This window comes from Triturus cristatus, chromosome 8 (genome assembly GCF_964204655.1).
Source record: "Triturus cristatus chromosome 8, aTriCri1.1, whole genome shotgun sequence".
NCBI classification, from domain to species: domain Eukaryota; kingdom Metazoa; phylum Chordata; class Amphibia; order Caudata; family Salamandridae; genus Triturus; species Triturus cristatus.
In genome coordinates this window covers 708641983-708714071 of record NC_140591.1, presented here as the reverse complement: position 1 = coordinate 708714071, position 72089 = coordinate 708641983, and positions in this window count along the sequence as shown.

Here is a 72089-nt window from a genome sequence, read left to right as displayed (position 1 = left end):
TTAGAGTCAATAATATGCGTCTCAACTAAAAAACAGGAGCCCAGTAAGACACACCCATATCTGTCGTGTGACCCTCCGATGTGTCTAATGGTCGGATCGTCAGCCACCATTCCGTATATGAAGTCTGGTAAACGAGTCCAAAAAGTGAAAAGGGACTGGCTGACTAGTGTGTTACTTCACTTCCTAAGGTGGCAACCCTTTGTAAGAGACAGGAATGTTACCAGTGAAGTCCTTAGTGCAAAAAGGTATTGTGCTTCCATTGATTCCTAGAATCAAAGTAGAGCACAAATGAAAAAGAACAGTAATAAGCAGGTAATCTTTATGGCTACTTGGCAGAGCACTATAATACATGAACATGTAGGCTATAAACCGCTAATTCAAGGCATTAACATGAACATTCTATCTCATAGTACAGATTAAGACATAAAATACTCATAATGATTATCTCATATTTTGGAAAAGTCTACCGCCTTTCCTCATGGTGATTGAACGTGAAAAGAACATAGTGGCCAACCACAGTGGTCAACCATACACATTAAAGGAGAGAAGGCAAAACACATCAAATGCTGTGAAGGGACAAATTATATTCGTAGTGCATAGAGGGGGAAATGGTAATACACATGACGATTCCTGATACATATACATGTTTGATGTCTCATGCACAGATTTACAAATGGTCACAAAATGTGTACATTGGGTCAAGTGATCAAATGTTGGGATAAAATATAAAGTGCTAAATGTTAGTCAGTTATTCTGATAGGAATACATGCAATTCTATGTCAATGTTCAGACCCCCTTCAACTGCACGTGGTTTCAGAATCCATTTTGTTTCCATCCTTCTCAAGGCTAGAACTCAATTCCCTCCTCTTGGGTTAATGGTTGTTTGTGCTATACCATGGAACCTGATATTAGTTGTTTCATAGGAGGGGTGTGTTGTATTGTAGAGTGTGGCAAATGGATAGTTGGAATTATTGTTTTTTATAGCCCTGATATGTTCTTGGATTTGTTATTTAAGAGGTCTGAGTGTGCTTCCTACATATATAAGGCCACACTGGCAACAGTATACAACAAATCTCATATTGCAGCTCGTGAATGGTTGTATGTGATGTCTGGTAGGAGTATTGTATTGAAACCAAGTCAATTTGTTCAAAGCGAATAGACAAACATTGCACTGTGTACATTTGCCAAATCCTTTTGGTTTCTCCAGCTGCCAGGACATACCACCCTGATGTCTATTAGGTGGTAAGTTGCTGGGACATGGCGTGTTCCATAAAGTATTCCCTCTACTGTTGGCAATCCTAGGATTTTTTGAGATGTGTTTGGTAACAGTTGAGTCATATTTAAGTAGATACCAATGTTTATTCAGGATTCTGTAAAGATCATGACTCTGTGCACTATACTTGGTTATAAATGCAAGTCCCTTGTCCTTAGGTTTGTTGCCCTTATTCTTTTTGTATACTTTAAGTAATGACTGACATGGTGTTGAGGTTCTGGACTTTTAAGAGTCCAGAGGTGTCAGGGAAACAACACCCGAAGACCCCTGAGTTCCTCCTGTCCCGGTGCACGAATAAACAGAGACACGGGCTTCTCGATGGTGGCGTCAAAGACCAAGGTTTATTTACTGTAGGGACACAGAAATCATAGGAACCACACAGAGGCAGAATCTACGAGACTGTTCAAATTGCATTAAGTGGGTTACTCTTTAAATACACGCAAAATGTCTTTAGGCAACATTACACGAATATTTCTCATGCCCAACCCGGTATCCCAAACAAACAGTAAATTTGACATCAAACAATAATTAGTCGTAGGTTTTCGGTATTCGATCAGGTCCTCTCGACAGTTTTCCATTCTTTGCCCGATCCTCCCCATCATAAAAATCGTAACCTCCCTATTGTAAAAGCCCAGAAGGAGAGGAGCAGAGCCAGGTGCAAAGGATTGAAAAGTAGGATAAGAGGTGTTTATGGATCATAAACGGGCATGGCTACCGTCTTCGGCCTTTCAGTCAGGACAACGGACACGAGAACCAGTATAGCAGGACTGGCCTCAGGCAAGGGAGGCAGCTTGATTCTGCCCAGTCATGCAGCGTCAGCCTTTCTCGGGCTCGAGCTCACGTGTCTTTAACAAGGTGACTCTGCCGGGGTCATCGTCCGTTCATTGACCATGTGAGGGCAAGAAACAAGATGGATGCCGTAACTAAAATGGATGCCATGACTTTACAACAGAATGCCCTATTTCCCAGTGAATTCATGCTAGTTGCGCAGCGAAAACACTGTCATGCCTATAATGGATCATTTGCGGTTCATTGGTACCGAAATCGTGTCAGTACTACGATACCGAATTCACGGGTTCGGATCGCTACAGAACCTCAGTGTGGTAAGTATCTCCTTCTTAGCTTGGTTGAGAATCTTTGGTCAGTAGCCCCTGGTAATAAAACAACCCTTTAGTAGATTGAGATCTTTTTAAAAAAAGATGAAATCCTCACTAAGTTGTCCAAGTTGTGTAATTTCCCCTAAAGGAACTGAGTTGATCTGGGCATGTGGATGAGCACTGGTCAGGTGTAAAAAGGAGTTGCAGGCTGTCGGTTTTCTGAAAAGTCTTGAGGCTATCCTTTTGTCTTTAACATAGACTACTATATCAAGAAAGTCTATTTCCCTCTCATTTGTCTGATGCGTAAACTGTAGGCTAAAGGAATTGTTGTTCAGAGGCTGTAGTAATGTGGATAACTGTGTGTCATTGCCGGCCCAGATGACAAAAATTTCATCTATGTAGCATCCCCAATAAATTATTTGTTCAGTGTCTTTTGGTGGGCCAGCCACCCGCAAGTGTTGTTCAAATGCGCCCATATACAGGCACGCACATGAAGGGGAAAATGTTAACCCATAGCAACGCCCCTAGCTTGCCTGATCCAGTTGCCATTATATAAGAAAAAGTTGTTCTCCAAAATCAGACGGGTTAAATTTAGTATTATCTCTGTATATTCGAAAATTGTGGCATCTCTTTGGGATAGGGTAGATTCCAGGGATTGTATCCCTTTATCCTAGGGTATGCTAGTGTATAGAGAACAGATATCTACTGTAGCAAATTTAAAGTCCTCTACCCATTCTATATCCTCAAGATTGTTAAGAAGATCATTGGTATCCCTCAAATATGAGGGAAGGTTGCGAACCAAAGACTATAAAAAACATCGATTTATTCTAAAATGTGCTCCGTAGGGGAGCCTATGCCCACGATTATGGGCCTCCCCGGTGGGAATGTACCCTGTTTGCGTATTTTAGGTAATGCATATATACAAGGTGCCCTAGGTGAAGCGATGAACTATATTTGAATTCCACATCAGTAATGAGAAACAACCTGGTGATGTTGTTAAGTGGATTGTTCGTAATACTTATGTATGCTTGAACATCCAAAAGCCGCCTGTCTATTTTCTGAGTGTAGTCCCTGTCTTCCATAGATACAATTTTGCCTCCCATGTTAGCTTCTTTGATAATAATATTAGGTATTTTGGCATGTGACTAAAGGCACAGCTTTCTTCCTTATTTAAACTGTGTCCAAAATGTTTGTGCTTACCAGAAGATTTGTCATCCAGTAAATGTAAATCATTTGTCACAGCCATGCAAAAAGTCAGAAAATGGACTTAGGTTTCAAACCACTATCAATGTTCAAATACGGTGTTATGTCCAAGTGGGATAGTACATCTAAAATCGTAGGTGTAATACATGCTGTCGTGCCTGCTGCGGCCGCTCCTGAATCCTCGTCACGGTCCTCCAGCAGGATCTCAGTGTTCCTTCTCAGATTTCATTGCAGCCCCTGCCCACAGCTTTCTGAATCCTCGTCATGGTCTCGAAGTTCTTCAGTCCTGCAAACAAAGGAAAAGAACAACAACCAGTTACTCAGCATTTACAGTACAGCGCGTAATGCACTGCCAAAAGCCTTTGTAGTATTATATTCACATATACTTATCTGAACATAGGGCCCTCGTCCTTGGAAATCCGTTTTTTCCTTTTGTTGTTGATTTTGCTAAACAAGGGGTGTTCCTGTAAAACAAAAGTTATACAATAGTATTTCTTCCTGAAGTTAAGGAGGTTTTAAGTACAGCTTCTTTACAGTGCATTTTATTTACTACGTTGTACTAGCAAGTTCCTAGGGGATCATTCTATCCACTTCAGGTCTCCTGATGACATGGGCTACTTCTAGTATTACATAGGCGGGCGTTACTGAGCTTTTCTTTTTTTTTCTTTTCTACACCACATTGTTGCATTACCTCATTGATGCTCTTACTTTTATTCTCTGTAGATATGAACCACAGATCCCACTTGGACAATTTTTCGATACATAGTGGAAGAAGGGAATTGCTCAGGTCGTTTAGAGAGATACACCTTCCCTCAATACCATTATTTCAATGCCGCACTTTTTCACATACAGATATATTCTGTCCCTCTTATTAGGAAATCCTCCTGGCTGCCTGGTCCTATCCTTGAGTGGGAAACTTCATGGGACACTTTCTTCTTTCCCCCTCGCTTTCCCTTCTTTCCTTAGTTTACTATTGTTAATTTGACTCGGTTGGGTACGGTGAGTAAATAGGGGAAGCTGAGACCTCTTGGCTTGCATGTCATTCCTGCGGAAACATAGGTAAGAGCCTGACACCTGCACTGTCATCTAAGGACAGCAGTAGGTGCAGATCTTGTATTTCTTTGATCATTTTGTTGCATGCCGGTGTTGCTGAGAGGAAGGATGGAGAGTACAAAGGTTTCTCATTAAAAAACAAACTCTCCCTCAATGGTACTCAGAAGGCACAAAGACACAGACTCTCTGAAAACACTAGGGGAGGAAGTACGGAGCATGGTGGACATAAGATGGGAGGAGGCAGGGGAAGGAAACGTTCTCGGAGATTCAGCTGGCTGAAGTTCTGTTTGGAGGGTCAACTGGAATGTGTCTGTCTCACCCTCATCATGAACGATGTCCTCTACATAATGCACCCCACCTACTATATGGGATGCCTCTTAAGGTTAACACTAATGTGGTGCCAGGTAAAATCATACCCCTCAAACTCTGACTATTGCTCTAAAACCAAACCTGCAAAGACTCGTCCATATCTGTCTTTCATTCATACCTACATTGTTAAACAGACATCACAGATATACCCCTCATAAACAACCTGTAACACAAGCCCTAAAAAGTCAGACATGCTGCAGTAATGTTGATTTTGCCACTCTTGCCATTCAAGTCGATTGCTAGCATCAGCTGGGGCAGAAATAATTGTATCTGCGGAAGGGAAACACATGTGGCTGGTCTTGCAATGCAGGCAGATCTTTTCTTATCATAATAAGCTCACAAACACACTATAGACGACTGTATACACTTTTAAAAAATCCTAAACATAAGTCAAAGTGTGTTTTACTATGTATTTTAATTGTAGTCAAATCTAACATTTTTATGTGTACATTAAAACCTTTATATAATACTACTTTCATTTTCTCCTTTCAATGCATTGTGTTGTTTTCCATCCACCACCTGCCACAACATAGAATTCTACTCCCACAATGTAGCATCACCTGGACTGGCACCACATAGCAGACGGATGGTTCACACTGATAAGTTACAGCTCCTCAAACGTCTTTTATTCATTACTGACAGAGTACCTGTATGTCATTTGTCACACATCCCCGCTGATACCATGCTCAAGATGTCATCCTATTCTTTATATTACCATTGTCATAATACATGGGCCTAAAAATCGACAACGTAAGAGTAGCACTATAAATATGTTTGACCATATTTGAACACGATAACCGTCTTTGTGCCTCTTAAAATGCATAGGGAAATGACATAATTCGCACCTATATATGTCTCTCTCCCGACAAGGTCAGTCATTCAACAACGTTTTGTGTCAACCTTGAAAACATCCACAACTAGAACATCAGGGGATATCCTGGCAGCAGCAATTAGGCACTCTATCATTCAGCTAATCAGATAGGTATATGACCCTAAATTCTTAAATTCTATATCTCATCATTAATCCTTTTACTAACAATTTGTTCTCTATTTTGTAAGGATATGAAATGTTATAAAATGCATTTCATGATTGTGTATATTCCCTTGTATGTCTGAGTAATGAATCTGCATTTGTAGTCATGATTTTTAATACAGATTGAACATATCAACAGAATATACCAATTATCTTTATAGCTGCTGGATCCGGACATACTTTGGCAACACCAACTACAAGGACCCAAGTTCAGCACATGACCTCACAAGGGAGCTCCAAAAAAGTCATCTCCATGGATGAAGCTGGTAATTTTACATTGTTGAGATATAATATTTTCATCCATTAAGCAAAAGTAAAAAAAGTGTTGGACTTTGCAGCGGTCACATTTACTATTCAAAATTCAACATAGGCAAAGCAGGAAAAGTGTTGGACTTTGAATGGATTAAATTTAGTATCACCACTCTAACATAAGGAAAATCAGGGAAATTGGTGGACTTTGGAGGGGTCAGACTTACTATTCCCATTTCAATCTAAGCAACAGTAGGGAAAGTATTGGACTTTGGTGGGGTTACATTTAATATTCCCACCCCAGTCTAAGCAACAGTAGGGACAGGAATTAGATTTACTATATTTACTTAAATCTAAGCAACAATAAAAAAAAAGTGTTGAACTCTGAAGGGTTTACATTTACTATTCCCACTCTAGCAGAAGCAAAATCAGGGAAACTGTCATACTTTGGAGGTGTGAGATTTTCTATTCCCATTCAAATCTAAGCTACAATAGAGAAAGTGTTAGACTTTGGAGGGGTCAGACTTATTATCCTCACTCCAATTTAAGGAACAGTAGGGAAAGTGTTGGGCTTTAGAGGAGGGTTAAGTGTACTATGACCACCCCAATCTAAGCAAAAGTAGTGAAGGTGTTGGACTTTCGAGGGATCAGTTTACTATTCCCACTCCAATCATAGCAGCAATAATTAAAGTGTTGGCCTTTGGAGGTGTTAGATTTACTTTGCTTATTCCATCATAAGTAACATCTGGGAAAGTGTGGTACTTTGAGAGGGTCAGATTTACTATTCCCACTCCAATCTAAGCAATGGCAGAGAAAGTGTTGAACTTTGGAGGGGTTAGATTTACTATTCCACACAAATCAAAGCAACAGTTGAGAAAGTATTTTTTAAACAAACATGTAGGTACCTAACACTGAAGTTCTCATTGGACACAGACATCAAATGGCTGGGCGTGGCAGGACTAGAAACCCCATGGTAAGTAGGACACATAGGGGTTGAAGGTTAAACAAGAATCACATAGGAGCTAGGAGAAGGGATAACAGAACGTGTGGGTGGGAGTCAAAAGAGACATTAGACCTACTGTCAAGTTGGTCAACCAGCCACATAACGTTTGGAACTATTCAGTGACTCTTTATCTGTGTCTCCAGAACTCACCCAGCAACTAAGTCCAGGATATTCAGCAGGATTGCTCTCTGAATCTCTTCAATTGGCCTAAGGGTCTCCAATGATGCATAATTAGGGGAAAGGAAGTGGGCTACACAAGAAGGACATGGAGTATTGAGGACAGAAGTGTCCCTTAACGCTAGATGTTCTGGATGGGTACTGGGATGAAGAGATGATGCCTGGGCAGTTGGTACAGCTGGAGGCCCAGATGGAATGGGGGCCTTGGGAGTTACCAAGGGACTGGGTGCAGGTCTAGATGGTGTGAGGACCTGTTCTTGGGACACCACAGGTTGGTCTTGCTCAAGGCCAGGAGTAAACTCAATATCTTCCTCCTCCTGGCTAGTGGTATCCACATACCCTGCCTCCCAGCTGGCTCTTCAGCCTCCAAAAATGTCATTTAGCAGTGGATCTTGTTACTTTCGGATTGGCCACGCATCCTTTCTAGTTACTGCTTTCTCCTCCCCACTCGTGGTAGAAAATCTTCATGCCTGCCTCCAATTGGAGGCTCTTGTATCCTGCCCTGGGTTCTGGTGAGATGTTCTTTAGCCAGCTCGCTCCACTGAAAAGTAAATGTGAAATAAGAAGGCCACTTTGAATTCAAATGCACAATAATGTACATGTACCTAACGTTTGATGAATGGGATTTTATTTTCCCCGTATACAAATGCTAACATTGTAGAATCCTCTGCATTGTAAATTCAAATTTTTGTAATTACAAATAGTTAAATAAGAAAAATTGCATAATATCTGTAGAAGCATCCAATTTAAAATGTTTGAAAATCTACTCTTCAGCATGTTCCATACACTATTAATCCGAGAGAAGAGAGTTTTAAAATATGCCAATGATGTTGAGCTGGTCTATATGTTTTTAAAACAAATATTTCACACATTAATACACATTAATAATTTATTGTGAGAAGCTGGAAGGACAAAGGTAACAAGTATATGTTAGTTAGGAAGTAAAGTAAAGATATACAATATTAGCAACACATAAATACAATTTGGAAAATTGAAATGGAACTGAATTGTAAATCATTGTTTTTAAAATGCATTCTCATTATGACAAGACCAGTTGGTTGGTCATTACAAATGAACCAAAAATAAACATTCATGTTAGAAAGTTTATCTTTCAAACTTTTCGAACCACAAAACATAACTTGTTAAAAATAACATGGAAGTTTACACAAAAACTCACAGTGAACACGTGACTTGACACCACTCTCAAAATACTCATGTCCACTTCAGTGATTATTCTTAATATGCACTTACTATCTTTCTGCTGCTATAAGTCTTTTAGCTGAGTGTGGAGGGTCATACAATCAAAACTAAAGACCGGGCGGTACTGCAAATGTGGCTGAGAGGACAAGCCCATAATGTCCTGGACCTTCATTCAGGCCAGCAACAAAGGTCCTCCCAGTGATTACAGCAGACCTTCCCCTGCTGGGTGTGGACACCCACTTCACTGCAGAGCAAGGTGATGCCATTCAAGATTAGGTCCACAATGCATTGCTCAGCTGGTTCTCATGACCCCCATAAACCGGAGGGTACTTGACAACCATTCCGACTGAGGAACTGTAATTCAGTCTCAGAGAAGAGGAGGCCTTCTCATCAAGTCCCTAAAACATGTTGTGAGCAATAATAAGGCAGGGAACAGCAAGATGGAAGAGGATGCTTTTTTGACAAAGAAAGAATGTCACAGAATGATTTCAAAATGACTGTCTTTCTTTTCCTGTATGTCATTTTCTGTTTGTTGCTGTACAGGGCGGAGGCTCCACACTTAGGGTAGAGATCTTTGCAAGCAGGAGGGCACCATCCTCAGTCACAGAAGAGACTATAGGCAGGAGGGAACCCTCTGCATGAAGAAGAAATACCACCACATTCAGAAGGGAGAGCAGTACATTTAGCAAGATGACAGAGACCTCTGCATACGGGTAAGCTTCCTCCACATTCGGAGTATGCAGGTGAGAGGGAACTCTATGCTTAGGGAGGAAATACCACCACATTCAGAATGGACAGCCCTGCATTCGGCAAAGTCACTAAGAAAAAATGGGTATCTAATGTGTGTGTGAGACACAATGACAGGTTGGTCCTGCCAAAGATGCTGATCCTTTGCCTGTAAACCCTTTCTCTCTCCTGATCCTTCTGCTCCCCCTCCTCATACTCACCCACTGGGGTCGGGATCTACATTTTTTTTTTTTAATATCTTTATTTGTATTTTGTCAAACAGACAGGTTACAATTGAATGAGAAAGTGGAGGGAAGGGGAAGGAAGTGGAAGGAAAAGGTGAGGCGGGTAGGGGGAAAGAGCTTGGGTGAGATGTAGAACAATTAGTCATTACAAGTGCAATAAAGGGTTCGACAAGTACTGTCGGAATATTTGCAAAGTGTGATAAACATTAATTCTGTACAGCAGGTAACTGACCACAGATTATATTCTTGTTGTATTACATGCGTATTAGTTATCAAAAGGATCGCACTTTAATGGATATAAGGAGAGTAATGGAGTCGGGATCTCCATATGGTAATGTATACATAATTGTACCCCATACCTTACCCTACAGAGTTATCTACTCTGACTGCAGAGTCTCCCTTTGGAAAGGAAAAGAGGAAAGAAACAAAGTGTATTTAAAGTGATGGAGCATAGATGTTATCATGCATCCACAGTGCATGATGGGAACGGATTTGGGGTGTCACCCTGAATGGGACTGGAATGCTCAGACGTGGGTCCTGTGCTCTCCATGCCACTGGAGTCAAGCTATCCTAGCTGATGAGGGGTGGAACCCCAAAATTGGTCGTAGGATGCTTGTTTCCAGTCCACGGAGGACCTGTCTTGGCAGTTCGGGCAGGACTGTTCCCAATCGGCGCAGGGTCAAGACTGATTTGCATATGGCTGTGTTCAAACTGGAATGGCATGGGGAGCAAAAAACGATGGCTTTAGGCCCAGACCTCTGTACTGGGGTGAATGTATGACATTGTTCTGCATTCTGTCCATTAATTGTTCTTTTTGCATGTTTAAAAATGTGGCATTTTATTGTCCTAACCATTTTTTGCTTGCTGCCTGTGTCCTAGGTCATATGACTGCGAATAACTGGGTAGCTGCCTTTTAGTGCATTTCTCCCAGACGGTGAACAAAGGGGGACTAGGTGTTGGCAGGATAAGTGGGATAGAGCTGTTCCCTGCCCACTTACATTACAAATGGCTGCTTCCAGCAAACACATAAAGGAACCTGACACCAGTCATTTGTCACCCCAAACTACTGGGAGCCTTTGCAAGGGAAGGGAAGAACTGTTCAGAATCAGATGTGGGGGTAGCCAGAATGTCAGCCTTCACTTCAAAGGCTGGCACGGGGTAAACATATTAGAACCAACTCTTCAGTACACTCCTGGACCTGTGGCAGACTTTAAACGGACTGCCTTGTACCTTAGAGAGCTGCCCTGCTTCTTGAGGCCTTCCTTTGTTTTCAGAGGACTGCCATGCTGCTACCAGAAAACTGTCCTCCTCCTTGAGGACTGCCTTGTTCTTCAGAGGACTATCCATCTGCTTGAGGCCTGCCTTGCTGATTAAAGGAAATAGAACCATCTCCTTGAACCCAAGGCTAGAAGAGTGACTCTAAGGGCTAGTTGGCTAGCCTCCTTTATGAGCTACAGGGACAATATAAGCTTTAAAGACCTTGAACCCTGCACCTGGCCTCTGATAGACTGAGTCCGAACCCCCCCAAGTGGTGCCTCCAAGGGTTCTGGACCCTTGGAAATGGTGTTAGAGGTGCTGCTCTTGCCTGACCCTAAAAGTTGGGATATAAAAACAAATTTCACCAAGAAGCGCCAGAAGAACTGCTACAAGACCGGGACCTACCTTCCAGCCATTCTGCCCAAGGTGCATTGCCAATCAGCCTGACTCCATGGTAGCTTCTGCTACGTTCTTCTCAGCAGCAGTAAATCCTGTTCAGCAGAATCTCTGACAATGGTATCCAGCCTCTTGGAGACCTATTTGGCTGAGGCTTGCAGATTCATTCAGCTGGAGGTTTTTTACTTCCAAAAAGTTGTCTAAGTCTAAAGGTACAAATTTTCACTGAACTCAACAGTTACAGGCTCCCATCGACAATGACAACCTCCTTGGCCTGGAAATCCATCTCCATTCACAATGAGCTTTTCCCTGCCTTCGTTGACGGCTTCACCAAGACCTCTTCTAGCTCTTTCCAGTGACAACAACTCCTCCTCAGACACAGCCTGCTGCCTTACCCCGCTGAACTCTACCCTCTCCTGGAACTTTTCTCAGAATTTCTTCTACATCCTAAGGTAAGCTGAGACCCAACCCAATCTACCGTGTGTATCAAAATCGCATTCTGTCGCTTTCAGGCTTACCTTTTGACGTTTCCCTTCTCGCGTCATCAGATACCTACTGTCGGAGCTTCGATCTTTTAGCTGCTAGATTTCACTAACAACTTTGAAAATTCATAACGCCGTATCTCCTGATTGGATATAATTTGGGTAATTTTTCATTTTATTTTTCAGGATTGGTGTGGGATTTTTCTTGTGTTTTGCTTTCTCTTTATTACTGTTTGAGTGCTGCATAAATACTCAACCCAGTGCCTCTGAGTTAAGCCTGACTGCTTTTGTGCCAATGTACCAGAGGGTTAAGAACAGGTTAAGGTAGTGACTTTTGTGGTTCACCCTGACAGGGGTTGTGCTTGTTGCTTGAGTAGGATATACACTCCCCCGAACCAATAACCCAATTTCATACAGCTATTCTGAAAATGATTATCACAAAGTGCTTAATGTTTAGGGTCTGGCTGGGTTTCCTTAGGGTGGGAGGAAGGCTCGCTGTGGCCTGTGGAATGCGTGTAGGTGCTTTATGCTGCTTTTGCAGCCTTCTGGTGCAACACCTTACTGTACATGCCTCATTGTGGGTGTATGCCACCTAGACAGCAGACTATGGACAATTTTTTTCCCGCAGCAATTGTGCAACATATCTGCAATTAAAAAGGCCTAAAATCAATCCACCAAGAAAATGGCGGTACTGAAAAATCACACAAGTGCTACATAATACCACAAATATGATCTGCTTTTATTTCCTCATTTGAAGCTAGAAACGAATATGGCACAACACAGTTAAACGACCGGACAGTGGAGGTAGTGCACAATATGCTATAAGACCACTTGCATAACTTGTCGAACATGGATACCGATTGCGAAGCTTCCGTTAACATAAATGCACTCGGAATAGCACCAACATTTAAGGCTTGCCATCAGTCTGAATTTGCCCTTTGCTGCTTGCCACCACAAGAAACTGTCTCCTGCCCTCCAAGGTTTCATTTCACTGGTGTTCGCGTTCTGAAATGCGCCTTTACTGTTCCATGCTTGTTTTAAACGTGAGTTTTTTACTATGACCCCCTGGAGGAGCTTACTGGGGCTTTTTAATCTGAAAGCCACTACAACAAGACAAAAGCTGCAATAAAAATCCTGTTATTTCTCAGGGAGAACTAATTATACCCTAATGAAATACTAAATGCAAATATTTAATTGAGTAACTAATTAGAGAGGCGAAGCTCATTTGCTTACGCATCAGGTAATAATTACGAAAATAAATAAAACCTTAATCAAAATTTCATGCGTTGCATTATACACGCTCCTGGTTGTCAAATTACAACTCCAAAGAAAATTGAACTGCTGTTAGATGTGCCAATTTGTTTAATAAACTCCATTTCAGAATCACTATTACCAATTCATTTATTCAGCACATATCTAAGAGAAGAGCGGAGTGCTTTGAAGTGAGTGTTGTGCCTTCTTTTACCGTATAATGTAACACGACTCCTTGCGAACTGATGTCACTTTTTTTCTACTTTTGCACCTGCACACTTCAAATTGTCACTCTGATCTGTGACCAGTGGTGTCGGCTCTGGTATTAACATAATAATTACCTGGCTTCCAGGCACATGTAAGGGGAGCTAGTCTGCATCAAGTGGTGATGGGGGAGAGGGGGGACTCTACTGTGCAATCTTCGCCCTCTCGCCAGTTCTCTATTGCTGCCCTGAAGCGACACTCTCCCCATATAATCAAAAACAAATAGTGGACAGATCTCGTGAGAAGGGAGGAATTATGTGCTTTCTTATAGATATATCCTCAAGCATGTAATGATAACGCAAGGACAAATCCTTCAGAGGCATTTGCTTTTGATACATAATCTCTAATGTCAATATTGAAAAAAAGAAGCCGGATAAAAGAGAATTCCTGGCAAAAAAACATTGAGGCATATTTAGAAGGAAATGACAAAGCGCTGAGATGCGACAAATTTTGCACTGCTACGCTCCCCATTGCCAAAATGCAGGGATGTGCCGTATTTACAACAACACGGTGCACCCCCGTGCCAACACAGTCACCCTTGTGCCATAGTGCAAGGGTGCCTGCATTGCAGGGAATGATTGGGGATATTTACAATAAAATGTCAGTGCGCAGTGTTACAACAAAATTGGTGACGCCGCGCTCTGACATTTTTAAAATGCTGGGATGCGCTGTATTTACAAAAATACAGCGCACCCTGTGTTTCCCCTAGTGCTGGCGGTAGTAAAGCTGCCTAGCGCCAACGCAGGCACCCTGGTACAAGGGTGCCTGCACTGCTGGGGTGATTGTTTGTGTGCAGTAAGGGACACCTTTCTGCCCCTAAGCAATCTTGAAAGGCGATTTGCTCTTTCCATGTATGCTGCAGAATGCAGCACACATGGAAAGACCAAAAAGAGAGGAGAAATTAATAATTTCTCCTTGTATCGCCAGACTAAGACCAGGTGTACCCTGGTCTTTCTGTTTAGCGCTGCCACCGCCTTGTAAAGGGGTAGCGTCAAAAAGCAATAGGTGTTGCAACGGAACACCCACTGCAACACCCATTGCACTCCCCTTTCATGTTAAGTGAAGCATGAAAAGAGGCCTTATTTCCAAGGTGGCATTTTGCTGTTTCTATGTGTGCTGCTGAACCCAGCACACATAGAAAAAGCAAAAACGAGGAGAAATAAAAGTATTTCTACTCATTGCACCATTCTAAGACCTGCTATAGCATGGTGTTCCTTTTTGGCGCTGCCTCAGATTTACACCTCCTTGTAAATCTGGGGAAGCGTCAAAAAGCAATAGGTGTTGTGGTGGAACGCCCACAGCAACACCCATTGCAGGCCCCTTTCCTGCACATTCCTGTATGAAAGGTTACCATATTTACAAAGCACCATTAAGCCACAAAAAGTGGCTTAACGCCACTTTGAAATTATGGTGCAGGGCATTGTCCCACTGGAACGCCAAAAAGTGACGTTCCAATGGTGCAATCCACTTGTAAATATGCCTCTATTGCGTTTATATTTCTGCCTAGTTCTACTCAGAAACTTAGGGAATTTTCTGTAGTTAAACCTAATACTAGCTAATTAATTTTATTAATTACTGTCTAATAAAATATGAAACCGTAGCCAGTATCTCTTTCTGGATAAAGAGTAATTATGGCATGTATCTTTAGAGGTGGACTACAAAATATCTCCTTTTCTCATGAAGAATGCATGCGTTAAGAAGAAGAAATAAAAATGTGAAAAATGGCTTAGTTGAGTTTTTGGGAAGTATAGGTAAATTGCTAGGTAAATGACAGGAATGCAAATGTGCTTTGCGTCATCTTCCGCTAACCATGCCCATAGTTAATTTATCTGTCATGCTATGTGTTTTGTTGTCAGTATTGTTGATGGCTTTCAGTCAGTGTATCCATCTGATCACATGCAGTAGTAGTATTGATGCTGTATCAATGGGATTAGCAGAGGACTCCTTGTCATGAAGGACGACATATTTGAGCTCAGGTTTTATTGATACAAACCATTGTAATCCAGAACGGCATTTAAATGGACAAAATTGAGCCAGAATTCATTCCATTTCCACAAGGTGCTGGGAAAGGGTAGCTTGTGGATATGGAGTTGATTGGTGAATAAAATGGTGATGTTGGTAACCATTGGGGTTCATACAAGGTTGAGTGCCTAGGCTTGGATAGTAAATTCCTAACACGAGTAAAGCAGAAAAAAGCCCATCATAGTACTTTCGTGACAGATAGTGGGGTGTGAAAAGTGAGTAATTTGCTTTCTGTCATTCTGTGAAATGATGGGAATAATTACCTGAAATGCAAATATTTATCCCAAAATGCATGCATTTTTGATGCAAGGACCAATTTAGTGAAAAGAATTGTGCGAAAAACACAATTACTGCAAAAACCAGCCAATCCCAATCTTGGTGTTCCCATTGTTCCTGCGTTCCTGTACTATAATTTGCTGTGAACAGTGGTGTAAATACAGGATGTGAAATACTTTCAGAATTTTGAGTGACAAGCATAACATGAAATCACCAAAATTATGCACATTTCACCAGTGTAATTTGAATTTCACTCGGGTCAAATTATGATACATGTGGTGTCACCTAATGGTGGTTGTTGCTGTGCCTTGATATTCCAATCAGGGTATTCACTGAGGCAGATTTCTTAATTTAATACTGGTAAAAGTGGAGTATGTTGGATACTCCCTAAAGGAACAGGTTACCACAGAGGTGTCAGTTTGCCCCTGAAGAAGAGTGAGGCTTCCTAACTCCCAGTTGAAATCCTCTGGAAGGAAACATAAAGTTTTTAGCAAACATTCTAACATTATCTTTGGATGAACAATCACAGCCTCTCATTAAGGCTTCTTTCTTTCATAGAAGATCTGAATTGGCAACTGCGCTGGTACAAACTGAAACATTTGAGCCTGAATGGCTTTGCCCTGCTCCTGCATATGAAGCAAGCATGATTTTTTCTTCCTTCTTATTGATTTCACATCAGACCAGCATTAGTGAGAGACTGACATTGCTTGTCCAGGTTTCTTGAGCAAGTAATCTTCCCATTGACCCTTGATGCTTCTTGGCTTCCTGCTAAAATTCTTGTAAGTCCACCAGATAGTAGTGCAGTATGAGAGAGCATGTGGGCAACACACACAGTGTGTTGTTAAATTATCACTTTACTTGATGACACGAGCTCTGTTGGTCAGCTGCCCAGCAGACCTCCTAGACCTTCCAAAATATGCTTCCTTATTAAAAAGATGTAATGGTCCTTTAGCGCTTTCATGTCCACACTAACTGATGAAGGCATAATCTGATGTTCTACCCTTGTAATGACATTCATAGTCCAGAAAGTTTCCTACAAGTTTAACCTTGTTGAGCACTTATACTGACCGATCGAAAGAGGAGGGAGTTACCCCAATTCTAAGCAGAGGGACGGAGTATACACAGGGAGAAAAAAAGACACAGAAGTCCCTACACTCCAATATAAAGAGGGCCAACACCTCACTTAGGACTAAGTGTCTGTGTGAGCATACAGCTGATCTAGCATAAGAAATATACAGCAAAAACTGTCATATTAAATAGGGCAGACGCCTCACTAAGAACCAAGGGGCATATCAACAACAACCGGCGATAATTATCTCTAAGCGCACTTAGCGCTAGGATAATTATCGCCGGCTAGCGTGAATTTTTATCGCTGAGATAGCGTGCTATTAGCAACGCTAATCTCAATAGCGATAAAAATGCTCACGCTAACAGGCTAACGTGAGATTATCGCTGGAAACCCAGCGATAATCTCACGTTACCTTGTTGATAGGGACAGGCAAACTTAGCCATGATATCTTCCTTCCATAGGATATCATGGCTAAGTCAGAAAAATACCAGACGTAAAAAAGCAGCATTAACCGCGGTTAGCGCTGCTTTTTTTGTCTCTAACAGGGTTAGCGTCATTCTTGATAATAGGAGAAATGACGCTTAGCGACATTTCTCCTATTATTTTACTCTGGAAGGCCCCCTTTGCATCTCATTAGAGATGCAAGGTGAAGCCTAGAGTAAAAGGGTGCTAACATGCGAATTTGCATGTTAGCACCCTGTTGTTGATAGGGCGCTAGTTTTATCTCTCCTTTTTTGGCTTTTAAAGCCAAAAAAGCAGAGATAAAGCCCTTGTTGATATGCCCCCAAGTGTCTCTGGGGCATATCAACAAGGGCTTTATCTCTGCTTTTTTGGCTTTAAAAGCCAAAAAAGCAGAGATAAAACTAGCGCCCTATCAACAACAGGGTGCTAACACGCAAATTTGCATGTTAGCACCCTTTTACTCTACGCTTCCCCTTGCATCTCTAATGAGATGCAAAGGGGGCGTTCCAGAGTAAAATAATAGGAGAAATGTCGCTAAGCGACATTTCTCCTATTATCAAGAATGTCGCTAACCCTGTTAGAGACAAAAAAAGCAGCGCTAACCGCGGTTAACGCTGCTTTTTTACGTCTGCTAATTTTCAGACTTAGCCATGATATCCTATGGAAGGAGGATATCATGGCTAAGTTTGCCTGTCCCTATCAACAAGGTAACGTGTGATTATCGCTGGGTTTCCAGCGATAATCTCACGTTAGCCTGTTAGCGTGTAGATTTTTATCGCTATTGAGATAAGCGTTGCTAATAGCACGCTATCTCAGCGATAAAAATTCACGCTAGCCGGCGATAATTATCCTCACGCTAAGAGCGCTGAGCGATAATTATCGCCGGTTGTTGTTGATATGCCCCTCTGTAAGCATACATCTGATCTAGCATGAGAAATATAGAGCAAAATATTTTGCCAAACTTGAATAACACAATATATATGAATAAAAAAATAATTTATTTAAATAAAAAGTATATTTGTAAGCATACACATTTTATCACATATTCATCCAATGGGTATGAGAACACTCCTCCCAACGGAGGTTACAATCTAAATACTTCACAGGAATACGTAAAAACTTTAAAAACAGTCGACGCAGCGTTTCGGTGACACCTTGATTTTTTCACCTTCCTCAGGACTCAAAAAGTTTTCATCAAATCTAAATGGCAAAAATACTTTGTTTAGACACATGTAAATTTTGAATGCTAGTCATGCTACAAATTACACAGTTCTATATTGATACTAAAATTCTATATTGTCTAGATATATCACTAAATGGACTAGACATTTTATCTATGTACATATTATACTATGCTGTCTAGATGTTTCAACACATACACTTGACACTTGGTCCCCCCACAATTTATAAATCCTTTACATTGTTATTATCACAACCTTTCTTCAGAGTTTCTTTAATCCATTATTATACTTTTTAAATTACTTCTCCACTCATACTGTCTCCTTTATCAGGCACTCTCTAAATTACTGTATGCCTGGTTGTCGTGTTGGGATTATGCTAGACAAGTACTGCAACAAATAAAACAGTAACTCTAACGTGACCACGGAATATCCAAGGTCAGAATCATTTGAATTGGTTACCTGGTCTTGATGTTCATACAGTGGCTGATAGTTTAAAATCTACGAGCACAAAAAATAACAAAAAGCAAAATTTTAGGACTTTCTGAAACTTTAAAAAGTTGAAATCTAAAAAAGGATCGAGATTATGCCTTCTCATCGTAAGTTGTCATTAATTGTAGCGAAAAATTCGCTGCACAGAACATTCTTTCTTTTGCACTGTGTTTTATCTTAATATCTAAAAAGTCACAACTCTCCTTGTTAATGGTGGATATGAATTTTAGGTTGATATCTCCTAGGTTTAGAAACTCTATGAACTCCATGGGGGACTCTTTCGGACCCTTCCACAGAAACAAAACATCATCAATGTAGCGGGACCAGCACAAGATATTTTATAAAAGGGCGCTGCTACATTAAAAATGTGCCTGTCTTCAAAAGCAGCTGCATACAGGCAGGAGAATTGTGACATTTTAGATATTAAGATAAAATACAGTGCAGGGACATTACAAATAGAACTTTTCACCAAACCCACAGACCAGAATACTATGCTTCATTATCAGAGAAACCATCCGGTTTGCCAAAAGAATAATATTTCTTTTGGACAATATCTCAGGATTAGACGCAATTGCACTAATATCAAAGATTATGACCGTCATGCCAAAAAACTGCTGTTAACCGAAGCGACTAACCAGACAGGCATAACAAGAGCCAAATATTATGATAGAGACTCGCTGTTTACCACCAAAGACCAAAATGTAACTACACAGAATCTCCCTTTAATTTTTGTTGCCAACTTCAGCAGTGCCAGCAATAAGGTCAAAAACATCGTAAACAGAAACTGGCATCTGCTGAATGAAAAGAACAATGTAAGACTCCCTAAGCCTATGTTCTCTTTCAGGCGCAATCTTACCATCCAAAATCGACTTGTGCATACGTATAGGAATGAAACAGAATGCAAGCAACGCAGGATTATTAATGCACCTTTCCCTGTAGGTAACTTTCCCTGTAACTCCTGCAAGAATTGTAGTAGGATGTATGTCGTTACAACGCACACTTTTACAACGCATGCACTTACAACGCATTTTTTACAACGCACAATCCATTACAACGCATGACATTACAACGCATGACACTACAACGCATTTTTAAAAACTACCTTTACAACGCATACCATTACAACGCATAATATTAAATTGCATTTAAGGTAAGTATTAGATAGTATAGGGGTAAAAATTACTTTTCTAACTCCAGGGGGTGCAACAGCAGGGTAAGTGTTGGATAGTATAGGGGTAAAAATTACTATTCTAACTCCAGGGGGTGCAACAGTAGGGAAAGTGTTGGATAGTATAGGGGTTAAAATTACTATTCTAACTCCAGGGGGTGCAACAGTAGGGTAAGTGTTGGATAGTATAGGGGTAAAAATTACTATTCTAACTCCAGGGGGTGCAACAGTAGGGTAAGTGTTGGATAGTATAGGGGTAAAAATTACTATTCAAACTCCAGGGGGTGCAACAGTAGGGTAAGTGTTGGATAGTATAGGGGCAAAAATTACTATTCTAACTCCAGGGGGTGCAACAGTAGGGTAAGTGTTGGATAGTATAGGGGTAAAAATTACTATTCTTACTCCAGGGGGTGCAACAGTAGGGTAAGTGTTGGATAGTATAGGGGTAAAAATTACTATTCTAACTCCAGGGGGTGCAACAGTAGGGTAAGTGTTGGATAGTATAGGGGTAAAAATTACTATTCTAACTCCAGGGGGTGCAACAGTAGGGTAAGTGTTGGATAGTATAGGGGTAAAAATTACTATTCTAACTCCAGGGGGTGCAACAGTAGGGTAAGTGTTGGATAGTATAGGGGTAAAAATTACTATTCTAACTCCAGGGGGTGCAACAGTAGGGAAAGTGTTGGATAGTATAGGGGTAAAAATTACTATTCTAACTCCAGGGGGTGCAACAGTAGGGTAAGTGTTGGATAGTATAGGGGTAAAAATTACTATTCTAACTCCAGGGGGTGCAACAGTAGGGTAAGTGTTGGATAGCATAGTGTAATATTATGCGTTGTAATAGTATGCGTTGTAATGGTAGTATGCGTTGTAATGGAATGCGTTGTAAAGGTAGTTTTTAAAAATGCGTTGTAGTGTCATGCGTTGTAATGTCATGCGTTGTAATGGATTGTGCGTTGTAAAAAATGCGTTGTAAGTGTAGTGCGTTGTAAAAGTTGCGTTGTAAAGGTTGTTCCCCATTGTAGTAACATTATCAAAGGTAGTGTGATTAACCACAATGGAATCACACATAATGTCAAGAATTTCATCAATTGTAGGACTAATAACATGATCTACCTAATTGTATGCCCTTGCAATAAGGGATACATTGGGGAAACATCTCGGGAAATAAGGATCAGGATCACTGAACATAAATCAGCAATTAGGACAAACAAGAAGATAGCGCCCTTAGTGGAGCATTGGATTGAACACAATCACAAAGTTGATGACCTGAAATGGTGTGGCATTGAAGTTATTCAGCTCAATGCATGTGGGGGAGACCATAACAGTAAGAGAAAAAAACATGAACAATTCTACATGTCACGTTTTAATACGTATAAAAATGTTCACAAACAATAAAGAGGAGTGGGAAAAATTAATATAATACGCCTAATCTTTAAGCATAGCGATACCAAAGGGGATGATGGACGGAGCGCTTGAGCAAATCAAACACTCACCCCCAGTCAACTGATCTGGGATTAATCCATCATCATTCTTTAGCTCACTCCACCACCCCAGTTCAGACATGGTCATATGCAAATCAGTCTGACTCTTTGCCTCATGGGAACAGTCCAGCCTGAACTGACAAGACATGTCTTCCCTGGACCAGAAGCAAGCATCCTGGGAGCGGTTTTGGGTTCATAACCCTCATAAGCCAGGCTATCTTGAATCCAGTGGAAAAGTGAGCAAGGGACCCACGTCTGGGTATGCCCTGCCAATTTAGGGCGAACAAACGATACCAAAGGGGATGATGGACAGAGCGCTTGAGCAAAAAACGATGGATTTAGGCCCAGATCTCTGTACTGGGGTGAATGTATGACATTGTTCTGCATTCTGTCCATCAATAGTTCTTTTTGCATTTGTCACCCCGAGTAGGACGGGTATGCTCAGACGTGAGTCCCGTGCTCTCCATGCCACTGGAATCAAGCTATCCTGCCTGAAGAGGGGTGAAACCCCCAAACCGGTCCTAGGATGCTTGTTTCCAGTCCAGGGAGGACATGGCCTAGCAGTTCGGGCTGGACTGTTCCCATAGGGCACAGGGTCAAGACTGATTTGCATATGGCTGGGTCCAAACTGGAATGGTACGGTGAGCAAAAAAATGATGGATTTAGGCCCAGATCTCTGTACTGGGGTGAACGTATGACATTGTTCTGCATTCTGTCTATCAATAGTTCTTTTTGCTTAATGTCTGGAGTGGTTCTTGTATAATCTTTTTTTAAATCAGGTGAGTGATAAGACTATAATTACTGGCAATATCAGAAGGTTAATATGGGACTATTGAGGTAATTTAATTCATGAATAAGAAAAATCGAGAATAACGTAAAAGTTAAACCAAAGATCACCCAAGTTCCCTTAAGTTAATTTACCAACTAAAGATGGCCGCCATTCGCGGACACTCGTAGAATGTGTTTTACTTTTAAAATCCTTTTTGGATTTAGCACTGTATTTGTTTTTGTACCGTTCAAGTTTTGAATGATTGAGGAATTTATAAAATTCAAACATCGATTAATATACAAATCAGCAGAATATTGCTGATACGAGTACGTTAATGCCCAAGACGAAAATCCGCCCATGTGGGAGGACGCGAGTAACATAAATAGACTGGGGCCCCGGAAGCATTACACATCTTGAACCCGAAAGTCCACTAGAGCAGGGAGGCCATCAGTCCCCGACCTGGTTAGTAGTAAAGAGGCGAGTACGCTTAGCTCTAAGTCTAATTATATGTTATGTTGATTTTAAACAACACACCGCTATTAATTGCTGTGCGGTTGTAATTTTGAAACTAACCGATAATTTTGCTGCTATATAAAGAAGCACGAACTGGCAATTTGAACGCGCGCGTTTAGGACGACCATTCAAAGTGTTTTTTTAAACTCAACCTAGATCGAACAGAAAATAAAAATAGCACATATATTTCATGTTTCATACCGTGCTCAGTATTATGAGGGCACACAAGTAACAAATAGATATCAAATAAGAGTGCCATAAGATTATCATATTGGCCCCGTCAGCGGTTATTTTACATTTTAACCGGCATAACATTGAATTTCCAACTTGGATGGACGCCGGGTATGTTGTATTTTGAAGCAAAAGAATGTTTTGTGCAGCAAAATTTCCACTACAATTAATGACAACTTACGATGAGAAGGCATAATCTCGATCCCTTTTTAGATTTCAACTTTTTAAAGTTTCAGAAAATCCTAAAATTGTGCTTTTTGTTATTTTTTGTGCTCACAGATTTTAAACTATCAGTCAGTGTATGAACATCAAGACCAGGTAACCAATTCAAATGATTCTGACCTTAAAAACAAGCATGCCCTGCTAGAGTAAGGGCAATACTAGTTTATAAAGTTTGGATTCTGTTTTATTATAGATCACTGTATCGCCAATGTAAGCACGTTGATGCCAGTTCTTAATATTTCCGTCATTTGCATAATACGGTACATCTGTTGGCTTGAATGGGTAAGCAGTTATATCCCTGAATAGATAGTTTTATTCGAGTAACATCAGAGTGTTATCATACCCATTGGATGAATATGTGATAACATTTGTATACTTACAAATACACTTTTTATTTAAATAAATTCTTTTTTTATTCATATATATCGTGTTATTCAAGTTTGGCAAAACATTTTGCTGTATATTTCTCATGCTAGGTCAGTTGTATGCTTACATAGACACTTGGTTCTTAGTGAGGCATCTGCCCTCTTTAATATGAAAGTTTTTGCTGTATATTTCTCATGCTAGATCAGCTGTATGCTCACACAGGCACTTATACTGACACCACAGTTGAGCCATCCCTTCATTCTACTATCTTTGTGAGATGTAATCCCTTTCTGTCTCATAACGGAAAAATAAAGACCGAAAAGCAAAAGATCATCATGCTATGTGTTTCGTATCCTTTACTAATCTAGCAGCATTCTCTCACACAGAGGAATAAGATTCCAATTTCAATATGTGGATATTTGTACAATCTATAAGGAAGTGTAACAGTCACGATCCATAGAATTATACTCCTTTTCTCTTCCTCAATGCATAGATCAAAGCAGATCAAACCACTTTCACTTCTTGAAGATGTCTATTTCATCAGATAATCTTTGAGCAGAGTTTCTGAGCTTGGTTTTGGGTGCTTCCTCTTCCACATGTCTCCAATGGCATTGTCAGCACCTGTGTGATAGGCAATAATCAATGACAGAAAAAGTATTCGTTCAAGCGGTGGTTGCAGGCCTCCTTAAGTCTTCAGCGGCACTGTTAACACTAAAGTAATAGACAATAATACAAAGGAAGCCTCTAGGCCAATGGTTGCAGGCCCACGCAGCATTGCGGAATCCCCTAACACTTGGTAACACAGATTTGGAAATTTGAGGAAGATTCTTTTAACAATATGATATGAAACAATGCAATATGGGGAGAGAAAGTATGCCCATGTATGGCCAGATCATCTCTTGTCATCCTGACCCAGGATCAAGGTAATGAGAGATGTGTAGAGTCTTTCAAACACATAAGAGATTGATTCAACTTTAATTCCATGCTGTGAGTTATCCTGCAGGACTAATTAAATGTCCTATGTAGAGGGGACTCATTTTATTCAGAGTATGGAGTTTCATTTGTACCACTAAGATGCATATATTCTGGACATTGAAGGTTCAGACCCAAGAAAAGCCACTTTGAACATGACCATTTAAACAAGCACGTGGGAATGACAATGCACGGCCAAATGTGAGAATCCAACTGCAGTATATTACTGTTCGCCCTCACTCTGGTATGGACAAATCAATCGTCCATCAGTCTGTTAGAGATGAGAGGACCAAATACAGACATTTTTACTGGGATCCTTCACTGGACTGCATCAATGATTTATTTTCACCATTTTCTGAAGAGCTTGGACAGTCCTTTATGATGGCCCATTACGTTAATCACTCTGCCCTCCCTTCCAAAGTCCCAGAGCACAAGAAATCAAAAGATACTGTGGGAGATAGAAAGACAATTAGAAAAATTAATTGGGGGGACTACCATTCTTGCTGTACGTTGAAACCATCCACTTTGTCCTCACATGCTTGGTTAATTGTAAAGGCATTATGAAGAGACACCTAGGTCTCCCAAAGCTCTTACCATTTGCCTTAGTCCCATGGCTTGATCTACTAAGGTCCTACAAGAGGTCAAAGTCCCTATCAAAGATCAGTTCTTTATTCTCAACAGTTTGAAGGATCTGGTCTTCTCAGACTCTGAAGCTTGAAATAAAATGTTGGAAACCAAGTAACATTCTATCTTTCTTCACAAACTCACCCTTCTGTAACTCAAAGTCTCCACTCATTAATCGGGCCTACTGAAATAAATCATTACCTTAAATCATTGTATCAGAACTATAATGCAATTTCCTATGGCAATCAGCACCAACTGCCAGAAAAAGTTTGTTTATTAGACATGATCATAAGCAACCTACTCTAAACTCAATTTACAATTCATCTGACTAGTTAGGAAATTCAGAACAACTTTGAGTCAACTGTCATAGAGAGAAAGCAAATAAAAGCATCATTTAATGCTATCGACCTCAGTAGACTTAAAAATATTTGAGCTTCAAGGATATAAAAATATGGTTGTGGAAAATCGAGGAAAACATACCCAATGGTGCATATTATAATGTTTATCTAGACCAAATGTATAATAAACAACAAGTAATCAGAGCAATTTGATAACAAATAAAAATCACATTATTAAAATACCAGCAGTTATGTATGATTCTGTAAAATGTCATTAATAATTCAATTGTTAAAGATTGTTTTAAAGTGAAAAGACATTCACACAATCCAATAACTACTTTATTACTGTGTAGGATTTAAAAGTTCCAGTGATTTTTCTACCTAATGCTGCATACTTTAGAAAGACAGGCTTAGGAATCTATTGCCCAAGTTAAAGAACAATGGGCAAACTAAGACTACATACTTGATATTGTACTTCAACATCATATAATACAATTGGTAATCAATCTTCGGATGCACTTCTTACTTGAGGCCAGTGTAGGAGAGTAGGATCTGCACTTATGTTGCCTCCACTTTTTTTCTGATGTATACACTGGTTTCTGGCTATAGTCTGGCTGGGTCCCTGCTAATCAGGGCCCCAGTCTCTCTGTTCTCTCTAAACGACTTGGTGTGCATATTGGATGCACCAGTGATTGGATACTGTGGTACCTTATGAGCCCCTTGTATATGGTACCTTAGGTACCTAGGGCATAGGTACTTCACAGGCCTACCAGGGGCTGAAGCATGTATTATGCCACCCCTGGGAAGCAGACTCAATCTGACACCACAGGCCTGCTACTGCAGCCTGTGAGAGGTAGTGGTAGCACTCCTCACTGATCTATAGGTTTCTATATCTCACCATACACACACATATAAACCTATCAGCCACCCCTATGGCAGGCCCTATCAATCCTGAGGGCAGGGTGCTTGGTTTACAATGTGAGGGGGTGCCTCTGCCTGAGCAGGGCCCCTCTGCAGCTGCCAGAGTCTATTCTCTTTGGCTGTTTGTGGATGTGGTTAAACCATATACTCTTAAGTGCATTAAAATGTTATCTTTAGAATGACTGCATCAAAACATGTCGTGTTTGGTGTCAAACAACTTGGAATCATACCCCCACATCAGTCCCTTCTAGAGGGGACGAAATGTAAAACTATAGAAATCCTATAGAGCCCTGGCATCACAAAATGGATGCCACCAGCACAGACACTGGGCTGCCCTCCTGCTGCTGATTGAAACTCGCGTGGAGGAAGTCCAACAAAAGGCATCCTGTCACAGGGAGGTATCACCACCTTCCAGACAGGATTTAGTGTATTGGGGCTGGGTGGGTGCACTCCCAGAGTGCTTTGAAGTCCTGCACTGGGGGAGCAGCAGGCTCCTCTGTGCATATGCCAGCTCAGACCGGTTCAGGGGCTACCTGTCCCTGCTCTGGCATGAAACTGGACAAAGGGAAGTGGGTGTAACCACCCCCTCCCCTGACCCTAGAGGAGTGGTCATAGAGCTAGTCCCTCCCCTATCTTCACTATAAGATAGCAAACTTTGCCATTGCAAATCAGATAACCCTGGACGACGCTCTACAAAGAAGAATCCTGGCCCTTCGATGTTCCACTGCCTTTGGAATACAGAAGAATCTCCCTTGGAGTCAAGTAGTGACTCACCTGCTTGGCAGGCACCAAAAACCTTAATCAACGGTTGCAAATGTTCCCGCTCCCGCCGGAGTTCAAAGTCCCTGCTGCCCCAGAAGTAGATTTCCTGACTTCTCGACAGCCATTGTGAGTCCCCAGCAAAGCTGTGGCGAGTGGACCCCACGAGTGATGAGGAACAGCAATACCCGGGGACCTTGCACTATTGTCAAGTGCAAACCCTTCACGACATTCTACGGCCTTGTGCTTTAGAGCACTTGTGGCCCAAGTCTCCAGCAGGTTTTGCAGTGAAAATCAGAGGCTTACCCTATCCTGAGTGACCGTGGGCTCCTGTGAAGCATTTCCTGAAGAGGCGCTTTGTGATCCCTTGCCCGTTAGCTTGTGGGTCCCCCAAAGACTTTCTTATCAACCAAAAGAGCTCCCTTGGTTGCTCCAGGCCTGCCCTCACTTACCCTTGCTGGGTGAGTCCCTCAGACCTTGTTGGTGTGTACCATCGACTTTCTTCAGCCTACACAAGACTTGCAGTTGCCAAGGCTTGTTGGATCCAATCCGGGTGCCGACATGGCCATCAGCTGCAGACCTTGTGGGTCACTTTAAATCCAGCCACTGATCATCCTCGATCTCTCCTGGACTGCGTGAGTGAAGAGTCAAAACACCATCGATGACCTGAAATCACCCGACATCCGTGGTCATCAGTCTTCCTGGCCACCGGTCACTGGCAAGTGACTTTGAACACTGTCCCTTCAATTTTCAGGTCTTCTCCATCTTGAATCCAGGCTTGGATTCCACCGGACACTTCTTCAGTCGAAGCAAGCAGCAAGTCTTCTTCGGTCTCCATAGAAAACAGCGACGCGACCCGACACCAAGAGACACCTATGCACCCGGCTTCCCTGGGTGAGGTAACTCGTGCACTCCGGTGCCCTAGTGTGTGTTGGCCCTTGAAGTACTTACCTTGTAAGTGGCTTGCATGTAGACTTCCTCGAAGCACCCTAGAACTTTAAAAACATACCGTGACTTGCACCATTATAATCAATAGGGAAGCCGCGGCTGTGTTCACACACTGCACGTGTCTCCCGTGGGCCTGTTACTTACCTGCTAACTCTGCAGTAGTGAAGCCCCAGTGATTCCCCAGGCTCTAGGCCTTGTCATTTTGCAAGTCAACATTCTTATACCATTTTTTTAGTATATGGTCTGGTACGCCCCTAGGGCTCCAGCCATATTTGTGCTTAATTTATTGTGAAACGTTGACATTTGAATGTGTATCTGGCTTCTAATCTCATAAAGAGATTAGTAGAGTGTGTCTAGTAATAAATACATATATATTTGATATATATACCTGTGTGGTGTCCTTTCATTTGGTAATTCAAGAGATTATATGGTAAAACAAGCTGCTTTACATTCCTCTGAGACTTAGCCTGAAGGCTGCTCTCCACAGCTACCACTAGGATAGCTTTCTTTAAAAGGTTGTCTTAAACCTATCTACCATAAGAGTCGAATTGGACTGGTGCAAGGTGGCCACTATAACTAGTGACCAGCATATGCCAGGCCAACTTCTCACATTGGTGGGCAGCGTGTGGGATTCCAGCTTGCCATTGTTTTACCAGAAAATCTCTATTTGAATTACTAACTGAAAACAACTAAATGTACTCCAGGTACATATAAAGTCAAGCTTAGTATCAATAAGTTCTACTGACCTTAGAGCTGTTTGTGAAGGGATAGCACACCCTTGCTACAGCTCATGGTAGGTTCAGTAGGCCACAAACTAGAGTAGGTAGTACAATACTGCACAACACTAGAATGTCCTTAAAAGGTGGAACCAGTGGGTCCACCCAGCCTCAGTACAAGGACATGGCCTACACTGACTTGAAGGCCATGTGTGTTGAAAGACACCTGAAGCTAGGACAGAGTCCCTCAGCCCTACACCTGATAGATCTGTTAATAGCAGATAACCTTAGGTCAGCTCTAGGAGCTGACAGGTCTGAACCAGGGGATGGGTCAATTACAGTGTGTGGGTCTGATGATGAAAATCTGGATGACCAGGATTCTGTGATTGAAGGGCCAGACCCAGAAAGGTCTGAACTGGACAGAGGAATCCTCCATAAGAGGACTGATAGAGTGGAAGAGAGGCCTAGGTCCCCTTCAAGGGAATCTGACCATTCATATCACTCTAACAGACAATCTGTCCACCAGAGAACTCATACTTTCATAGAGAGACCTCCTCTGAAAGAAGGTACAAGCTGCTCCAGTATGAGGAAGCTAGGCTTGCCCTCAGAACCAAGCAATTGGCCTTAGAGAGAGAAGCCTTTGAACTCCAGAGAGCTTCTAGAAAAGAGGGGTTAGATACCCCTGGTGGCAGCAACAGTGTCCCTAGAGGTAGATAATACATTCCAGACCATAGGAACCTGTCCAAGGTTGTTCCTCCCTACCAGAGTGGGGGTGATATCCACAAATGGATAACTGCTATGGAGAGGGCCTGTAAAGTTCAGCAGGTCCCCCAGAAACAGTGGGCAGCAATCTTGTGGCTCTCCTTTTCTTATAAAGGTAGAGACAAGCTCCTCACTGTTAGAGAAGAGGATGCTAATGACTATGAAGCCCTGAAGAGTGCATTAATAGATGGTTTTGGCTTAACCACTAAACAGTACAGGTTGAAGTTCAGAGATACCCAGAAACCACAGACTCAGGATTGGACTGACTTTGTTGATTGTGCAACCAAGGCTCTAGAAGGTTGGCTGGTTGGTAGTAGAGTTACTGATTTTAAGGGATTGTATAATCTTATCATGAGAGAACAGATCCTTAATAATTGCCAAAACCAGTTGTTGCATCAATACCTGGTGGACTCTGATCTGACCTCTCCCCAAGAATTGGGAAAGAAGGCAGACAAATGGGTCAGAACCACGGTGTGGCGGAAAACCCAGAACAAAGGGGGTGACACTAAGAAGCAGGATCCTAAAGGCTCAGATAAAGGTGGGGATAAGGCAAAAGACCAGAAGTCTTCACAAGGGCCCCAAAAATCTGCATCTGGTGGGGATTCACAGTCTACAAAGGGAAAAGGCCAAAAGAAGCCCTGGTGCAAATTCTGTAAACAGAAAGGGCACTGGACTTCTGATTGTACCAAATCCAAAGACCAAAGCACCACCACTCCATCCCCTAAGGCAGCTGTTCCCCCTAGTGCAGTCATTGGTGGAGGTGGTAACCAGAATAAGGGTGTAGTAGGGTTGACCCTGGGTTCTGATGTGGACTCTGGCCTAGTCAGAGTGCCAACACAGGCATTGCTAGTTTGTGAGGGAGACCTTGATATGTCCTTCCTAGTGAGCCCCAGTAATCTGGGCAAATACAAACAACAGCCTATAATAAATGGCAAACAGGCTTTGGCATTCAGGGACACAGGTGCTAGTGTCACCATGGTGGCAAAGGATCTAGTGGACCCTGCACAGATCATCCTGGGTGAAATGTACCAGGTGACCAATGCAAGCAATGTGAGGACCAACCATAGTCTGTCAGTTGTGAATTTATCCTGGGGGCGGGTAACTGGCCTCAAAAAGGTAGTAGTCAGTGCAGACCTCCATGTCGAATGTTTGTTGGGCAATGATCTGGAGACTTCAGCCTGGTCTGAAGTAGAATTATGGACTCATGCTGAGATGTTGGGCATACCTGCAGAGGTGTTTGCTGTGACCAGGTCACAGGCCAAAATGCATAAAGCTGAACCAGCTCTGGATCCTGAAACTATGGACCAGATGCTACCCAAGAGGAGGAGCAGTAGGGGTAAGGCTGTGTCTTCCCCTCTGTCTCTGATCTCAGATTCCCCTCCTGCGGGAGGAGAAGCAGATCCTGAAGAAGGAACTGCCCCAGAGGGACTTGAGCCTGATCAGGTTGAGTTCTTAGGGGCAGGGGGACCTTCCAGGGAAGATCTGAGCAAAGAGCAACAGTGCTGCCCCTCTCTCGAACCCCTCAGGCAGCAAGCTGCAGCTAAGGCTGCTGTGAGTGCTAGTGGGTCCCATAAAGTGTATTGGGATGAGGGACTCCTATATTCTGAGGCTAGAGATCCTACCCCTGTAGCCACCAGGAGGTTGATAATACCTCAGAAGTTTAGCGGGTTCCTCTTGACCCTAGCACATGACATCCCATTGGCAGGACACTTGGGCCAAAACAAGACCTGGGACAGGCTTGTCCCTCATTTTCATACGCCACACATGTCTGAGGACACCAAGGAGTTTTGTCGCTCCTGTGTCACTTGCCAAGCCAGTGGCAAGTCAGGTGGCACAACAAAGGCCCCCCTGATACCTCTACCTGTGGTGGGGGATCCCTTTGAAAGGGTAGGGATTGACATTGTTGGTCCCCTTGACCCTCCAACTGCATCTGGGCACAGATTTATACTGGTGATAGTAGATCATGCCACCAGGTATCCAGAAGATATACTCCTCAGGACTACCACAGCCCCTGTGGTAGCAAGAGCCCTCATTGGAGTTTTCTCCAGAGTGGGTTTCACTAAGGAGGTCATATCTGACAGAGAACAAACTTTATGTCAGGATATTTAAAAGCAATGTGGAAGGAGTGTGGTGTCAATTATAAATTCACTACTCCCTATCACCCACAATGCAATGGGTTAGTTGAGAGATTCAACAAAACCCTAAAGGGAATGTTTAAAGGCCTCCCAGAAAAGCTTAGGCGAAAATGGGACCTTTTACTTCCCTGCCTTCTGTTTGCATACAGGGAGGTTCCACAGAAGGGGTTGGCTACAGCCCTTTTGAACTTCTGTTTGGGCACCCTGTCAGAGGACCCTTATGTCTGGTGAAGGAGGGATGGGAGTTACCTCTCAAACTTCCCAAACAAGATGTGATGGACTATGTACTTGGTCTCTGCTCCAGGATGGCAGAGTACATGAAGAAGGCATCAAAAAACCTTGAGGATAGCCAAGAATTACAAAAAGCTTGGCATGACCAAAAGGCTGTCCTGACTGTTTATCAGCCCGGCCAGAAGGTGTGGGTGTTGGAGCCTGTGACCCCAGCAGCTCTCCAGGACAAATGGAGTTGCCCCCATACAATTGTTCAGAAAAAGGGAGAGGTCACCTACTTGGTGGATCTTGGAACTCCCAGGAGCCCCCTTAGGGTGCTCCATGTCAACAGACTTAAGCCATATGTGGACAGGGCTGACATGGGCTTGCTCATGGCAACTGATGAGGACCAGGAGGAGGAGAGTGACCCTCTCCCTGACCTGCTCTCACAGAACCCTGATGATAGGTCAGTTGATGGTGTTGCTTTGGCAAGCAGCCTCACTGAACATCAGCAAACTGAATGCAGACAAGTTCTGCACCAGTTTAGACATATGTTTATCCTGACCCCAAGTCAGACTTCCTGGTGCACCCATGAGGTGGACACTAGAGACAGTCTGCCTGTCAAGATTAAAATCTACAGGCAACCTGACCATGTCAGAGATTGGATCAGGACTGAAGTCCAGAAAATGTTGGAACTAGGTGTTATTGAGCCTTCAGATAGCCCTTGGGCTAGCCCAGTAGTCCTTGTACCTAAACCTCATACCCAGGGTGGTAAGAAAGAAATGAGGTTTTGTGTTGACTACAGAGGCCTCAATGCAGTCACCAGGACTGCTGTCTATCCAATTCCCAGGGCAGACGAACTTATAGACCAAAGCACTCCTAGAGTGCTTTGAAGTCCTGCACTGGGGGAGCAGTAGGCTCCTCTGTGCATATGCCAGCTCAAACCGGTTCAGGGGCTACCTGTCCCTGCTCTGGCGCGAAATAGATCAAAGGGAAGTGGGTGTAACCACCCCCTCCCCTTACCCTCCTAGAAGAGTGGTCACAGAGCTAGTCCCTCCCCTATCTTCACTATCAGATAGCAAACTTTGCCATTGCAAATCAGATAACCCTGGATGACGCTCTACAAAGAAGAATCCTGGCCCTTCGATGTTCCACTACCTTTGGAAGAGAGAAGAATCTCCCTTGGAGTCAAGGAGTGACTCCCCTGCTTGGCAGGCACCAAAAACCTTAATCAACGGTTGCAAACTTTCCCGCTCCTGCCGGAGTTCAAAGTCCCTGCTGCCACAGAAGTAGATTTCCTAACTTCTCGACAACCATTGTGAGTCCCCAGCAAAGCTGTGGCGAGTGGACACCATGAGTGACGAGGAACAGCAATGCCCGGGGACCTTGCACTATTGTCAAGTGCAAACCCTACTCGATATTCTACGGACTTGTGCTTTGGATCACTTGTGGCCCAGGCCACCAGCAGGTTTTGCAGTGAAAATCAGAGGCCTACCCCATCCCAAGTGACCGTGGGCTCCTGTGAAGCATTTCCTGTAGAGGCACCTTCGTGATCCCTTGCCCGTTGGCTTGTGGGTCCCCTGAAGACTTTCTTATCAACTAAAAGTGCTCCGCTGTTTGCTCCAGGCCTGCCCTCACTTACCTTCGCTGGGTGAGTCCCTCAGACCTTGCTGGTCTGTACCATCGACTTTCTTCAGTCTACATGAGACTTGCAGTTGCCAAGGCTTGTTGGGTTCAATCTGAGTGCCGATACCGCCATCAGCTGCAGATTTTGTGTGCACTCCAAATCCAGCCACTGGTCATCCTCGATCTCTCCTGGACCTCGTGAGCAAAGAGTCAAAACACCATCGACAACCTGAAATCACCCGACATCCGAGGTCATCCATCTTCCTGGCCACCGGTCACTGGCAAGTGACTTTGAACACTGTCCCTTCAATTTTCAGGTCTTCTCCATCTTGAATCCAGGCTTGGATTCCACCGGACACTTCTTCAGTCGACGCAAGCAGCAAGTCTTCTTTGGTCTCCATAGAAAACAGCGACGCGACCCGACAACAAAAGACACCTATGCACCCGGCTTCCTTGGGTGAGGCAACTCGTGCACTCCGGTGCCCTAATGTGTGTTGGCCTTCGAAGTACTTACCTTGTAAGTGGCTTGCTTGTAGACTTCCTCGAAGTACCCTAAAACTTTAAAAATCAAACCGCGACTTGCACCATTATAATCAATAGGGAACCCGCGGCTGTGTTCACACACTGCACGCGTCTCCCGTGCGCCTGTTACTTACCTGCTAACACTGCAGTAGTGAAGCCCCAGCGATTCCCCAGGCCCTAGGCCTTGTCATTTTGCAAGTCGACATTCTTATACCATTTTTTTAGTATATGGTCTGATACGCCCCTAGGGCTCCAGCCACATTTGTGCTTAATTTATTGTGAAACGTTGACATTTGAATGTGTATCTGGCTTCTAATCTCATAAAGAGATTAGTAGAGTGTTTCTAGTAATAAATACATATATATTTGATATATATACCTGTTTGGTGTCCTTTCATTTGGTAATTCAAGAGATTATAAGGTAAAACAAGCTGCTTTACATTCCTCTCAGACTTAGCCTGAAGGCTGCTCTCCACAGCTACCACTAGGATAGCTTTCTTTAAAAGGTTGTCTTAAACCTATCTACCATAAGAGTCGAATTGGACTGGTGCAAGGTGGCCACTATAACTAGTGACCAGCATATACCAGGCCAACTTCTCACAGCCAGGAATATGTCAACTGTACCCTTAAGACTGCCATTTGAAGAATTTGTCATCCTTCAATGCCTTCCCTGAGAATGGATTTGGGGACTGCCAAACGATTCCTTTAAACAGAAAATAGAATGCTTAGGGCTTAATGTACTAATATCTGTCTCCAAACCAATTTGAGCAAATTGCAGCCCAACTGGCTTGAAACAGCAATGCATTTTGAGATGCACCATATATAGAAAGAAGTTGAATCAGGTATGTCCGCTTAACATGTACCCCAGAATATCGATCAGCGACAATATCAGGGATAATATATAAAAAAAATATCGACATATAAGCAAGTCTAGAATTTCTATACATAACTCCACATACATGTACCTACATGGTAAATATGTATTCGAGGTATATAGATATGGAGTTAGAAATAGTAAATCTATACTTCGCAATATGTACTTCTCTTTCGATATTTTGTTCTTCGATAGTCTGTCCTTGATATTGTTGTGGCATAATAGTCTGGAGGTTGATATTCAGTAGTACAAACGTTGATTCACAAATCGTCCATTTTCAGTTTACAAGCCACCTGCCTATTGAAAAATATTTAGGTTGTTTTTTTAATCCACTTGCAATTGCCTGTGAGTGCAACAATGTTAGCCTGCAAGAGACATGAGACCTCTGTTCCTGCATTTGCATTCCCAGTGGGACTTGTTTCCAAAAAGTCCAATAGATTTCATGTGAAGCTATTTTGTCAACTGTGAGCATGAATCTAAAAACATCACCGCATCCAAACCATGTAGGCACATAGTATCGCTGGGATTACCACAAGCACTACTCCCAAACTGCAATACCACCAAACTCATTCACCTCAATTGACTTCTTAAACTGTGATGGGGACTTGCAACATTTCGAAAAATTCCTCCTTTTCCCACACCTATTGAATATGGCCTTTTGTGCCAGACAATCCTACAAAACTATCACTATTTGCCAGCAGAATCACCAATCATTGTTAGCAAACCATTTCATCATGGTCAAACTTTGATTAGACATCCCTTTGGATGTGTGATAACAGACAAGGCATGCCTCAATGTGGAACACAGATTTATTCTCCAGATACAACCTGGTGCCTGATCACAAAGTCAAATCACATCACACAGTACTGAAAGGCACTAAAACAAAATCAACTGACTATCAACTCTGAAGGAAGTATGTGCCAGGGAGTTCAGCACAGTTCCAGGTCAGAGTCTGTCACAGCATCATGTGTCTGGGAAGGTCACAACTTGCAAGTCCACTCTGTAGATGACATGACAAAGTACCCTGGTAAGAAAAAAACGTAGTGTCAGGAAATCAGGAATAAAGTAGCACAATTCTACAAACTATGTCACCTAAAGCACAAACATCTCAGTGTGAACATAAACTAGGCTTCACAGTGGCACTGTTTATGTTAACCTGCCCATTTCAATGAACCATCTTAGAAAAAACATCAGGACAATTATCAGACAATCACAAGCATACATACACCTTGTCCACCAGCAACACAAAAACAAACAATTGGGCTTAGTCACCTCCTCTCATTGCATACTTACAGTCATATGAAAATGTTGTGGACAAGCTATTGTCTCAAATCAACTCCATCAATATCATCACCACTGTCATCATGGCCCAGTCCTGAATCCTCCATTGGTGGCACCGGCTGGTCTCCTTTGTCCACTATCAGAGGCATACCCTCACGTATTGCCACGTTGTGTAGTATACAGCAATCTGCGATGATCTGGCACACCTTGAATGAGGCATGTTAGAGGGCTCCTCCCATCCTATCCAGACAGCAGAATCTTGTCTTCAGGAGGCCAAACATCTGCTCCAATATCTGCCTGGTCCTACCATGGGCCTTCATTAAAGCGCACTTCTGCTGGGGTGACTAGGTTACGCAGTAGCTGGTTGGGGTATCCAGAGTCTCCTACATTGAACACAAAAAAAAACTTCAGTTGTCTGACAAAATATCACTATCTGACATACGAGCAACACACACTGCAACAAATACTGCAACAAATACATAAAACATCACCCACCAACAGGCCAGGCCCGGTTAGGTTGCAGTTGACACACCAAATGTGGGATGACGCTGTTCCAAAAGATATATGCGTCATGTGTCAGGCCAGGGAAATGGGCATAGATGTGTGAAATGCACATGTCAGCCAAACACACCACCTGCACATTGATAGAGTGGTAATGTTTGCGATACACCTGTTCAATGGACTGTGGTGGGATCAACACAACATGGGTGCCATCAATAAATTCAATTACATGGGGTATCCGTCCTAAGGCATAGAAATCACCCTTGATGTCAGACAACTCTCCTGGTATAAGGAACTTGATGTGGTGGTCCAGGTAAGGGAGCAATGCCTGCAAAACATCCCAAAGGTCATTGCTGAACATGGGCTGGGACATTCCATCCAATGTTGCCACTGTGTATTGGAATGTTCCTGTGGCAAAGAAATGCAATGCTGCCATCACCTTCACCTTGGGGGTCAGTGCTGTGGGATAAGTACGTTCAGGCCAAAAATGAGGTGAAAACTGCTTGCACAACTCAGCAATTGTTGCCCTTGTGAAACGGTATTTCCTGATGTCCCGTTGTTTCAATGTTTGTAGGTCTTGAAAAGACCTATACACTGGAGGCTGTCTGCGATACCTATGTGTACAATGTAAACACAGTTGCTGTTACTTCACAATGTACCAAGCAACATGCACTTCCACAAACAGAAAATAAAAAAAGACCACACCTAAAACTAGATGTCAGTGGAAATACACATTTCAATTATTAAAGTTGTCCTTAGATACATTTCTCAGCATTCTGACCCTTGCTACACATGTTTCTGAGGTATGGTGACACAGGAGTTAGGGTGCAGTAGTGTAAACTTCACTAGTTTCAGTCACTGTTCATGTAAAGCAAACATGACATACTCCACAACTCACAACCAAATAAGCCTGGATAGAGGTTTGTGAGAACAATCACATGGTTAAAATGTACCCACAATAGGATCATGTAATGCCTGATATGTGGGACACCACATACACAAACGTCTCACAATGGAAATTATGCACATTACTGTCACAGGTTGGGCACTGTCATTTTGTCATGTCTGCATTACACATACAATCACATACACAAACCATTAACTATGTAGGTGTCCCATATAATGCAGTTCTCCACTTAAGTGTGGGACACAAAGAAACACTAGAAAATCAAATATCAAACCTAAGCTTATGTGGCTGCTTAATGTCACAGTGGAGTCCTTCCTTGGTAAATACATTATCCAGGACTTGGAAAACACACATCCTTTCCAGTCTCACATCACACAGATTGCACAGTGGGTCTCACTGTCCCATAATGCAGGGACTAGGTAAAGACTGTACTTGTATTGCCCGAAAAACACATTGTGACTGTGACCAAGCCTAAGCAGCTAAATTGTTTTTTTCCAGTTGATATTAGCCTCCCAATCAGTGATTCACATGCCCCTCAAGGTTAGGTGCTCATCGGAGTGTGAACGTTTCAGTTAGATGTCCTTTTCACCAGGAAAAAGCTGCCTCCAGCCGTGGATTTTCACAAAAGTAGAACATTTACAAAAGTGTCTGCCCTGCCGACTGATTATTCAAAGAACGCAGTAGGCGCATCATAACTGAATTGGACACAGCCATAGGTTATTAGTTGTTATGGTGACAGACGCGGATGTATGACGTTACAACGCACACTTTTACAACGCATGCACTTACAACGCATTTTTTACAACGCATAATCCATTACAATGCATGACATTACAACGCATGACACTACAACGCATTTTTAAAAAATACCTTTACAACGCATTGCCATTACAACGCATACTACCTTTACAACGCATACCATTACAACGCATTATATTAAATTACATTTAAGGTAAGTATTAGATAGTATAGGGGTAAAAATTACTATTCTAACTCCAGGGGGTGCAACAGTAGGGTAAGTGTTGGATAGTATAGGGGTAAAAATTACTATTCTAACTCCAGGGGGTGCAACAGTAGGGTAAGTGTTGGATAGTGTAGGGTTAAAAATTACTATTCTAACTCCAGGGGGTGCAACAGTAGGGTAAGTGTTGGATAGTATAGGGGTAAAAATTACTATTCTAACTCCAGGGGGTGCATCAGTAGGGTAAGTGTTGGATAGTATAGGGGTAAAAATTACTATTCTAACTCCAGGGGGTGCATCAGTAGGGTAAGTGTTGGATAGTATAGGGGTAAAAATTACTATTCTAACTCCAGGGGGTGCATCAGTAGGGTAAGTGTTGGATAGTATAGGGGTAAAAATTACTATTCTAACTCCAGGGGGTGCATCAGTAGGGTAAGTGTTGGATAATATAGGGGTAAAAATTACTATTCTAACTCCAGGGGGTGCATCAGTAGGGTAAGTGTTGGATAGTATAGGGGTAAAAATTACTATTCTAACTCCAGGGGGTGCATCAGTAGGGTAAGTGTTGGATAGTATAGGGGTAAAAATTACTATTCTAACTCCAGGGGGTGCATCAGTAGGGTAAGTGTTGGATAGTATAGGGGTAAAAATTAATATTCTAACTCCAGGGGGTGCATCAGTAGGGTAAGTGTTGGATAGTATAGGGGTAAAAATTACTATTCTAACTCCAGGGGGTGCAACAGTAGGGTAAGTGTTGGATAGTGTAGTGTAATATTATGCGTTGTAATGGTATGCGTTGTAATGGTAGTATGCGTTGTAATGGAATGCGTTGTAAAGGTAGTTTTTAAAAATGCGTTGTAATGGTATGCGTTGTAATGTCATGCGTTGTAATGGATTATGCGTTGTAAAAAATGCGTTGTAAAGGTAGTGCGTTGTAAAAGTTGCGTTGTAAAGGTTGTTCCCCGACAGACGCGGGTTTCTGATTGTTTCCACATCTCGTGGAAACCTACCCGGATAGCTCCCATTGCCAATGTATCATAGTCACTTGCGGTCCAATGGTATTATTTGAACTGCGTGGTAGGAGTGTCGTCTGTAAGCAATAGAATGCATTGAACCTATTCGGAAAATGCAACCGAAGTGACCTATCACTTTGGCTGTATGGACTGAAGACCGCCTCTGCAGTTCAGCTATAACTCTGTCTGTTCCCTAGAGACTTCACTTGCCTGCATTAACTGCATGATCCCTGCACCTCCCCATCTCTCTGCTGCTGTCCACAACCTCTGGGAGCTACTATGGCACAAACAGAAGGCAGGGCCCCAGCCTTCACCCAGGAGGAAATCCAAAAGCTGAAGGACACACTCTTGCCTCTGTACAGGCAGCTCTATGGCAACCACAGGAGCAGTTGAGTAGTGATTACACAGCACTGTCATTTGACATGTGCAATAACCATGCACTACTGGCATTAGGAATCTCACAGACAAGCATGTAAACTCTTTTCTTGAAAGTATAAAAGTGTGTAGATTATTGTTCTGGGCAAGTACACTGCTGTAGAAGGGAATGTACTGGTGTAAACATCGTATCACTGTTCTCATGGGAGAGAGTCAACATTGAACACAGGAGAACTTCACATAATGCCACTTGGCTGCCCTTTAGACATTGTTGCCAATCTGACAATGCCCTATATATACCAGTTTTTGACTCAGAAACATGTTTCATGTGAACTAAGTGTCTGTCACCATGTCATCCTTACAGGTCTAATCCCATCAGAAGACCAAGCTGTGGAGGACCATCGCCTGGAAGGTGTGCTCCGTGAGGATTGCCAATCGGCGCAGTCACCATTGTAGGATCGCGGAAGTCCAGCTGGGCCTGTCACCTCCAGGCAAGAGGGGAGCACACTGAACCCTAACCCCCCACATGCTCTACATCCTAGCAGTGCTCTTCCCTGACCTGGATGGGCAGTTGAGAACCAGACAGTAGCAAGGAGGGGGTGAGTATGTGCCTTTTTGCAAAACATTTTAAACCATGCATGTTGAATAATCACATCCTGCTGGGCCTTTTACAGGTTGTAAGACACACAAAACCACTCTTCAGTGTTGGACGATGCATGTGCACAAGGATAAGTAGATGCATGGTTATGCCGCTTTCATCTGGAACATGTGAGGATAATAAGTTCTGGTTAGTGACTGTAGTGCCATGCTCATGTGATCTGAACACAATGCAACAACATGTGCATGGAGATAACCTTATGAAATATTGCGATTGGTCAACTTGTGTCAGCACATTGTCTAATGTCTAAACTGTTCTCTGTGTGGTCCCATCAAATCTGTGAAGTATGTTATTGTTGGAGCACTTTAATGTAAAAGCCCATGCTATACATCCAGGTAGCAGGTGATGTCTATGTTGAGGCCTTGCTGAGTTTTGATTGGCCCGTGTGCCCATGTTAGGTTCCAGCCCGGCTGCTCAGTGTATATCAATGTATCCCATGGGCTAATTACAGGTTTACAAACTCAGGTCACCTGTCACACTGGCCTTTCACACGATTGGGTGTAAGATTCCATTCTCTCTATTCCAAAGAGTGAGTCCATGTGTCTGACTCTGTAACGGTGACGACACATGGCATTTTGTGGCAAACAAAGGTGGTCACTGATGGACACAGGTATGGGATTGTAAGGTATGATGTTAGATACACATTCACAACAGTTCCCATGTGTGTAAATGCTCTTGACTATTCATACTTGATGCCTTTTTAAACCATGTGTTCGATGCATCACTGTTAGCTTCAGAGATGTCCCGTATGCATCATTTGGAAGTAATTAAACAAAATGAGATGGCAAACAAGAGCAATTTAAGTTGTACAAAGTATGCATGATGGCAAAAAGAAGTGAAAGACATCCAGACTTGCCCTCCACAAATGTGTACTTCTACAGTCTGGACAGAATGGTACACAGTGTTGACTAAACTTTTAAAAACAAGATGTTCATTACTAAAAGTCTGTACAGACGATGCACCCAGACAAGCCAGTGGCATAGTGATCCACCTGAGGCATTGTGAAGATGCAGTCATTGGACTTGGCAGTGTGTTGACCATGTTTACATGTGAAACTGGTGAGAAGTTTGCAATGTGCACAGCATTCTAATTCATCGCCCTAGCACCGTGCATATATGACATAAGACTGTGGGCTACATACCTCTCACCCTAGCTATGCCTACTACCTTTGGGTCTCCACAATAGGAGTTAGATGTGTAACCTGACAGAAAAGAACTTAAGCTACAGGACAAATGAGCACAATCACTGTTATCTGTGTGATAGGACTTATGCAATGACTATGTCAGCATGATGTATGACAATAAAGTTAGATGGCCTGTAACATTAGACCCAATGGTTCCCAAATTTATGACTAAGGATTGCAGAATGGATACCATGTCTCTATTCAATTGTGTGACTCCTATTCCCATTGTGAGGTCTAAAATCCTGTGCTTTAGATGAGACAAGTATGTTATGGCACAAGACCGTCAGTAGCAAAAGACAATACATCAGCTGGTACATATTGAAGTAGTAGACATTGTCGTTGTGGCTTTTGATATTGCTATACCCAATGTCACTGGCAACATCATGTGTGAGGGTGCATAGGTTAACTTACGTACTAACATGGGGTATTTACGGAACAGTATAAAAAATAATTGCACAAGCTCAATTGATGTACTTGGTTGATCTGTGAAGACTTTTGATAATACCTATGTGTCAAGTTATACGGACGACTTGTGATTAATTTTCCTTCTTGTTCACAGCATCAGAACCGACCAGCGGAGGAGGTAGCAACACAGAGCAAGAAGAAACAGCTCACTAGACTGGTTGCAGTGCTGAGTCCGAGCAGGAGGGAACCAGTGGCAAGGAGCGTGTGGGGAGCCTCACTGAGGGCACGTCAGACAGCACATCTGTCTGATCCCTGACCAGCTCAAGCTCCAGAAAGGACTCCCATGTGGTGGTGGATGACTCAGGGACTGAATCCTGTATATCCGAGTCCACCCGTACAATCTCCACCCTCCCAGCTGCTCCTCAGCCCAGTGTCCATGGCCGCTTGCCTAGACTCGGGCGTGGTGTTGGCCCTCTTCAAACTATTGAGCTGCAGGGCCGGTGTGTGCGCTTTATACACTGATAATAACTACACGCGGCACAGGGGACGCTGTTTTTATTGCCACTGTTTCCTTGCCTCTGCCGAGCGCCACTGTTTGATGGGGACTCCAAGCCCCAGAACGCCTCACGCTCCCAGGAGGGAGGAGCCTGCACCTGCCAAGAGCTTTAAAAAGCACCAACGAGACCGCAGCCCAGGACGCTGTTTTCATTGTCACTGTTTCCTTGCCACTGCTGAGTGCCACTGTTTGGTGGGGACTTCAAGCCCCAGAACGCCTCACATTCCCAGGAGGGAGGAGCATGCACCTGCCAAGCGCCTCAAAAAGCGCCAACGAGACCACAGCGCGGGACACTGTTTTCATTGCCACTGTTTTCTTGCCACTGCTGAGTGCCACTGTTTGGTTGGGACGCCAAGCCCCAGAACGCCTCACGCTCCCAGGAGGGAGGAGCCTGCACCTGCCAAGCGCTTTAAAAAGCACCAACGAGACCGCAGCGCAGGACGCTGTTTTTATTGTCACTGTTTCCTTGCCACTGCTGAGCGCCACTGTTTGATGGGGACACCAAGCCCCAGAACGCCTCACGCTCCCAGGAGGGAGGAGCCTGCACCTGCCAAGAGCTTTAAAAAGTGCCAACGAGACCGCAGCGCAGGACGCTGTTTTCATTGTCACTGTTTCCTTGCCACTGCCGAGCGCCATTGTTTGGGAGGGCTCCAACCCCAAGAAAGCCTTATGCTCCCAGGAGGGAGGAGCCTGCACCAGCTAAGTGCTTTAAAAAGCTCCAACGAGACCGCAGCGCAGGACACTGTTTTCATTGCCACGGTTTCCTTGCCACTGCAGAGCGCTAGTGTTTGGTGGGGACTCCAAGCCCCAGAAAGCCTCACCCTCCCAGGAGGGAGGAGCGTGCACCTTCCAAGCACTTTAAAAAGCGCCACCAAGACTGCAGCGCAGAATGCTGTTTTCATTGCCACTGCCGAGCGCCACTGTTTGGTGGGGACTCCAAGCCCCAGAATGCCTCAAGCTCCCAGGAGGGAGGAGCCTGCACCTGCCAAGAGCTTTAAAAAGCACCAACGAGACTGCAGCGCGGGACGCGTCCGAGCGAAGCCCAGGCCAAAGGCGGGCCCGTCCCGTCAGTGACAGGAAGAGGCAGGGCTGGCTCACCCCCCTTGGCTTTCGCACTCGACACAATATGAGGAACTGAAGCGAGCCGCGCTTGTCCCACCCAGCAGTAAGTTTTGCCCTGTTGTTCTATTCCATCTGAACTTCTTGCGATATATCTGGGACATTTGTGATTGACTTTAATATACTGACATTGGGGGAACAATTGGGGATTTGTGGTGGTCTCTTGCAGCCTAACTGCCGCTATTTTAACCAATTTGGTTCTGTTACCATCCTTCGGCATGGGTAAAAGGAAACATCCAAGCGGGGATGCTAAATCACAGAGTACCGCACACCCTCCCTCTTCCATTTTGAATTATATCACAGGTGCAATGGGGTTTATGGAAAAATGTATAATGAGTGTGGAGGAGTCCTTAACATCTTGTACTAATAACATTTCAGGCTTAACCTCTACTGTCATAGTTACAACTATCACTGATAATCCTGAGTCTAGTGCTAGTCTTGACAATGCTGTTAATCTGCAGGCAGCTGGGCCGAGGAAAGAAAAGAAGTGCCCCAAAAAATGCCTAGTATTGCTCTTCCAGATATATAACTAGCTAGCCAATACCCTATTGAATGATTTAAAACCCCGTCTACAGCAGTGTCCCAGGTTTTGTCAGTTCCGCTATCCGCACGTAGCGAAGAGGGAAGAGTAGGTGGGAGTTATCAACGTTCTAAAAGCACCCATAAGCAATCATTGACCAAAAAAACAAAGAAACCAGGGATAGAACGGCAACATGAGGGTTATGTAGCCCTGTTTGCTTTAGTTCAATCCTTATCCGAGTCATTAAGTGTCGCATTTAGTTCACTGACAGAACAATTAAAAGGGATAGAGAAGAAGAAATAGACTTGCGGGTAAATAACCAGCCAATGTTGGCAAATCATCAGCACCCACAGCAAAATACAGATAATAGTGCCTGTGCACAAGCCTCTTCATGTATGAATTCCATTCCTAACACTCAAGGTATAAATCAACCCTATCGTATGGTGGAAGGCAGGCCAGGGGACATGACAAATGCTGATTCAAGCACCATCTTGTCACAGGGTGGCCCCCTTCTCCCTCCCTAACCTTTATTTTCTCGACTTGGGCCCAATAGTAGCCCCACTATTCCATAAAACCCTGTACACAATCCAAATTGCTCAGACCAAATACCCACTGACTCTAGGCGCATTTTTCCGTTTACAAAAATGGGTTGCTTAGAGCTCCCACCTGCAGCCACACCCTATGTAGTAATTTTGGCAAATGTCTCGGTTCACACTAACCCTGCAAATGAATCATGGGAATCTCTTAGTAACAAATCCCTAAATTGGTTGAACGCAAGGGTAGGACTTGGGGGGTCACTCTTTGCTGACCTGAAAATGATTAGGAGAGCGAAATGGGTGGGAACAGGAAGCAAAACCCTGAGGGTGACTGTGTTGTGCTCTCATTCACTTCTTCCAATCTGGTGAAACTTATTTTTGAGAGAGTCAGTCTCCCTTCTGTTACACCTAAGCAGATTATCGTTTTACCACTTTTTTTTCTATCAACCCCACGCCAACATCGAACAGCTACCACTTGCAGTAGGCCCAAATCACCAGGGGGTTCAGCTAGAGTACCAACATCCAATTAAAACCCATCACAGGTTTGATTGCCTTTTCACATTAAATGGCGTGGATTGACTAAAGAAACCTGTGGCGGTAAACAGGGAGAACCAGGGTGGCCCTGTGACCGTCACTCCGCATGACAGGGGGCCACAAACGGAGATTGATGATGCGTCTGCGCCTTCAGAAATTTCCGAGCGTGGTCTCGTGGACTATCCACTGCCTTCGCTGTTAGTAGCCACTGGGGTAAGAACTCCTGCCACAGCACTTAATGTCCTCTATTGGAATGTTGCTGGTTTATGCCAAAAATACATTATGAATGACTGGGTGGACTTCACGTCCAAATTTAACATCCTTTGTCTACAGGAGACTTGGGCAGTTGAGCCTATCCATCTAAATGGTTTTAAAACATTTCATAGCCCAGCGATAGAGTCCAAGCACGGGCGACCGAAAGGGGGCCTGTGTATTTATGTCTCAAACATGTTGGCTCCTTTAAAAACTACAGCTATTGCAGCACGAGTTTTTTACCAAATTGTGTCTCTTGTAATCTCTGCACATGCTACTCTAGCTATTGTCAATTTTTACAACGCGTGTGCATTGGAAATTATTACAGCTCTCCACCAACTACATCATGACCAAGTGAAGGCGTTTCCCCCTAACTGTAGTGATCCAATTGTTTTATGGGGTGGAGTCTTCAACATACGCACATGCCCCGTGACATCTAATAAGTCATGTTGTATGACATCCCCTGACCATTGTGAGACTACGCACTTTCTCCATTCGGAGTATGGAGATACTCTAAATGATTTCACTTTTAAATACAACTTGGGGTTCTGTAATGAATTAACTTGTATACCCGTTATAGTGAGGTGTACTTACAATGGAAGGGGAGATAACAGTCTGATAGATTTCCTACTGTTCCCCCAGCGTTACTCAACGCTGGTTTTAGAGTTTACTGTTCATGACATAGCGCTCAGCGATCATTTCCCCCAAAGTGTCTCCCTGAATTTTGACCTTGCTTGACAGTCACTTGGCACACCAAAAGTTACTGCTTTAGAGGAAATTGTGATCTCTCGCCGTAATGAGTATGCATTAAGGTGGTCCCTAGTGGAGCCAACTAACTTCCTAGCAAAATTGATCCGAAAATAGAGGGAGGCTTTTGAAGTTTGACTAGATGAAACTACAGAGACGCACAAATTTATTCCAGCATTCAACCAAATAAAAAAGGGCGTGGGTGACGGCCTTTTTACAAAACAGAAAACACCAAAGGTGGGTGTGTGTGGCTGGTTTGACTCAGCATCTACTAAAGCTCACAGAAATTTGAAATTAGCCCTAGCGGAACAACCTAGAACTGTAAGGAAAGTCCAGGAGTGCAGACTAGCATATAAATTAGCCATTAAACAACGGAAAAGAAATTTGAAGGAGGATACATGGAATAAATTACTTGAGGCTTGTTTATCTAATGACAACACCACGTTTTGGCGTGTCATCAATTCGCCTTCCCATAACCTCCCAGACTCTCCCCGTGCAGAGATAGCTATCACAGAGGATGCTTGTCTAGCTCATTTTACTAATCTGTATTCCCCTAGGGAAGACACTGTAACTCTTCCCGTCAGTGCTTTGGCCCATAATGGGCCCGCGCCTCTTGTTAATGCGTAACATTTTATTGGCCCTTTAAAGGTCCCAAGATATCCAGAGTTTTCCTTGGATGAGGTTGCCCTGGCACTGAAAGAAAGTAAGGGGGGTAAAGACCCAGGTCCCTACGGGATCCCTATTGATCTATTTAAATTTAATATTGAGCTCTGGGGCCCTATCCTCACTTTGCTTTTTAAAGCCTGACAAGAACAAGGAGTCACTTATAGTTCCCATCTTCAAGAAGGTCGACCGTAATAACCCAGCGCAATATAGGCCCATCTCTCTTTTGGATTGCCTGGTTAAGGTGTCTGGTCGTATGCTTTTAGGACGACTTCAGGATTGGGCCGAAACAAATAATATCCTCTCTGACCTACAGTACGGGTTTAGGGCTGGGCTGGGAACGGGAGAGCAGGCCATCAATTTAGATTTATTACTTGGCAAATATGTGCACATGAAAGCTGGCAATCTGTTTTTAGTTTTTGTAGATGTATCTTCTGCATTTGATTTGGTAGTTCATGATAAGTTATGGGCAATCATGGCCAACATGGGCGTGGATTGCACCATTGTGAAGTTCCTCAGGGACTTGTACGCCCAAGGCAGAGGCAGAGTATGTTATGGCCTTAATGGCACTTGTACTTAGCCATTCGAAATAGGAAGAGGGGTACGCCAGGGATGTGTAATGGCCCCCTTCTTATTTAACCTCTATATTAACAGCGTAGGTGACATAATGGCAAGCAAATGTGCTGATCTACCCCAGGTTGGTCACCGGCCCATACCAGCATTATTTTATGCCGACAATGCGGTGTTAATGACCCGCACTCCCTTAGCCCTGCAGCGTCTGGTGGATGAGTTCACTCAGTTCATGCGAAATCTTGGGCTAAAAATCAATATAGGCAAATCCTTCGCCATGAAGATCGGGAAGGAGACCACTCGCTGCCGCGAAATTATTATTGAGGGTTCCACTGTTCAGTTTACAGAGTCTTTTTCATATTTGGGCACTGTTTTTAACCAATCAGGGTATTGGCAAGGGGTGATCAAATCTAGGCGACTCCACTTCATGAAAAGCACAATGGCACTGTTACATTTTGCAAGACAGCTTGGCTTTAAACACCTAAAGAAGATGATGACAATTTAAAATGCTACGTGTTGATCCTCTACCATGTACGGGGCTGAGCTCTGGGGGCATGGAAAGATTGATATATTACTGCTTGAAGAAAATGTTTTTCTTAGGTCTCTCCTGGTTCTCCCGAAAAGTAGCCCAACATATGTGTGTCACTCTGAACTGGGTGCCCCCTACATAGCAGACCTGATTAGGATCCAGCCAGTGCTACTAGGGCACAAAATATGGTCATCTGAACATACAACTTTAAATCGAGCCATAATTGCTGATTTCCTAAAATCCTGTAATGCTCTTAACATCCCATGGCTCAAATATGTGTATAACTTTCTGATAGACCTCAGCCATCCTGAATATTTCAATCTCCCCGAGACTCTGGTTCATGTGCAAAGGAAAACTTTGAAACTGAAATGCATTTCGTTATTGGAGGAAACCAGATTAGCGTCTGAAATCTGTAAACCAACTGTGCTGAGCAATCAAATGATCTTAACTAGTTTTCGTATGCAACCTTACCTAGTCAACGTGTATAACCCTCGTCACAGGTTTGTGCTTACCCGCTTCCGGATGGATATCTTCCGCCGTTTAATTAGCTTTTCCATCACTAACAACTGGTCCCTTCACCTGGGGAATTGCACCTGTGATGATATTTCACCTCAGAACACCATGCACACCGTGCTTTTCTGTAAACACTTCTCAGGGTTGAGACAGAAACTTATTAAACCCTTGTTATTACAGTTGGGTTTCACACAATGTCGCCCGGCGTTTATTTATCTGCAAATGCTACCGAATATTTTTATCTGTACAGTAATGTCACGCTTTTTGCTGGCCGTTATTAATTACAGGAAGCAGTTGTAAATAGTAGATATATGATTGTGCTGCGATGACAGTTTTTTAACTTTTTTAATATTCTTGTTTTTATACAGAAGAATATTGTACCTTGTTTTAAATTTGTATTTTGGATATTTTAAAGTATTGTCATTGATGTATTTCATAGCTTTTATGATTCACTTTGTGATTTTGAGTAAAGCTTATTTTGATTGATTTGATTTGATTCATAGAAGGGGAAGGCGTCACTTTACCCCTTCCCCTGTCTCTTCTGCTGCCCTGAGTGTGGAGGCCATAGACATCCTGAGGCAGATCTCTGTGGGGCAGACAGCAGTAATGCATGTCCTCCAGGTGCTTTCCAATCATCTCACACAAATGGTATCATTCCTGGAGGGCATTCACTCTGACATGTCTGCCCTACAGAAATTCAATCAGGCTCTGGCCTCCACATTGATGGCAGCAGTGTCTCAGATCCAGCTGTCCCACCCACCTCCTGCCTCCTGCCTCTTCTCCATCCACAGTCCCATCTGCCCTCCCTGACGCAATCACATGCAAACATACACATGCATCCACCTTAACAGCACACAACACACAAACACAAGGACAAACCCACACGCACGCACACTCACAAGACAGATGGCACACTCACCACCACAGACTTATCACCAGACACCACACCAGCATCCATAGACATGCCTCAGACCTCACAACCCTCTGCCTCCACAACCCCTACCCTTGCCTCTGCTCATACACCCTCTGCCCAGACACTCCACCTCTTTGCCCTAGACCTCTTCCCTACTCAAATCAACAAACTCCTCCCAAGAAGAAGAAGAAATCCACCCCCCCACACTGCCATCTCCATCCAACCCCGCCCACTGAAAGAAAATAGCCCCAAATCACCCCCCCCCCAAAAAATCCCCCTGGTCTCTGAAGTCCCAACCCCCTCCATTAACCCCTACTTCCACATCCCAGCCCACTATCTCCACACCCAAAAATCCCACTCCAAGAAATCACCTGCGCTCCCTATTCCTGTTCATACCATTACCCATTGAAAAATCCCAAAACTCATAAAGCCCAACCCATCCCACCCTCTATCTAGCCCTCCCATTGCAGTTGACTTACCCCCCTCAATCTGATCCTAACACTGCAGTTGGCCCACCCCCAACCTGATTCCATCCCTCCCAAAACCAGTCCTCCCTAGCCTTATCCCTTTGGTGCCTGGCCTGTCCCCTAGGTGCCCCTCCCAGGCGAGGTGTCCTTTTACAGAACATGCGCAGTCAAGAGCTGATGGGCACAACTCTTCTGGCCTGTGTGTCAGAGACATTTGGACTGGCCATTGGCCTTTCGTTATTTATTAACTTTACTTTTCATGCTGAATAAAGCAGGTTCAAATTTTCATTTACAGATTTCTGTATCCCCAAAATTGTTTTTTAGTTAAGTGTATATCATGTGTGATTAGTAGTATAAGTATACAATGATGTTAATTTGGCATGGGGGCGTGGCTGACCGCCAAGCATGGCGGCCGCAACTTAACGGAGCTCCTGGCTGGGACCCACAATATCCTTTCTGTACAGCGGAACCTGGGGGCAATACTACTGTGCTTTCCCCCTATGAGATGGTGAGGTGGAGAGGATCGCTTGACTGCAGCACTGGCTCCGGGGGTGCCGCAATCATGCGGGGAACCCTTTGGACTTCCTGCTGGGCTCCCTGGCCGGACGACACTGTGAGGCGCGGCCTGCTGTGGACCGGCATCCGGAGGCTGCCCACTGGTCGAGCTGCGGGGCAGCTCTTCAAGAAGACATGGTTTTCCCCTTCTGAACCCTGAACTTGCCCATGGGGGGCGCCTGCCATCGAGCGACGCCGGGCGAAGATGCCCTTGGCCTGGCAGACTTGGGCATTTTGCCCGAGAGGGATAACGCACTTTCTCTGCAGTGACTGGAATTGCCACGGAGGCCGGTGAAGACACATGAGGCCCTACAGGGGCGACAAAACGACGGTGTCTTCCTTCTCGAGGACCGCGGTCCCCCCGGTGGTGCCTACACACAGCCAAGTGGAGTGCTGCCCTCACGAGTCGGGACAACTGCGCCGCTAGGCCTTTGGAGGCAGCTGCGAGTCTCTTCTGCTGCCCAGCAGGTGGTCGGGGCTTTGCCTTGACGCGGCCGGTGGGTCTTCCATCTGGGGCGGGCCTGCTCTCTCTCGGCCCTTCCCCCCTTGTTGAATCGGCGCACATTCCGGCGATAAACACCTACTGACACCGGAGTGGGCCATAGCACTTGCCAGACGCTTGGAGAGTCTGGAATCCTCCGCGATCTCATTGCCGCACTGCCACCCATTCACATTATGGAGAAGTCTGGATCCTTTTGGCTGATTGGCAGTGAGACCTGATTGCTACACCACTTCTACCGACGTACCATTTGCGAGCTACGGCGGTGAGGGCTGTCTTCCAAGGCTTGGATTTGACTATCAATTGGGGTGCTTCATTCATCTGAGCCCTTTAAGGCGCCGTTCTGCTACCAGTGGGCACCGGCTGACCGTAAGTTTATCCACCCTGCAATTTCAATGTAACGTGTCCCTTATTGGTGCGCAGTCTTGCTTCCATCACCTTCCATCTGGGGGTGCCTGGACGATTTGTTGTGGTGTTGTAGCCCCCCCTTTGCTTCTGACTGTGCCAGAGTTGCGGTGAAGGCTGGTGGGCTGTCGCACGTGGATGTCTGTGAACTTTTGTGTGTTGCAAGCTGGGATGTGGGTCGCTGGCTGGCTGATCTTTACCGGTCCTGCCCTCCCGTTGAGACCCGATCAATCTTTCATTTCACAGGCCGGGTGTGGTTCCTGTAACCTGCAGCTTCACCGGTAGTCCACCTCTTGTTCCACTTCTATGGTCATGGTCCCATTGTAGCCTGGTTTAATTACTGCATCGGTCTCTTCTCCTTTAGTTTGCCTCAGGGCGGCCCCCTTTTTATTCTAATACCACATCACAATCATTGCGATGGGGCGTACAAAGGGAAAGCAACCTGGCGTGCCTACCACGGAAGCATCAATCCAGAGGGACGTTGATGAGGCCTCTCAAACATCCTCAATAAGTTGTGTCCCGCCGACAGCCTTGTCACCCCCTCCTGATAAGCTGGACCAAATCCTTCTTGAAATCAGAGAATCGCGTCAATCACTTGAGCAACAACTTGGCACACTTGCCACTGGCCTTACCCTCCTGTGTGCTGACCATAGTAAACCCTCTGACACGGTCAAAGACCATGCACAGACATTGTTAGACCTTGTACCACAGCATAGGGAACACGCTGATCAGTTGTCACAAATGCAAAAGCAATTGACTACTCTGCAAGACAGAGTTAAAGATGAAGAGGGGCGGGCCAGATGCAATGATGTCCACATTATTGGACTGCCAGAACATTCAGAGGGTCCCAACGCGACCCAGTTTGTCGAACAATGGCTGAGGGAATACATAGCCCCAGAAGGTCTATATTCCTTCTTCTGTGTGGAGCGGGCAGATCGAATCCCAACGGGCAGGCTAATAGCTAGAAAACCGCCCAGACCACTTATAGCCCGTATCCTCAACTATAGGGACCGTGATCATTTGCTGCAAAAAGCCTGTGAAAATGCTCCCATACAATACGAAAATACCCGGATTTCTCTTTATCCAGACTATACCGTGCAGGTGCAACGTCAAAGAGCCTCCTACCAACCACTTAAACGGAAACTTCAGGCCCTCAGCCTACGGTATGCCCTGTTGTTTCCTTCATGTCTGAAAATTATCCACAATCAGAAATCCCACTTCTTTGACAACCATGAAACAGCAAATGCTTGGCTTGAGGCTACTCTACCTTCCCAGGCTCTGGACAATATAGATCAACAACTGCGACGTGCTCAGACACAAACAAACAGACCTGGGTCCCGTCGCAGCGGAGCATCGCAAACTCTGTCCACTATCAAACCAACACCGGGGCAGGCCCTGTTGGAGCAGGAATCGGCACTAGTGGTAGCTGCCTCTATGCGTGACCCCGCGCGAGTCGCGTCCCTGGAACAATCTGATGATAACACGCTGCTGTCGGACTCCGAGAGCAATGATATCCTGTTCCCTATGATAACCCTGCAGATTGTAAAGGACCTCTTTGGCTGACGCTGCGGTTCGGCCCTATGACTCTCTCATAATCAAGGCCTTAATCTGACCTAACTAAGGGAAGTAAGATATTATCACTGTATTCATAATCTATGTTTTTCTCCCCAGGTTTCCGTTCAGTATAACTTACCATAGGGTCCTGCCATGAGAGTAGCTCTGTAGGTACTTGTTTACGCTGGCTCTGTACGGGTACCACCCCCCCAGCAGTTACTGCAATGTATAACCATTTGGAATTAGTACGTTTTAGCACATGTTTGGACCAACGTAGTTTGACAGTTGGCACTAGTATTGGGTGTTATGGTTCATGGAGGGTTTATTGGTTCCTGGTCCACCTGGTATCACCTAACATATTGCATTCTACCTATGTACCTAGGGCAATTCTTTGTATCGGTTTGATCCGACATGGCAGGGTTAGGTAAATACAAAATACTGACATGGAATGTGCAGGCATGGGGTCAGTCCACAAGCGACACAGAATTTATGCCCAGTTGAATAGGCGAAAAGTCCAAATAGCTGTTACTCAGGAGACACACTTAACAAATTCGGAAGTCAGTAAATTGCGTAAAAAATGGAAAGGACAGATTTTTAACACCTCTTATTCTGCCTTAGCAAGAGAGTCACTTATTTGGGTTTGGAATGGGGTACCCTTAGTGTTAATGGAACAACGAATTGATACAGCAGGGCATTATGTACTCTTGTTAGGCAAACTAGATGGTATCCCAATAGTCATCTGCAGTGTGTACGCTCCCAATTATGAGCAGAATACTTTTCTCAGTAACCTAAACACAACATTAATGGATTGGGTGGAATGCCCCTGGCTCATTGGCGGAGACTTTAACGCTGTATTGGATGTCTGCTTAGATCGTTCTCACCCCCCGATCAGAGGTGCTGTAACCACCAAAAATGCGGACTTCCTACATGCTTGGGCCATGGGTTGGACAACACAAGATATATGGCGTATACTACATCCCAATAGTGGGGAGTACTCATTCTACTCCCCTTCGCACCAATTACACACCAAGATTGACAGAACTTTTTGTTCCATGCCCTTACTATCCCAGATTGTTGAGTCTACCTACCTTAGGAAGACACTGTCTGACCATAACCCACTTGAAACTCTCCTGGAATGGGGGAGGGTTCCTACTCCGGTCCCAACTTGGCGTCTATGGCCACAAACCCTTGAGGACCAGGTTTTTAGAAACACATTAGGTGCAGCCATTACTAATTACGTCAGAGAAAATGACAAATCCGCCTGCCCCACTTAATTGAGTGGGATGCATTTACAACAGTGATTAGAGGCACGGCAATAGGGGATACCATAGGAGCTCGGCAGGAAACACACAAGAACCTAGCTTTGGTGGAAAACTCTCTCAATAACCTAGAAACTGCAGCCATTACTCATCCATCTCAGCAGGCGCAGCTACGAGAAGCTAGAATTTAATATTCAGAACTCCTTGAGCGACTCTGCCTAATAGACTATAGCGCATACACGCATAATAGTCATAAAGAAGCAGATAAATCAGGGACCCTATTGACACGTCTTATACGTGATGTTCCCTCCCCTGTCCCGATAATAGAAATCTCCCTCCGGGATAGTACTGTCATCTCTACTCAGGCAGATATCGATCTGGCGTTTTGTATTTATTACAGCATCCTGTATAGCGCCCCAGCTGCTGCTTCCCATGAACACTTAGCCGCCTTCTTGGATGATCTCCCATTCCCTAAATTATCAACAGTTGCTCTATCAGAATTGGAAGCCCCTATCACTCAACTTGACATTAAAGATGCCATTAAAGACCTTTCCAGAAACAAAACTCCTGGTCTGGATGGTTTGCCTACAGAATATTATTCGACATATGCGGCGCAACTCACCCCACCTTTAGAAAAACCTCGACAAGACGGCGCTGGAGAAGCATACTCTTCCCTTGACAACTATGCAAGCACTAGTTACTTCTCTCCCCAAACCAAATTGAGATCCACGCGACATATCAGGCTACCACCCCCTTTCATTGTTATCCACCGAGTATAAAATACTCAGTAAAATCTTCGCCAAGCGCCTCCTTCCCTCCCCCCAAAACCTATCCACACTGACCAATGTGGCTTTATACTGGGCAGCAGTACTTCCCTAATTATCAGACGGCTCCATTATATAATGGAATCTGCAGCGGACCTTTCTCGCACGACTGGGTGCATTTCTCTTGATATGCGACAGGCGTTCAACATATTCGATTGGAATTATATGTTGACTTCTATGGAAAAGTTTGGTATCCCCAGAGGTTACTTGCAGTGGGTTGAACTATTATATTCCACTCCTACAGCTCGGGCCAGGACTGGCTCTCATATCTCTTCGGTTAACTCTATAGCCAGGGGTACACTGCAAGGATGCTCCTTGTCGCCATTGCTGTTTGTTTTAGCATTAGAACCCCTACTCATTAAACTTCGCAGAGAGGCCATGGATTGGGGGATTATACTCAATAACACCACACATTTAGTGTCCGCATACGCAGATGACATTATTTTATATCTCAACGAACTGACTACAAGCCTGGAACCTGTCCCGTCCGTATTTAAACACACTAGGCCCGATTCACAGAACTAACTTAAGACAAAATCCTAAACTTACTACCATTTTGGTATTCACAGAAGGCACTTACTCATTTTGGTAGTCACAGAAGGCACTTACTCATTTCGGTATTCACAGAAGTTAGGAGTCCTAAGTTTAGGACTCCTAAATGCCTTCTGTGAATACCGAAAGTCTTAAAATTAGGATTTTTCTCAATTTAGTAGTAGTAAACTTAGGACTCCTAACTTTAGGACTCCTCAATGCCTTCTGTGAATACCGAAAGCCTTAGAATTAGGATTTTTCTGAGTTTAGTAGTAGTAAAGTTAGGAGTCCTAACTTTAGGACTCCTAAACTGAGAAAAATCCTAATTTTAAGACTTTCGGTATTCACGGAATGCATTTAGGAGTCCTAAACTTAGGACTCCTAACTTCTGTGAATACCGAAGTGAGTAAGTGCCTTCTGTGAATACGAAAATGGTAGTAAGTTTAGGATTTTGTCTTAAGTTAGTTCTGTGAATCGGGCCCTTTGAACGGATATCGGCCCTGGCCATTAACGAAAATAAATCGTATGCTTTCTATATGTGCTATGAGGATGCCCCAGATTCTGTGCCTTTTGGTGACTTATCATTAACAACCGCCCCAGACACCTTTAAGTATTTAGGTATACAAGTATACAGAACCTCCCAAGACCTTATAGATGGCAATTTGCTGAAGGCTATTAGATCCCTCCGGAGCCAGGTTTCTTTTTGGACCTCGCTGCCCCTGTCAGTGATGGGCAGAGTAGCCATTTCTAAAATGTTGATGCTTCCTCGTCTCCTATATTTTTTTACCAACCTGCCGATCATCATCCCAGCCCAAATTTTTCATACACTTGTTACACTCCTGTTAGAAGTTATTTGGGGCACGGGACGTAGGAGAGTCAGCCTTGCCAAATTACAGCTGCGACCTGAGGAGGGAGGACTCAGAGCCCCAGATTTCCGAGCTTATTGCATGGCCAGTCAATTGCAGTGGTTATCTTATTGGCTAGCAGGACGACACATTCAGGAGATTGGTTATACATCTCAGCTTCTTGACCGAGGTATCCTTCACACTTTGCTCCTGCCCCAAACTAGGATTCCACCTACAGTTCCCCCCTTGCTCAGGACTGCATTAATGTACTGGAAGAAGACACTTCAATACACCAAAAGGGCCTCCCATACTCTCTCAACATCCCCTTGCTTGGGATACCAACTACTACTGGATTAACCTCAAAAAGAGCTTTATCCCCATGGGCTCAGGAAAGTGTGTCAACAAAAGAGAATTGTTCATTGAGGGCGCACTAGCAGATCATAATAATTTTATTCGTACTCAAGGGGCCCCTCCGACACTCTTTCTTCTACACGCAGCTATCTCTCATTACATCAAACTCCGTTGGTCCCCTGATGGGATTGAACGCCCTAAGCATGAACTTTTATATGCAATATACCTAATGGGAGGGGGGCACCACCTCACTCGTTGGCTATACAGAGGTATTCGGACAAACTCAGGGTACTGTTAATGCCACTCCGAGTTAAGTAGTCTGTGGAGCTGGGAAGGGAAATGACAGACAAGGAATGGTCCTCTGTTTTAGAATTTCCTAAGAAAGTGTCCTGCAACACTAAATTTAAATACATACAGTACATTATATTCCATAGGGCATACCTCACACCACATCGCCGTAATCGTATCTTTCCTAACACACAACTCACCTGCCCTAGGTGTCAGGAAGCAGATGCAGATCTACTTCATATGCTGTAGGGGTGCCCGTTTTTGCGCATATACTGGGAAACAATTAGTTACAGAGTGCAGGAAGTCACCGGTACTGCTGTATGGTCATTGACAGAAAGTTATCTGCTGGGACTGCATAAATGCCCCAAAAGACAGAAGGTCCAGTACAGATTTGCCGACTTGGCCATACTCATAGCAAAACGTGCCATCACAATGCGGTGGAAATCTGCTTCTCCCCTACACCCATTTCATGGCAGACTGAAATGATTCGCTGGGGTACTGCAGAGAGTACAATTATTAGGCAAGAACAGTTCCGAGGACTGCGTAAGATTCCGATTTCTCTGGAATGGGATCACATGCTTGAAACATTTAAAGCCATAGATATGCTAACTCCTATAACATCGCAGATTGGGTCCATCCCACCCTCACCTCCCGCATCCCCAGGTGCTGGACTGACTGCTACCGTGTAATGCCGTATTACTTTATGTCTCAAATGGCCTAGGGATATATACACGCATATGCTTTGAAACTGTTTGTTTTTCACTGAATGAATACAATCTTTTGCTATGTAATGCTGTAAATTAGTGGACCAGTGAACAGGGGGACAGGGGGTAGTTCTATGTTTTTGAATTAGTATGGCAAAGCATAGTTCATTGGATAACCACGAGTTTTCTAGTACTCAGATATTTCTTTATATCACTGACCTGACAATTCCTTTTCTTTTGCTCCTTAGACAAAATGATACTGTATTAATGAGAGTTCTTGTATACAAATATCCATTCCGTCACTTATACTTTGGAGATAATCTGTGTATTCATGATTGTTACCTCTTAATAATTCTTTGTCATTTGGATAGAATATGAGTCATATATACTATGTTGATTAAAAAACTCAATAAAATTGTGTTTCAACAAAATAAAATGATGTTAGTATGGCATTGATTGTATATGGTCCATGGAGTATGAGTACTTGGTCAGCATGTAGTCAAGATGTTGGTGCCTACATTGGCTGGGTATAATTTTCAACATTAGTTTGGGCTATGAGTGTGACATAAAGTCACAAACCTTTTTATTTTTGAATCACACTTCCACATAGTTCATGCTTACTGATGTTGCTTTCAGATGTCAACATAGTACAAGTGTCTCAAAGTGAAACAGTTTAGGAGACGCATGCTGCATATGTTTGTAATGTGCAGAAAGACAATTGTCTCATCAATATAACTGTATAAATATGTACCTTGACTACATGGTAGTGACTTTGGACACACCAATGCACACAAAGTGATGGTGCAAATCTTGTATGTGATTTGATGGTGGTGGACCCATGTCTGTGTGTTCTGTAAATCTGATAGACTAGTGGCAATGACAACCTTGCCACAGCTGGCATGCCACTGAAGGCCAATACCCTTCAAGGGTTTGGACCCATATGATATATTTCCTGTGCCCATGGCGAGTGTTAGGTTAGGTATTATTCTGACAGTGTCCAGATTCTGTTGCCTTCCAAGACTCCATTTCAGCAGATGTTCTTGTTAGTCAAGGTAACTGTTGTCTGTACTGTCCAGGGCCTATATAATGAGATGTCAGTAATTTCATCCTGATTATGTGGATAGTGTGTCCAAGACATGTCTCAGTAAGTTACAGTGTTTTACAGTCCTTACAGAGTCACAAGTGTTGTATGTGTTAGTTGCATGCGTACACAGCGTATGGTGCATACATGGTTGCCACACAATTAGAATTCTAGTGATGACATGCAATGATTGTAGAGTTGCACACTACCTAGCATTGTAATGTGCATCTCATTGTGGCCTTATGCCACAGTTAGATTGTGAGAGTCTGACCATTTCCCAATTCTAGAAAATGTACTTTGGCAAAAAAAAGGCTCATGTGATGTTCCGTTGGATTCTGTATTGGGGCACATATAGCAGTGTGTTTGCTCCTACAGCCAGATATATGATGCACCAGACCAGAGTATGTTAAGCAGAGGTATGTGAATGTGTGGTCTATCCCAAGCTGATGTTAATTGCAATTAACCCTGGGTGTAGTTTGCATAGTAGCGAGACGCGTAGCTACGCGAAGTGCACTTCGCACTACGCACGCTATACATAGCTACGCGAACTGCATAGTGCAGTATGGAAATGCTGTTCGCACTGATTGCATAGTGCCAGATGCTTGTCTGCCCTGTGCAATAATTGCAAACGGCATCTTGCACAGTGCAAGCGGTCATTTTTTGCCGCTCAAGTAGATTTGTACTCGAGCGGCAGCTTTCTCAACGCGGACTGCTAGTTTCTCATCACGAGTTTTCGCGAGCATACACAACCACTCGCAATGAGAAACCTGACCTCCCCGCGTTGAGAATCTCGCCGGGAGGTTTATTTTCCACGCTCGCGAACGAGGAAAAAGTCTCGCCGGGATGTTGATTTTGCTCGCTCGCAGTGGCCAACTTGACGTTGAGGACCGCGAGCAAGCAAAAAATGCCCGCTACGTGTTTTTGCACTGTGCTACGTGCAATTCGTGTAGTAGCGCAAACTACGCACGCTCTGCGAGCGTAGCGTAGTACTACGCCCAGGGTTAATTGCAATATGTTGTCCAAGCTTTTCAGTGAGTATTTGTGCAATAAGTGACTTTGAGTTTGTCTGCATGGCCAGAGAGGATGTGTGACTAGCTAACTGTGACCAAGACACAATGTGTGACACTTCAGGCTTGTGCTTTTGTTGTTTATTCAACATTTTGTTTTGCATTGTGATACGCTATATCTAGTCCCTTCAATCAAACCTACTGTGTATTCTGGTTTGACAAGGGTTTGTTTGTGTCTCGTCGTAGGGATATGTATCATGAGTATGTGGCTACCTTTTACAACAAATTGAGAAACTTGAGTACGGTTACGGGCAATGGCGGACGCAGTGACCGCACTCCCCTGCTATGTTTGCTTCATGATTGTTTCAACACTAATTCCGGATGAGTCTGCAGAAGCTACTCCAGCACCTGCCGTCGTTGGGTGCCAGCTGCTAGGCAGATAATGAACAAACCCAAAATTTGGAGTGGTGCACCACTCGAAAGTGAAAGTTGTTTGTCAATAAGTCATATAGTCTTGTTTTAATGTCTTAGTAAATCCTTTATTTTCATAAGTATCCAAAAGTAAAAATTGCTAGCCAACGCGTTTTGTATATATACTATAATTGCACGTGTACAAAATGACTGCGTAGGCCACCTTGATAAGGGCCAGCATACGATGAATCTGATGATGAACTGGAAGCAGCCGTCAGCTCCGTTTGGTAGTATATGATATACTACTAAACGGAGCTGACGGCTGCTTCCCGTTCATCATCAGGGGCCTACGCAGTCATTTTGTACACGTGCAATTTCTCCCCCAGGATCGTACATCACTCCATGCCCTGAAGAAGTTCATTGTATATGAACGAAACGCGTTGGCTGGCAATTTTTTCTTTTGGATACTTATCAAAATAAAGGATTTACTAAGACATTAAAACAAGACTAAATTGAGAAACTTGCTAGTGCATTTCACATATGGGCATTAATTCTAAATGCTGTTGTTTTCAGGCATACAATGATTCTGTGATGGGATATGACACGGCTAACATTGTCCCTAAGATTGCAGACAGTTTGCATTTTCCAAAGATTGTGATACTCATATCAGTTAGGTGACACACATGTGACCTAGCTTCATATGAATAAGGAGTTGTGATGATACTGTCAGGAGTAAATTGTGCATGTTGTGTCCAAGATATTTCAACAACTTGTTCTGGGACAATGCTGGGTGCTGCATGGTCTTGGTGTGTCATTTATGTTTCAGACATTTAGGCAACCTCTATTCATTTCAAAAGGTATTTTTTGTGTACATATAATTATCTGATTGGGAATGCTAGGCTATGTCAAGTCCTGTTAGTAAATTCCTATTGAACGACATTTGCCTGTGCTTGGTCATCCTATGCCCCTGCTACCCCCCTCATGTAACACAGCCGAAGGTGTAGCTTTTCAGCATGACAATCCACCGCAACAATCTCCTTTGCTCGGTTCATGCTAGCAGTCTGAACCTCAGTTGTTGGTAACAAGAGTGGTGTGGAGTGGATTTATTTCAGGGTGGATTCTGTGTGCCAGTACGGTTTGATGCTGCCTGTGGATAGCTGCCAAGGGCCACACAAATGCTAATGACTATAGAGCTAAGCAACAGAACACTGCCTTTAGTGTGCTGTCACAGGTGGACAGACCCCTCCTTCGGGTTTTCATCCATAGTGCATCAGGGTGATGTACCATCAACACACAACACCCCTCACCTGGGACACCTAGGAATGACCTGAAATGTCAATGTGTTTTGCACAAACATCCCTTCAGTTTTCGGACTGGAAAGATCATTTTTAAATCTGTGTTTCTTTTCATGCCGCACATGGCTTACTCTCACCCATTACTCAGCGTACACAATGCATGGTCATCATTATGGCATGTGGCCACATCGCTTGTGAGTGCTATGGATGTGACTGCAACCTGCCCCAGCCTAGATGACCATCAGGGAATCCTATGGTACGCTGTCACAACTGGAGGTTGATAGCCATAATGGTATTGTAGCACTTTGGGCACTGCTCTACAGGGATGACTGCCGAGTGAGAAGAGTAGAGAATGGGTGAGAGTTGGGATTTATGCACACTTTTCCACTGACAATTGTTTTGACTTTACAATTTTAACCACACTTTATTTGTAGTTGAGCATAGGATTTGTGTGTATGTTGTCATATGTGTATAGATAACAATGGAGAACTTTAGAGCTATGGTTGATGCTGGCCAAGATCACACACAGATGAACTAGGAGTGCTACTATGTTTAGTGGGTTGCCCTGAGCCTCCTGTGGTGAGCTGAGTGGACTGTGAGTGCACAAAAGTGTTGTGGGCCCGTCTGCTGTGCAGATGCTACAGGAGCCTGTGTTACGCCCATGCACTAAGTTAATAGACAGGGGAGGAGGTGGATCTTGGAATGTGAGGCCTAGCTGCAGATGTTTTTTGCAAGGTTAATGTTGCATGGCCTGACCTAGCTTAACAGGGGTATATGTGTGAGAGACATGTGTTTTCATTTAGGAAATGGAGTGGAGACACAGAAGTAATGAGGGCAGAACAAGTAAGGATTTTTATGAGAGTGGAAGGAATTGTGAATGTAAAATGCAGTTCTTGGCTAGGAAATGTGAAGTATCCTCATCATTACAATGTGAATTTTTGGAATTGCTGGGGTGTAGTAATCAGAGTGTGGGACCTTGTAAGACTGGTTAAATCCTGGGCAGGGTATGCTAGAAATAGGTAGATGTAATTGAGGTAGAATACAAATTTGGAGAAAAAAAATTAATCATAGGAAATAGGTTCCAAAGTCAGTCCCTTGTTTGAAAAGAATGAGTCCAAATTCAGAGTCTCTGCGGAACACTGCATGCCTGAATCAAAAGTCAGTGCGTGGGCCTGGAGAAAACATGAAATCTTCTATTTCTGTAGACAAAAATTTGGCTACCGTTGTAGGTGAAAGTTGGAATACCTTGTTTAGAAGATTAACAGCACATAAATGTGAACCATTGCCTTCAGCATTGGAACCATCAGCAATGTTCGTGTTGGATGTTACCTGCGTGCCTGTTGTTTCCTCTCGTACCTCAGCAGTAGCAATTTGCGTCTGTGAGATCTCAATGAATGCCGTCATCAGGATTGGTAGCCGCTGGGGACAACACAGAGCATGGGCCGTTACCGGTTTCAGCAGAGTATCGATATCCGCAGGCATGATTGATGGGAGTGTTAGACGGATGTCTAGCACGCATTCTTCACCGCAAAGCAGGCAGCGTAGAACAGATAAGATGCAATCTTGCCAGATTGGTCTAAATGACAGAAACCATGTGATATTCTCATAGACGAGGTAAACCCAAAATTTGGACAATGCACTCACGACACTTCATCTCCAATAGACCTCTCTCCATGGCAAATTTGGTGTCGCTGGTGATTTGGCTCGCTATATCGTAGCAGTAGGAGCAAAACTAGGATCCCTGCGACGAGTGCTAAAAGAATCGGCAGTGCACGAAGTTTGGAAAAATTCCGAGGACTGCTTGAAAAGGTGCTAACAGTCCTGCACATACATTCTTAAATACATGTATAATACCGCTCGTATCAGACATGTTTAAGATACGACCTAACATTTCTGAGAAAGGTACAGGGCAGTTCATATACAAAAGGGCATGTATCTCGGCAGAAGTCCTTGCGACTTGTAGATCATAGGTTTCTTTGGCCAAGGTCAGTGGCACTGTTTTTTGCAAAGGAATGGCTTTCATTCTGCTTAGAGTATCAATTCGTATAGAAGAGATGTTCAGTGAAGGCCATAAAGGCGACTCCCTGACTTTGTCTACTTGTGGAAACAAGACTTGCATACAGCAAGTGACCCTGGATGTAACTGTTACTAGATACAGGATACCTGGCAACATGTCACAGCAGCTGTGATCATTCAACATGAGGTAACTTCCATTTGAAAGTAGTCCAAACATTGGATTAATCACTGCAGCTGGGGAACCTTGCAGGTGACAGGATAAGTTTGTAGTGGAACCATCACAGGCCCCATGTAAGTTAATACCCTGACAAAGGAGAAAAACGCTTAGTGCGTTTTCACAGCTTGTATCGCTAAGAAACACTTCACGTCACCCTCCAACATCTATGTGTGTAAGGTAAATCCCAAGATGTCTTTATGTATTCTTTACCCAACCTTTCATATTTGCCTGCTGGTATATGTTTTAGGCAATACTGAAAATGGAAAGTTGTAACAGGCAGAGTAATTTTGCCATGTATGATCCACTCAGTAGCTGTTTTTTCTGCCACCGTGAATGGTAATTTTTCCAATTTTTCAGTGCTCAGCACCGTATAGTCTGCTCCCCTTTGTGCCAGTTTGATCTGTTTATCAGTGAGATTGAATTCTGAAAACAGTGACGTAGTGTTGATTAAACGCCAAGGCACATAGCCTGCACGCAAGTTTTGTAGCGTCCAGCCTAATAGCATGATAGAACGTAGCTGAGACTGACCATGTTGCAACATGACCAAGTCTTGTTCCATGATGTCTACGACAGAAGATACAATGATGTCCAATGAATATATCCTGGATGACAGAGTCGTTAACCCATTGTCTACTACAGAGAGAGATCTCTCTAAATTAATACGATCAATTTCTTGTATTCGTTCTGCAGTCTCTGCTTGGGTGACCTTCCATGCTTCATTATAAGCAGCGTAGAAACTGGCATATATGAAACATTTTTGACGCGGTTTCCTTGGCCCTAGCAAGAATTCCCTAATGTCGGCGCCTTCTTTAAGTAAAGTTAAGTGTTGTTTCACATCCTCTAGTGTAGCTTTCTGTAGCCAATCAAGGCATCATTTCCCTACACTGTATATTGTTACTACCGCCGGATACTGTATTTGGACATAGCATGTGTCTGGCCTGTTAAAATTGAAACCTTGTGTTTTGTTCAGGAATCGATCTTGACAGTTGTTTGTGTCTGTGGGCCAGAGCAACCATTTTTCCCATTCAGGATCTGATCTGTTTTGATGCAAAATAGTATGTACGTCGACCTCCCCCTGTGTAGTGCTATTACTTGCAGGTGCAGTTATGGATGGAGTGCTCATGTCTTTTATCTTGGCTAACCCAAGGCATGACATTTGTTGGACAGAGTCCTTCAAAAACATAATTTGCTCAGGGATGATACAGGCTCTAAACTAAGCTTCTACCCCCTGTACTTGCCGATCTTTTGTACCCCAGACAGATCTTGTCTCAATGTTGTCTTTCCAAAAGTCGAAACCCTGTCTAGACAGTTGGGCAATAAAGGCTGCAGAATAAATCTGTTTTGTATTTGTTAACATATTTTCTCCTTTTTGCCAGCAAGGGGTGGCAAAAGTACTGTTCTTGATCCGTGGATTGCTAGGACATGTACTGGTTGTCTGTAAGAAGGCCCAAATTTCTTATTGTCCGCAATCTTTTCTCTGACTAGATCACCAAGCTTTGGTATCCAGACAGGCCTTGCTGGGATGGCCGGTTTTTCCCCAGTGGTGGTTGGCTTCAGGAACACATTGCTTTGTTTCATTCTTAGTTCATTTAAGTCCTGTAAAACAGCCAAACGATCTTTGATATCAAACTTTTTATTTTCCACCACTGTGCCTTGCATATCAAGGTCTGATACTAGCATTCTAGTCCCAAATAGGACCTCATATGGAGTGACACCTCCTAGAGAAGTTCTTGGCAAGTTATTAAGTGCGCGCTGGACCCCATGAAGATGCTTTACCCACCCATCACCCGAACCTAATACCCTAGGTGTTATAGATTACTTTATGTCCCGTTTTTTTCTTTCCACAACAGAATTTCCCTCAGGATGGAATGGAGAAGAATACCGCAATGCTATGCCCAAACTGGCCATGGCTTCTTTGTAAGCCCTAGAGCTAAATGCAGGACCCTGGTCAGAATGTAGTGTGCCTATTGCGTATGTGCCGATAAAGACTCGCAACTCTTTTATAACAGATCGAGCGTCAGCTGAGGCCACATCCATAGGAACCTTGAACACGAATACACTGCGACCATGATATATTTATAGTTACCATCCCTTTGTAAAGGACCGCAGTGGTCCACGTAAACACATGCTAATGGTTTATCTGAAATTAACAGGGACATCTGCGCAGGATGTTTCACAGTAGAGACTTTCATCTTCTGGCATATTTCGCAGTCCAAAACATAATTCCTGGTCTTTTTCCTAATGCCTGTCCACAAGTATCTCTGATTTAATAATGATACTGTGGTGGAAACACCTGCATGGGCAGAGGCGATCCCTTCATGTGCTGCTAGGATTAGTCCTAATCTATGTTCCATGTTTGGAATTACTCTGTCCCCCACTCCAGGGATTCGAGTATGAGTATTTGAGTGGAAATGTCTTAGGTATCGCTGCACCGCTGCCTTTGCTTGAAGCATTGACAGCCAGCATTATTTCACTGTCTATTTTCGTTTTTGAACGAGTGATTGCAGCCACGGAAGCCGTTTGCACAGCCCCTTTTGCAGCTTCCTCAGCCAATGAATTCCCTTCAACGTGAACGCCATCACGTTGATGACTCAGCGTGTGCATCATGTGAGTGTTTTGTAGCCCGTTTCGCAACTGAACTACTTGTTCCCAAAGTGTTTTAAGCTTAATTGTGCCACCTTTTGCATCTTTGAAACCATTTTGAAGCCAATTCTGTAAATATTCATTGTAAGATTGAACACAATAAAAAGAATCGCACACTATGAGTGTGGGGAATTCGCGATCCGTATTTTCAAGTGCCATCTTGAATGCTTGTAGTTCAGCTCGCTGAGCTGTACAATAGCCTAGAGATTGCTTTTTTGTGACCATTGGTCTGAATTTACTATCCCGTATACGACCTTTAATGATCGCGCATGACGCACTATAAGCTGGTTTACCTTCCGTAGCGGGTTGTGCAGATCCGTCAGTATAAATTATAAATTTGTACTGATCCAGAGGGAGAATTTCAGTAGGCAGAGGACATTCGTGTTCATATTGCAGGAATGCTTGTGTTTTCAAATAAGGATCAAAAACATATTCAACATCAGTTGCAGCAAGAGAGTTAACCCATTGTATTCATCTTGTATGTAACACTTTAAAGGCTGGTACAGGAGTCACGACCATAATGTGTTTCCCCTGTGCTAGGGCTCTTTCTTTTGCTACTGCTGTTTGAACTGCTGTCAGTATTTTTTCTGTAGAAGTGAATTTCATTTCTGCTTGTGTATACAAGTGTGATTTGTATGCAATTGGTACTTTTTCACCGTCATTAAAAGTTAAGTAGGTGAATCTGCATTGACCCGGAATGATTCGGATCACTAAGTTGCGTACGTTTACGCGTGTTTGCAAGTGTTTCGTTGCTAACATGTCTGTTTGAAGTGAACGCAAAATTTCTGTGTGTTTTTGTGTCCAACGTGTGATTTTAAAATCAGGTTTGATTAATTCGTAGAGAGGTTTAACCCTCTCTGCGTAATTTAAAATGTAAGTTCTTCAGAAATTCAGGAAACCTAGAATCAACTGTAAGTTTTTCAGTGTTTTTGGAGGTTGGAGCAGCGCACACTGTTCTAAAAAGTTGGCTGCCAGGCTTTTGCCTTCACTTGAAAGTTCATATCCTAGGAAAAGGACATTGAGATGGGCAATTCTTGATTTTTGTAAATTGAATTTATAACCCTCAGAGGCGAAGCTCAGTATAATGGTGCTCACCCTGTTCAAGTGCCTGTCCAGGTCATCGTCTGTCAGATATATATCATCGACATATGACAATGCCTCATCATCATAAGTTTGCAGTAACTCTGTTAATCTTGCTGAGAATAACCCTGGGCTGTTTTTGAACCCCTGTGGGAGTCCACAAAATTGACCCTGGGTCCCCATTATTGAGAAAGCGGTCAAATATCTACTTTCAGGTGCAATAGTTTGACAAAAAAAAACATTTGAAATGTCTAATGTAGTTTTATATTTTTTACGCACAATGTTATTCATTAATGCTGTACTGTGTGCATTTTGCCCTGCAAATGTTTTGCAACAAGAGTTTAGGTGTCTGTAATCCAAAACTAGACGATATGTATTGTCTGGTTTGGAAACAGGAAACAAAGGATTGATCACTGATGAGGTGCATGTTTCAATCACCCCTGGTATTCAAGTTGATCTAAGATCTCTCTGACCTGTTTTTTAGCTTCTTGCTTAACTGGGTACTGCCTTTGTGCAGCTGGTTGATTTTTTAACTGGATCTTATGGTGAGGTGAGTCCTCATCCCATCCTACATGATTTTTGTATAATGCTGGGGCTTGGGCCACTGCCCATTTCCTGGCATAAGTATATTTTAAATGTACTGGAACATGGTTAGAGAAGGCTGGCATAATGATGTCTTATTCTCTGACAAATTGTGGTGGCCAGTCCTTTCTGCTAGAAGTATATCATAACCCCTTGATAGTCTCTCCCAAAAGAGTGCTTTCACTTTTCTTGGTATGTCTCCCTCCATCCGGAGTGTTATTTCATATAACCTGTGTGGAGAACTAACCCTGATATCTACAGTTTCAACTTGTATGTCTTCGTTCAAGTCCACTGTCTCCAGAAGCCCCTTCAGGTTCTGGCGAGCTATTGTAACTTCTGCTGCACTGTCCAACATTGTCTGAGACCATTCTCCGTTCTTGAGTTGTGTTCTCAGAATTCTCGCCATGTCTGATCTTCAGACCTGCTACTTTCTTTTTGAAAAATTGAGGTTTTGGTTTGTTTTCCTGAACGTGTTGATTGTCTTTGGACTTCATGCGTTCTTCCTTGTTTTCTGACCGTCCTCTTCTTTCGCATGTCTGTGACGATATCTGAAAGGTACGAGAGGAACGTGTATCATTATATTGATATCTGTCAGGTTTTCTCAAATTATCCCTATTCCTGAGGTTGTACCTCTTTTAAGAGGGCTCCTTTTGGGGAGACCTGCCTCGGGAATGAGAACGCTTCTCTTTGGAATGCTGTTTGCTATTTTCCCACTTCTTTTTGGAAGAGGTTGGAATGTTTTTAGTAAAGACCTTATCACGACGTTCAGACAGTTGTGGTTTAACTGTATATTTCTATTAACTTTTGTATGTTATTAACTAAATCTTTGTCCGACGTTGATTCAATGTCAGGGTCTGGTGTGTAGCCAGCTAAAATCGGCCATGTAGCTCCTGGTCTACCTAGTGGGCCGAGCCTGGTAATGTGATTGTAATGTTTTAGGGCGCCTTTAAACCAGAGCTCATGCTCCTGGTATGTGAGTGGAATTTCAATATACTCGAAAGGAATATATTCCTCAGGTGGTTCATCTTCTTTGTAGAAGTGAAACGTTTTAGTTACTGGATTTGATTCTGAGAATACTATCCATGAATAGAATACCTCTGTCTGGTGAGATTCATATGCCTCTATTACAAAAACTGCTCTACCACCTCTAGGTGTTAGGCCATGTTTTACAAGTTTTAGAGTGATGGCTCTCCTTAAATTTCGAGCGATGATTTTCTCATTTTCATCGGTTTCATTAAAACCTGTATAATCAAAAGCTGCTGAGATTTCGTCGGGTACAGCTCCACCAGTTTCGGTGTTTGTGCCGTTTTCGGACTTGTTTAATGAAAGTTGCAGAGCAACTTTCAAGGGAACAAAGATAAGGTGCACAATATTTTGGAACACTGTATCCTTCAACGTTGAACAAACCAAACAGCTAATACATTGGATTTTTGTCCTACTCAGCTATGGCGGATATTTTCCCTGCCCACTCCAGACGTCTTATGGAGTATTATGAGTAGAGGGTCTCTGAGAAAAGCACGACTGAGTTACTTCAGTATCTAGCATTAAATTAGTGCCTTATCAAAACGTTGGGCGCCATGTAGTGTAGTTCCTATATTCTTGATAGGCTCTGCGCATTGGAATAACATACACTATAAATTTGACATAGGACTAAGGTCAATATGTCTCTATCGAGTATATTAAACTTATTACTTGTGTGTGCCAGCTAACTCAGAGGTCACTAGAAACTTCTCGAATGAACAAGAAGGAATTAGTTTCTGACAACTGCATAAACATGACAACTTTGTTTCCCTTAGAGTCGGAACAATCTCAGAATCGTGGAAACAATAGATAACAGTTTCACTCAGTCAATCGTGCATGCTTCGTTTCTACAGAGTTGCATAGAAATAGAGAGACAGGCATTCAATAAAAAGGGTTTTTTGAACAGTCTTATTTCTCATGCAAGAGATATGAACTGCTACAACCGTAAGACAGGCTGCGAAGTACAATACGTACAGAGTTAGCAGTAAGATAAAATAATACTGCAATAGCATGATTTGTAGCTATGACATATATTAATTAAAATACACACATAAATACCACAAGCTAAAATGTGATACTCATCTGGTGTTTCTAAATAGTTCTACCCCAGTGTACCTAACCTAAGTGTAGTATGAGGTATGAAGTAGGTGCTGTGTTCTAAAGTATAGCTAGTTATATTTTAGTTTATCCAAGAGTTGCCATACGTTTCTCTAGGTTCTAGCTTTCTCCATACCTTAGAATGCGAGAGGTTGGCATCTCTTTCCGGGACTCGATATCAAACACCCTGCAAGGGGAGTCAGAAGCACTGGAGCTGGATTCTCTGCGAGGAGGATGACAGCGTCTGGTCAGTGCGTCAGGCTGGGACTTGATCTCCTTCCAAACTTGCCGTGGCGAACACCGTAGCAGTCGTACTGGATCTGACTGGATCGGGCCGAGGACCGCAGTTTGCCAGGGCAAGTACAGGTATATTTATACCTTGAAGGTGTTTAGGAATGCCAGTATTGACGTAAAAGTCGGGCAGAGGAACGTCATGAATGAACCCCTAAGGAATAGATGTTCATGCATAATAATGAGTTCTTGGAGAAATCAATATCCACGCAAGGGAAATTCCTAAAGGCTTAAGAGTCTGGTTTTCCAAGAACTCATTGTGACGTGGATGGACGGATGTAGGTGACCATGCCTGTATTTGGTTAGCATGGAAAATGCCTAAACAAGGGCTGTATTTTCTATGCCTAAATAAGGGCAATATGAATTGTACCTATATAAGGGCATAAATCGTGAAACCTATATATGGAATCTAAATCGACACACAACACTAGGTCGTCGATAGACTGCAGTCTAGTTGCAGGCTGTGATGTTACCCACGCTGACAGATGCTCAAACACACCACACCCATCAGATTGAGCAACTGAGTTGCTTTTACTTTGCAACATGACAAGCTTGAATGCACTCAGAGGGAGATAAGTCATGGCAACTCCTGTCCTTCCTCCACTGTTGATTAACAAAAACCCAGCATATGTTGATGATTAGGGATCACCTGCCCCAGATGAACACTAGTCAGGCAGCCATCAATGAACCCTTCATGGTGTATTGTTGTGGCCTATACATTCCCCTCTAGTCTGAACGCAAGGTAGATGTTTCCTGATTCCTGACTGTATTGAATCTACCTGTACTTGATCTGGCAGCATGTGAAGTGATCAACAACCCGCTGGCTGGTACAAGAGATACTCAGAGTGAGTCTGTACACTAACACATTGACGACTCATGTGTTGGACAGCCTCCCGCCCAGACTCGATAATGCCTATGAGCTTGTACTTGCACACAGGTGACTGTATCTTTCTCAGGCCACCTTGAGTGATTGGAGACACACACAATCCATGTGGCAATCTTTTTTGTGTACATTGTTAAAACCTAACAGTGACCTAGCTGAACTTATGGCCACAAACTCCTTTGTCCATGCAAGGAATTGTTAATCCTTAGTACAGTAGGGGCACCTCGCAGCTGATACACCAACAGCATCTAGTGCATGGTGTCCAAAAGGTTTCTATACCAGATAGATCCACGATGCTTAGCATTCCTATGTGAAATAGTGTGCTGTAGCTGGTCCATGGGAGGTGTCCTACGTAGCCTGCTTAGTGCTGGGATTGATGAAAGTATTCAATAATGTTGATTGTGTATACATGTTTACCACTCTGTCAAATCTGTACATTGAAGGACAGCTGCAATAACACATATGTGTTTTTCATGCCACGCCAACTGCCCAAGTCAAGTGACACCCTTTT